Source organism: Helianthus annuus, chromosome 12, assembly GCF_002127325.2.
Source record: "Helianthus annuus cultivar XRQ/B chromosome 12, HanXRQr2.0-SUNRISE, whole genome shotgun sequence".
NCBI classification, from domain to species: domain Eukaryota; kingdom Viridiplantae; phylum Streptophyta; class Magnoliopsida; order Asterales; family Asteraceae; genus Helianthus; species Helianthus annuus.
The window spans coordinates 139525085-139597173 of record NC_035444.2 but is presented as its reverse complement, the minus strand read 5'-3'; the positions used below and the strand labels follow the sequence as shown (position 1 = coordinate 139597173).

General features: G+C 41.2%; 6 protein-coding genes across 6 annotated transcripts; 5 read left to right on the top strand and 1 right to left on the bottom strand.

Moving 5' to 3' along the window:
* Nucleotides 1-18451: 18451 nt before the first annotated feature.
* Nucleotides 18452-19357, top strand: LOC118485121. The gene has a single exon (XM_035981374.1). It carries the CDS (start codon nt 18452-18454, stop codon nt 19355-19357), a length of 906 nt encoding a protein of 301 aa, XP_035837267.1.
* Nucleotides 19358-31802: 12445 nt separating this feature from the next.
* On the top strand, nt 31803-32693 carry LOC110893403. Its single transcript, XM_022140513.1, has one exon. It carries the CDS (start codon nt 31803-31805, stop codon nt 32691-32693), a length of 891 nt encoding a protein of 296 aa, XP_021996205.1.
* A 10161-nt stretch (nt 32694-42854) lies between these two features.
* On the bottom strand, nt 42855-43772 carry LOC110893402. Its single transcript, XM_022140511.1, has one exon. It carries the CDS (start codon nt 43770-43772, stop codon nt 42855-42857), a length of 918 nt encoding a protein of 305 aa, XP_021996203.1.
* A 10185-nt stretch (nt 43773-53957) lies between these two features.
* LOC110893400 lies at nt 53958-55001 on the top strand. The gene has a single exon (XM_022140510.1). It carries the CDS (start codon nt 53958-53960, stop codon nt 54999-55001), a length of 1044 nt encoding a protein of 347 aa, XP_021996202.1.
* Nucleotides 55002-60939: 5938 nt separating this feature from the next.
* On the top strand, nt 60940-65633 carry LOC110893399. Its single transcript, XM_022140509.1, has 2 exons — nt 60940-63808; nt 63931-65633. Exons 1-2 carry the CDS (start codon nt 60940-60942, stop codon nt 65631-65633), a joined length of 4572 nt encoding a protein of 1523 aa, XP_021996201.1.
* Nucleotides 65634-65763: 130 nt separating this feature from the next.
* On the top strand, nt 65764-66693 carry LOC110893398. The gene has a single exon (XM_022140508.1). It carries the CDS (start codon nt 65764-65766, stop codon nt 66691-66693), a length of 930 nt encoding a protein of 309 aa, XP_021996200.1.
* Nucleotides 66694-72089: the final 5396 nt, after the last annotated feature.

Here is a 72089-nt window from a genome sequence, read left to right as displayed (position 1 = left end):
TCGCAAGGCAGGGAAGTTGAATGATCCAAATTAAACCGAGTCTCGATGAAACATAATCCGGATACCACCCATTGTGAGTCCTTCTGATTAGTGATGTTACAGAAGCCGAATTCAACCAAGTATGGATGCTATGTGAATGTAGCTGACTCTAGATACTATATGATTCGTAAAACAACCATTTTGAATCTCGCAAGCCAGGGAAGTTGAATGTTCCAAATTAAATCGAGTCTGGATGAAACAGAATCCGGATACCACCCCTTGTGAGCCCTTCTGATTAGTGATGTTACAGAAGTTGAATAAACAACAGTATGGATGCTATCTAAATGTAGCTGACTCTGGATGCCACACGATTCGTAAAACAACCATTCTGAATCTCGCAAGCCAGGGAAGTTAAATGAACAAAATTAAAGTGAGTCTGGATGAAACAGACTCTGGATACCACCAATTGTGAGGCATTCTGATTAATGGTGTTACTGAATCCGAATTCAACCAAGTATGGATGTTATCTGAATGTAGCTGACTCTGGATGCTATAAGATTCGTAAAACAATCATTCTGAATCTCGCAAGGCAGGGAAGTTGAATGATCCAAATTAAACCGAGTCTCGATGAAACATAATCCGGATACCACCCATTGTGAGTCCTTCTGATTAGTGATGTTACAGAAGCCGAATTCAACCAAGTATGGATGCTATGTGAATGTAGCTGACTCTAGATACTATATGATTCGTAAAACAACCATTTTGAATCTCGCAAGCCAGGGAAGTTGAATGATCCAAATTAAACCGAGTCTGGATGAAACAGAATCCAGATACCACCCATTGTGAGTCCTTCTGATTAGTGATGTTACAGAAGCCGAATTAACCCAAGTAAGGATGCTATCTGAATGTAGCTGACTATGGATGCTACACAATTCGTAAAACAACCATTCTGGATCTCGCAAGCCAGGGATGTTAAATGAACAAAATTAAAGTGAGTCTGGATGAAACAGAATCCGGATACCACCCATTGTGAGTCATTCTGATTAGTGATGTTACAGAAGCCGAATTCAACCAAGTATGGATGCTATCTGAATGTAGCTGACTCTAGAGGCTATACAATTCGTAAAACAACCATTTTAAATCTCACTTGCCAGGAAAGCTGAATGAACCAAATTTAACCGAGTCTGGATGAAACAGAATCTGAATACCATTCATTGTGAGTCCTTCTGTTTAGTGGTGTTACAGAATCCGAATTCAACCAAAATGGATGCTATCTGAATGTAGCTGACTCTGGATGCTATAAGATTCGCAAAACAACCATTCTGAATCTCGCAAGCTAGGGAAGTTGAATGTTCCAAATTAAACCGAGTCTGTAGGAAACAGAATCCGGATACCACCCATTGTGAGTCCTTCTGATTAGTGATGTTACAGAAGCCGAATTCAACCAAGTATGGATGCTATCTGAATGTAGACTATGTATGCTATACGATTTGTAAAACAACCATTTTAAATCTCGCATGCCAGGGAAGTTGAATGATCCAAATTAAATCGAGTCTGGATGAAACAGAATCCGAATACCACTCATTGTGAGTCCTTCTGATTATTGGTGTTACAGAATCTGAATTCAACCAAGTAGGGATGCTATCTGATTGTAGCTGACTCTGGATGCTATACGATTCCTAAAACAACCATTCTGAATATCCCAAACCAGGGAAGTTGAACGATTCAAATTAAACCGAGTCTGGATGAAACAGAATCCGGATACCACCCATTGTGAGACTTTCTGATTAGTGATGTTACAGAAGCCGAATTCAACCAAGTATGGATGCTATCTAAATGTAGCTGACTCTGGATGCTATACGATTCGTAAAACAACCATTTTGAACCTCGCAAGCCAGTGAAGTTGAATGTTCCAAATTAAATCGAGTCTGGATGAAACAAAATCCGGATACCACCCCTTGTGAGCCCTTCTGATTAGTGATGTTACAGAAGTTGAATTAACACAAGTATGGATGCTATCTAAATGTAGCTGACTCTGGATGCCACACGATTCGTAAAACAGCCATTCTGAATCTCGCAAGCCAGGGAAGTTAAATGAACAAAATTAAACTGAGTCTGGATGAAACAGGCTCCGGATACCACCCATTGTGAGTCATTCTGATAAATGGTGTTACTGAATCCGAATTCAACCAAGTATGGATGCTATCTGAATGTAGCTAACTCTGGATGCTATAAGATTCGTAAAACAACCATTCTGAATCTCGCAAGGCAGGGAAGTTGAATGATCCAAATTAAACCGAGTCTCGATGAAACATAATCCGGATACCACCCATTGTGAGTCCTTCTGATTAGTGATGTTACAGAAGCTGAATTCAACCAAGTATGGATGCTATGTGAATGTAGCTGACTCTAGATACTATATGATTCGTAAAACAACCATTTTGAATCTCGCAAGCCAGGGAAGTTGAATGATCCAAATTAAACCGAGTCTGGATGAAACAGAATCCAGATACCACCCATTGTGAGTCCTTCTGATTAGTGATGTTACAGAAGCCGAATTAACCCAAGTAAGGATGCTATCTGAATGTAGCTGACTCTGGATGCTACACGATTCGTAAAACAACCATTCTGGATCTCGTAAGCCAGGGATGTTAAATGAACAAAATTAAAGTGAGTCTGGATGAAACAGAATCCGGATACCACCCAATGTGAGTCATTCTGATTAGTGATATTACAGAAGCCGAATTCAACCAAGTATGGATGCTATCTGAATGTAGCTGACTCTAGAGGCTATAGGATTCGTAAAACAACCATTCTGAATCTCGCAAGCCAGGGAAGTTGAATGATCCAAATTAAACTAAGTCTGGATGAAACAGAATCCGAATACCACTCATTGTGAGCCCTTCAGATTAGTGGTGTTACAGAATCCGAATTCAACCAAGTATGGATGCTATATGAATGTAGCTGACTCTGGATGCTATACGATTCATAAAACAACCATTTTGAATCTCGCAAGCCAGGGAAGTTGAATGATCCAAATTAAACTAAGTCTGGATGAAACAGAATCCGAATACCACTCATTGTGAGTCCTTCAGATTAGTGGTGTTACAGAATCCGAATTCAACCAAGTATGGATGCTATCTGAATGTAGCTGACTCTGGATGATATAGAATTCCTAAAACAACCATTCTGAATCTCGCAAGCCAGGGAAGTTGAATGATCCAAATTAAACCGAGTCTGGATGAAGCAGAATCCGGATACCACTCATTGTGAGTCCATCTGATTAGTGATGTTACAGAAGCCAAATTAACCCAAGTATGGATGCTATCTGAATGTAGCTGACTCTGGCTGCTACACGATTCGTAAAACAACCATTTTGAATCTCGCAAGCCAGGGAAGTTAAATGATCCAAATTAAATCGAGTCTGGATGAAACAGAATCCGGATACCACCCATTGTGAGCCCTTCTGATTAGTAATGTTACAGAAGCCGATCTAGCACAAGTATGGATGCTATCTAAATGTAGCTGACTCTGGATGCTACACGATTCGTAAAACAACCATTCTGAGTCTCGCAAGCCAGGGAAGTTAAATGATCCAAATTAAACTAAGTCTGGATGAAACAGAATCCGAATACCACTCATTGTGAGTCCTTCAGATTATTGGTGTTACAAAATCCGAATTCAACCAAGTATGGATGCTATCTGAATGTAGCTGACTCTGGATGCTATAGGATTCGTAAAACAACCATTCTAAATCTCGCAAGCCAGGGAAGTTGAATGATCTAAATTAAACCGAGTCTGGATGAAACAGAATCCGGATACCACCCATTGTGAGTCCATCTGATTAGTGATGTTACAGAAGCCTAATTAACCCAAGTATGGATGCTATCTGAATGTAGCTGACTCTAGATGCTACACGATTCGTAAAACAGCCATTTTGAATCTCGCAAGCCAGGGAAGTTAAATGATCCAAATTAAATCGAGTCTGGATGAAACAGAATCCGGATACCACCCATTGTGAGCCCTTCTGATTAGTGATGTTACAGAAGCCGATCTAGCACAAGTATGGATGCTATCTAAATGTAGCTGACTCTGGATGCTACACGATTCGTAAAACAACCATTCTGAGTCTCGCAAGCCAGGGAAGTTAAATGATCCAAATTAAACTAAGTCCGGATGAAACAGAATCTGAATACCACTCATTGTGAGTCCTTCAGATTAGTGGTGTTACAGAATCCGAATTCAACCAAGTATGGATGTTATATGAATGTAGCTGACTCTGGATGCTATAGGATTCGTAAAACAACCATTCTGAATCTCGCAAGCCAGGGAAGTTGAATGATCCAAATTAAACCGAGTCTGGATGAAACAGAATCCGGATACCACCCATTGTGAGTCCATCTGATTAGTGATGTGACAGAAGCCAAATTAACCCAAGTATGGATGCTATCTGAATGTAGCTGACTCTTGATGCTACACGATTCGTAAAACAGCCATTTTGAATCTCGCAAGCCAGGGAAGTTAAATGATCCAAATTAAATCGAGTCTGGATGAAACAGAATTCGGATACCACCCATTGTGAGCCCTTCTGATTAGTGATGTTACAGAAGCTGAATTAACACAAGTATGGATGCTATCTAAATGTAGCTGACTCTGGATGCTACACGATTCGTAAAACAACCATTCTGAATCTCGCAAGCCAGGGAACTTAAATGATCCAAATTAAACTAAGTCTGGATGAAATAGAATCCGAATACCACTCATTGTGAGTCCTTCAGATTAGTGGTGTTACAGAATCCGAATTCAACCAAGTATGGATGCTATCTGAATGTAGCTGACTCTAGATGCTATACGATTCGTAAAACAACCATTTTGAACCTCGCAAGCCAGGGAAGTTGAATGTTCCAAATTAAATCGAGTATGGATGAAACAGAATCCGGACACCACCCATTGTGAGCCCTTCTGATTAGTGATCTTACAGAAGTTGAATTAACACAATTATGGATGCTATCTAAATGTAGCTGACTCTGGATGCCACACGATTCGTAAAACAACCATTCTGAATCTCGCAAGCCAGGGAAGTTAAATGAACAAAATTAAAGTGAGTCTGGATGAAACAGACACCGGATACCGCCCATTGTGAGTCATTCTGATTAATGGTGTTACAGAATCCGAATTCAACCAAGTATGGATGCTATCTGAATGTAGCTGACTCTGGATGCTATAAGATTCGTAAAACAACCATTCTGAATCTCGCAAGGCAGGGAAGTTGAATGATCCAAATTAAACCGAGTCTCGATGAAACATAATCCGGATACCACCCATTGTGAGTCCTTCTGATTAGTGATGTTAAAGAAGCCGAATTCAACCAAGTATGGATGCTATGTGAATGTAGCTGACTCTGGATGCTATACGATTCGTAAAACAACCATTTTGAATCTCGCAAGCCAGGGAAGTTGAATGATCCAAATTAAACTAAGTCTGGATGAAACAGAATCCGAATACCACTCATTGTGAGTCCTTCGGATTAGTGGTGTTACAGAATCCGAATTCAACCAAGTATGGATGCTATCTGAATGTAGCTGACTCTGGATGATATAGAATTCCTAAAACAACCATTCTGAATCTCGCAAGCCAGGCAAGTTGAATGTCACACCCTCAAACAAATCCACACGCGGAGTATTACCGCGAGGCGTGTGACGACCAGGATCTTAGCCACTAATTATTTTGAACGGATTATTTGGTGTTATAAATGTTAGCATAATTAGCGACCTAATTTAAATTTTTCAAAACATTGTTTAAGTTCGCAGCGGAAAGGGGAAGAAACCACATCATAATTGAAACCACAAGTTTATTAACATGTTACTTACGAACCACGCACTCCATCCGATTGCAACGTCCGTCCAGAGCTGTATCGAGCAACCTGCAAAGCATGCAGTAGAGTGTCAACATAATGTTGGCGAGTTCACGTGTTTGCAGTTTTCCAGTTTTAATTCCAAAAACTTGTTTTAACCAGTTAATTTACCCGTTTATACATGCCATGGGGAGCTACCCCATAAGTAAGCGACTAAACTGTTTTTCCAATACCGAACACTAGGTAACCGTTGCGTTTCCGCAGGATGCCCCGATGTCAATGTTCTATCATCATTGACGGATGCCTGAGTACATTAGTTCACGACCGATCCCATACCATGGCACGGTGTGAGGTTGGTAAGACCTAAATAGCGCTATCAACTAATAACCCGTTCGCCTGGCCCCGGCGACTAATCGGTATTATGTAGTAGGGACTTGAGTGATAGAGTTTCGTTTAGTGTTGCTCGTTGCATTTCCGTATAAACAGTAATTAACTAACAGTTCCCAGTAACAAGGGAAGAAAAGTAAGTTTGTATCCCTCACCGGGGATAATGTTGTTACCCGTATCCCACACAAGGAGATAGAAATACCGCATCCCTCATAAGGAGATAGTAAGCAAATCCAAACCAGGAAAAGTTGTTTCGTTCCGTTTCCCAACCACCGGGAATGCATGCTTTAAGTAAAAAGTAGTGAACTCACCTTTGCTTTGCTCGGTAGTAAAATTTACTTGTTTTACGTTGGTCAACCATAACCTATTATGGTTATTAAATATTTATTAGATTCGTATGCAAGTAGTGTCACGTAGTCACGTATAGTCCTACACGTTTCTAACACGTAGCACGTAAATCCACATTTCATAGAACACACACACTCGTGCATAATGTACAGAAATGGTAACGGTAACACGTATCATACCAGCATACATGCTATTGGGCCTACCCTAGTATATAACAGATAATCAGTAACAGTCAAACATTAATGGTAACATACGGTCCAACATCAGTCTGTGCGGCACAATAACTAAGCAAAGTGGTCCAGTCGAAACCGGGTGGTCTCGAGTCGCAACCGAGGAATGCCGACTCGCAACCCTGGTTTCGGTTCATCATGCTTGGTCTCGAGTGTGCTGCTTGCGAGTCGCAACCGGGAGATCTCGAAGGATCACGTTCCGGTCTCGAGTCGCAACCAAGAGTGGTCTCGAGTCGCGCAACACTGATGACCAACTGTTGAGCCGAAACCACTAATGAAAACAGTTACTGGTTGTTTCGAGTCGAAATCACTGATGAAGCTCCTGTTCTTGACTCGCAACCATTGTGGAACCTTTCTAGAACCTTATCCACTTGTACGAACCAATCACAATTCCTTAACATGTTTTATTATACCGTACAACTGTCAAATCGGACCAAAACACAGCAAATTTCAAATATTCATAACATCTTTAGACAGTTTGTCATTTAAGGTTTTTGTCATTTCATTCCAACAGGTTCATCATGGACACCACAACACTAGCACTGTTTTATTAAATCAAAGCAACATAAATAAGAATCATATGTTGTCAAACTCAAGGACCCTAAATCAATTAAATCAACAACCACATGATCAGATCTTAAATAGATGATTTATTAATAGCAATCATATCCTTATTAAAATGAGCACATACTATACATCACACATTTCATCTTCTTTTGCGATCTTTATTTAAAACAGTATATGCTCACATATAACAACTTATGCACATATTTATTCTAAAATAAATCTTGCAACAATATTTCTTTGACAATCATTCGAACCCTTACGCATGTGTTAAACGAACAGACAGCAAAACTCTTATATGTGCATAGCTTAGAGCCTTAACCTTATGCATCAAACAACTAACAATGCTTCATATATCAAATATTGTCAACAGTTTATCACACTCCAACTATTACTGCCTAAAACCAAATCAATTTATCATACAATTGTCCATACTCTTAAACAATCAAATGCACAGCCAAGATTCATAAATCAAACATAACCAATCAAGAATGCAAAAACTAAATGGACATACACTGTTCTAAGGATTCTGAACGGCTGCTGAATCCGTGCCGAACAAAAATTGAATCTGACCCAGGGCCGACCCAAGACCCGAATCCGCTGAACCACGCCATACTGAACCGAGTTCACTTCTTGAATCGGAACCAAATCTGCTCTACATCGAAACGAACAGACCTGAAGCTTGAAACGAGACCCGGTCCTGCTGACTTGTTGACCGGACCAAACACCACCAGCAATAGAAGATGTCGAACCAGAAACACCACCACTCGAATCCTCGCCGTCGTTGTGGTGAGGCGTCACCGCCACCGCCGCCGCGAGCGGCGCTGCCGCCTGAGATGGTGATGCCATCGTCGTCTCCTTCTCGGCAGCTCACTCTCTACTTCCATCTTTTGATCTTCGTCACCGGGAAATGAGAGTACGGGAAGAGGGGGGGGGGGGGTAAACTGGCATCTTCTTGGCTGCCAATGCTCAATTGAGAAGGAGGAGCAGGAGTGGTGAAAGGGTTAGGCTCGTTTGAGGGCGTGTGATGTCGGAGAGGGAAGGGCACCAGCCGGAATCCGATTTCCGGTCACCGGAAATTTGAACGAGTGAGAGGAGGGGGATCAGTTGAACTTGTGCGGCTGTCTTGTTGTTCTAGGGTTTTGGGCTTTTGCAAAAGTGATGGGTGGGAGGTTTAAGCTTATTTTTATAGGGTAGGGTTTTAAGTTGGTTGGGTTGGGCCTAGCCCAAGTGCGTGAACCCGCTAAACGATTATGCGTCTCGCCAACGGACTGATCCGAGTTTATTTAAGAAATTAAGTGAATGAACTTCTCGTCGCGGATTATTATAAATTTAAAAAAAAAATGACAATAATAATACTAGTAACAATAAATATTAATAGTGAATACAAGCATTAATAAGATGCTCGTCTCTCGACGATCAGGATCAAGGGTTCGAGTTGTCACATTCTCCCCATGTTACAGGAATTTCGTCCTCGAAATTTAAGCAAAAGTCACACGATTTTGTTAATAACCTTATTGTTATATCTAATTACACGTAGTCCACACAAGTTCACAAGATGAACATCTAAGCCACATAGCACATAATATCACACAGCACGGATGTAAGCCATATAGCACATAATATCACACAGCGCGTGAAATCACATAGCATTAGATTCACAAAGTCGTACGTATCTCACACAGTACGGATTTTCACAAACTTAACTATAACATTCAAGAAACGTACAGGAAAACCCGAAGTGTCACATTATCCCCAAGTTTCAGAAATTTCGTCCCGAAATTTAGCGCGCAGCCACTGACAAGCTAGTGTGTTTAAACGTTTTCGTAGGGCGTTACATCACCCCCTGTTGGTTTGGAATTTCTTTCCGAAATTTAGCGGTAGCCTCAGTGCTGGAAGTAATGTTTGTAAACAACTGGGGATACATGCGCATCAGCTGGTTTTCCCGTTCCCAGGTAAACTCTGGGCCACAGCGTGAGTTACAACGAACTCGTTCTGTTGGTTACACTACGCTCGAGGGTTTTGATTTCTTGATCCTTGATCTCAACCGGTTTCTCAACGAAGCGTAGTTTGTTGCTGATCACGAGTTCTTGAAAAGGAATTAACGAATGTTTCATCTGACAGACACTTCTTCAGATTAGACACGTGAAAGACGTTGTGTACCGCACTCGGCTCTTCAGGCAGGTTTAGTCTATAACAACCTTACCGATCCTCTCGGTAAATTTCGAACGGTCCAACATATCGCGGGTTAAGTTTGCCCTGTTTGTCAAAACGTACCACACCCTTCCAGGGTGAAACTTTAAGTAGAACCCAGTCTCCGACTCGGAGTTCTAGAGGTTTCCTACGCTTATCCGCGTAACCTTTCTGACGGTCCTGGGCTGCCGCCATGCGTTGTCTGTTCTGGGCAATCCTACCCGTTGTGTCAAATGCAAGTTCTGGGCCGGTAATTTGGCTTCCGCCCAACACAGAGGTGACCGGCATCTGCGTTCGTGCAATGCCTCAAATGATGCTGCCTGAATGTCAATGCGGTAGCAGTGGTTGGAAGGGATTCTTCAAAGGGAAGTGTCACTCGCGTCCAAGGACGATAATACATGTTCTCAGCATGCGTTGGAGTGTTTGGATGGTGCGTTTGGCCTGACCATCTGTTTTGCAGGCGATAAGGGGTGCTCATGCCTAACTGTGAGCCAATAGGTTTTTGTATTCAGTCTGAGATGAATCGGATACAGAACGTAGGTTTCGATCAAAAGTGATAGAAGTTGGCACTCTGTGCCCCCACAGCTACTTCTATTAAGTAGATGGTTGTAGGTTCGGAAACTTATCGGTTTCTTTGGTTGCGTGGCGTTACTAGCAGACATTTCACCAATGCCTTGGATAGGACAAGGTAAGATAGAAGCACCTCGTAGAACATCTTTCAATTGCTGGAGTTGCGGTATTGTGCACCTCCCTAATGTCAGGTGATACTCTTTCGGGTCAAAATCGTGAGGGGTTTCGCGTATGGTCGAGAAATGCGGGCGTTGCAATGTTTAAAAGTCGTGTGCGGGAAACTTAACGCAGGCGGTTTTGAGTTGTAGAGGTGCCAGGGTAGCGCAGAGGAGCCGTTCGGACTGCCTCGGGTTTTTCGGAGTAGGTTCAAATATCATCAAAAGAAACAAGCGACAGGATGGAATAAATTAGAGCGTCGTGACTAAGTGTTGGTCATATCAAGTTCGAAGGTCAGTGCTTGCGATACCCGTTACCCCCGGGGTATCCCTGGTTCATCGCTCCAACGAGTAATCATTCATAGGAAGTGGTTCGTTCAAACGAGGATTTGTGCAGAGTAGAGTAGGATAAGGATCATGGAATCCGTGAATCATAACACGAGTAGCGAGATAATGCAAGAAAGGAAGTCATAACTGTTGCGTTCAACTTGAGACAAAGCATGACGGCTTTGGGATCAGCAATAGAGATTTATCAGATGTCAATGAGGTAGCTGGTCGTACATAAGCTATGGGTGTTGAGAATCAAGAACGTTGCTTGCTGATAAGAGGTGTTACGTCGATATAGATAGCGCAAAAATGAAATAGCTAGAGAAGGATGGTCGTCGTGCGGGTCTGTAGGTTTCAGGGTCTACTGAGGCGTCTGGCAGGATGTGATTCCTCAAATCGGTAAGAAACCAAGTTCGAGCGGTTTGCTCTAAGTCGCGCGAATAAGTTTGGAGTAGCGTTCGCGTTGTCGAGGGGGGGGGGGGTTCGATGTGAAATAGCAAAAACAGGTTTCCGAGAAAGTACGATTGAAGTAACACGCTGCTAAGCCTCAAGGGCTAAAGAGTTTGTCGACTGAAGGTCGAGGTTGTTGGATTCACCAACTGATGAGAGATCTGGTCAAGGTTTCTATACGAAGAAACGTGAATGTCGTGATAAAGAAACGATAGAAATGAGGATACCGTCTTAAGCATTAAATGTTGATTCTTAGGGAGGCTCGCGAAAGGATTCACAAAATCAGAAAGGTCGTCAAAGAATAACGATTCTGGCAAATGAAGGATAAGGTAAACGTCTAGGTCGCCGTACTCGTCGGTGGGTTGCCTAGCTCGTATCTTCGTCTTGCCACGCCTTCAATTACACCGGTTTGTAAGGAAGATATCAATTTGTTGGATTTTGAGGCGTGTCATGGTATAAGGTGGAGCTTGAATAAGGATCAATCATGTATCGAGGAATTAGGGGAAATAACTTCGTGGTCGATGGAAAGGTGATACGATTGTTGGCACTACAATGAGGAGCATACACGATGCATGCTTTCCATGTTCGAGACGTGCAAACAGAAATCCGAAAAGTGTACACTTACTAGAATGCTTCAAAAATCCAGGTGACCAGTCGAGTGAGGGAACAAGTCTCACTACTTAAGTCGGGAAAAGAAATACGCAAGTAAAAAGGATGCGAATGGCGTCGTTGCTTCTTCTAATATCTCATGATATAGGGGTGGCTCCCCTTTGGCGATTCGTTCTCGTAACTTCTCTATGTGCTTCGTAGCATGACTTTCCTGGGCAGGTATATCGAGTGGACGTCCCTTACGTTGATTTGCAGTCCAAGGATGATATCAGGAAATACGTGGACGAGGACTTGGAATAACTAGTTCCTTGCCCTTAGTGTGTCGTGGTTTCGAATTAGGTTTAGGAGGACTCACTCCTATTTAACACGTAAAATGCTAGCCTAGCCTTCGTATAATCCACTGTATTAAATACTAAATGTACGCACATATATGCTAATTATACACATACACACATGAGTGTCCACACACATAAGTCATGCACAAGTAAATGTCGTTAGCCTACCATTACCAGGTGAGCATCTGAGGTTGACGAACCTTGCAATCCGGAGTGTGGTGTAGTCGTGGTTTCCATTAAAGAACGGTTATAGTCTGGTTTTCTTATAAAAATATTTTATTTCCCAAACCAAAATATTTTATATTTAAAACCTAGTTCGCTATAACCAATGGCTCTGATACCAATCTGTCACACCCTCAAACAAATCCACACGCCTCGCGGTAATACTCCGCGTGTGGATTTGTTTGAGGGTGTGACATTGAATGATCCAAATTAAACCGAGTCTGGATGAAGCAGAATCCGGATACCACTCATTGTGAGTCCATCTGATTAGTGATGTTACAGAAGCCAAATTAACCCAAGTATGGATGCTATCTGAATGTAGCTGACTCTGGCTGCTACACGATTCGTAAAACAACCATTTTGAATCTCGCAAGCCAGGGAAGTTGAATGATCCAAATTAAACCGAGTCTGGATGAAGCAGAATCCGGATACCACCCATTGTGAGCCCTTCTGATTAGTGATGTTACAGAAGCCGAATTCAACGAAGTATGGATGCCATATGAATGTAGCTGACTCTGGATGCTATACGATTCATAAAACAACCATTTTGAATCTCGCAAGCCAGGGAAGTTGAATGATCCAAATTAAACTAAGTCTGGATGAAACAGAATCCGAATACCACTCATTGTGAGTCCTTCAGATTAGTGGTGTTACAGAATCCGAATTCAACCAAGTATGGATGCTATCTGAATGTAGCTGACTCTGGATGATATAGGATTCCTAAAACAACCATTCTGAATCTCGCAAGCCAGGGAAGTTGAATGATCCAAATTAAACCGAGTCTGGATGAAGCAGAATCCGGATACCACCCATTGTGAGTCCATCTGATTAGTGATGTTACAGAAGCCAAATTAACCCAAGTATGGATGCTATCTGAATGTAGCTGACTCTGGCTGCTACACGATTCGTAAAACAACCATTTTGAATCTCGCAAGCCAGGGAAGTTAAATGATCCAAATTAAATCGAGTCTGGACGAAACAGAATCCGGATACCACCCATTGTGAGCCCTTCTGATTAGTGATGTTACAGAAGCCGATCTAGCACAAGTATGGATGGTATCTAAATGTAGCTGACTCTGGATGCTACACGATTCGTAAAACAACCATTCTGAGTCTCGCAAGCCAGGGAAGTTAAATGATCCAAATTAAACTAAGTCTGGATGAAACAGAATCCGAATACCACTCATTGTGAGTCCTTCAGATTATTGGTGTTACAAAAATCCGAATTCAACCAAGTATGGATGCTATCTGAATGTAGCTGACTCTGGATGCTATAGGATTCGTAAAACAACCATTATGAATCTCTCAAGCCAGGGAAGTTGAATGATCCAAATTAAACTAAGTCTGGATGAAACAGAATCCGAATACCACTCATTGTGAGCCCTTCAGATTAGTGGTGTTACAGAATCCGAATTCAACCAAGTATGGATGCTATATGAATGTAGCTGACTCTGGATGCTATACGATTTATAAAACAACCATTTTGAATCTCGCAAGCCAGGGAAGTTGAATGATCCAAATTAAACTAAGTCTGGATGAAACAGAATCCGAATACCACTCATTGTGAGTCCTTCAGATTAGTGGTGTTACAGAATCCGAATTCAACCAAGTATGGATGCTATCTGAATGTAGCTGACTCTGGATGATATAGGATTCCTAAAACAACCATTCTGAATCTCGCAAGCCAGGGAAGTTGAATGATCCAAATTAAACCGAGTCTGGATGAAGCAGAATCCGGATACCACCCATTGTGAGTCCATCTGATTAGTGATGTTACAGAAGCCAAATTAACCCAAGTATGGATGCTATCTGAATGTAGCTGACTCTGGCTGCTACACGATTCGTAAAACAACCATTTTGAATCTCGCAAGCCAGGGAAGTTAAATGATCCAAATTAAATCGAGTCTGGATGAAACAGAATCCGGATACCACCCATTGTGAGCCCTTCTGATTAGTGATGTTACAGAAGCCGATCTAGCACAAGTATGGATGCTATCTAAATGCAGCTGACTCTGGATGCTACACGATTCGTAAAACAACCATTCTGAGTCTCGCAAGCCAGGGAAGTTAAATGATCCAAATTAAACTAAGTCTGGATGAAACAGAATCCGAATACCACTCATTGTGAGTCCTTCAGATTATTGGTGTTACAAAATCCGAATTCAACCAAGTATGGATGCTATCTGAATGTAGCTGACTCTGGATGCTATAGGATTCGTAAAACAACCATTCTGAATCTCGCAAGCCAGGGAAGTTGAATGATCCAAATTAAACCGAGTTTGGATGAAACAGAATCCGGATACCACCCATTGTGAGTCCATCTGATTAGTGATGTTACAGAAGCCTAATTAACCCAAGTATGGATGCTATCTGAATGTAGCTGACTCTAGATGCTACACGATTCGTAAAACAGCCATTTTGAATCTCGCAAGCCAGGGAAGTTAAATGATCCAAATTAAATCGAGTCTGGATGAAACAGAATCCGAATACCACCCATTGTGAGCCCTTCTGATTAGTGATGTTACAGAAGCCGATCTAGCACAAGTATGGATGCTATCTAAATGTAGCTGACTCTGGATGCTACACGATTCGTAAAACAACCATTCTGAATCTCGCAAGCCAGGGAACTTAAATGATCCAAATTAAACTAAGTCTGGATGAAATAGAATCCGAATACCACTCATTGTGAGTCCTTCAGATTAGTGGTGTTACAGAATCCGAATTCAACCAAGTATGGATGCTATCTGAATGTAGCTGACTCTGGATGCTATAGGATTCGTAAAACAACCATTCTGAATCTTGCAAGCCAGGGAAGTTGAATGATCCAAATTAAACCGAGTCTGGATGAAACAGAATCCGGATACCACCCATTGTGAGACCTTCTGATTAGTGATGTTACAGAAGCCGAATTCAACCAAGTATGGATGCTATCTGAATGTAGCTGACTCTAGATGCTATACGATTCGTAAAACAACCATTTTGAACCTCGCAAGCCAGGGAAGTTGAATGTTCCAAATTAAATCGAGTATGGATGAAACAGAATCCGGACACCACCCATTGTGAGCCCTTCTGATAAGTGATGTTACAGAAGTTGAATTAACACAATTATGGATGCTATCTAAATGTAGCTGACTCTGGATGCCACACGATTCGTAAAACAACCATTCTGAATCTCGCAAGCCAGGGAAGTTAAATGAACAAACCGTTGGTGTGAGTGCGGCCCTTTAGCCAGATTCATATCTCCTCGTATTATTCATGCAGCTGGGTTTTCCCTTCAGGATTCGGTCAGTAATGTCTGGGCGGATGGCTCGTGGAAGTGGCCTGCGGCTTGGAGAGATTTATTTCCGGTATTGATTCAGCTTGATACCATACGGCTTACTCCGAACCGTAGAGACCGTCTTCTTTGGAAGGATGGGGATAAATCGTTTGAGTATTCGTCTGCGTGCGTGTGGGATTCTATCCGTGCCAGGGAGACGGAAGTAGAATGGGGGAAAGTGGTTTGGTTTTCTCAATGCATTCCTCGGCATGCTTTCCTTATGTGGCTTATCATGCGTAGGAAACTCTTGACTCAGGATAAAATTCTTCAATGGGATCTGTCGAGAAGAAAGAATATGAACATGATGTGCTGTTTATTGTGTTTCGAAAATAATGACTCTCTCGAGCATCTGTTTTTCGAATGTAAGTTCTCGACTCAGATTTGGCTCTCAGTTAGGGATAAGGTGAATATGGCCACTGTTGAACCGAAGTGGACTGATGTGATAAATTGGCTCTTAGCGAGAGGAGCGTCTAAATCGGTTTTCAATTACTCTAGCCGTCTCACAGTTGCAGCTTCAGCGTACTTCATTTGGCAAGAGCGTAATGCTAGACTGTTTAAAAATCAAACAAGACCTCCGGATACTATTACCTCCTTGATTCTTCAGACTGTTCGATACAAACTTATGGGAGCTAAGTACAAAAGAATGGATAAAATTAGACGCTTTCTAGAGGTGTGGGATATTCATGAGGATGGGATGCTAGAAGACGCGGGCTAGACTGTATTGATAGGTGTCTAAGTTTTTTAGCCTAGATGTTTGTCTAGTGGTTTTGTTTGCGTGCTTGTTTTCTGGTTCTTTCTGGTTTACTTTCATGGGGGGTTGTCCCATGTTAGAACTAGTATGGACTCTCCATACTACTTGTTTTTATGTGTTTGTGAATATATAGAATCACCGGGGTAACCCTTTACCCAAAAAAAAAAAAGTGAACATACATAGAAAAACATAATGAAATCATGTACTATATGCGTACTAATGAACATAGCAAGTTTATGATATAAAAGCATGAAAAGCACGAAAGTAACAAGTAGGCACATGTGTTTCACCCCAAAACTTTTGAAAACAGTAAAAGAGGGGACTATGTACTCACTTGAGGATGCTTAGAAGTCTTTAATAACAACCAAGCAAAGCTAGAGGGATCACGGAATCAAACGGCACCTAATATAGGTAACTATGTTAATAAACCGGACCTAAATCGGAAGATCGGATAGGATGAGGTTTCGTAAACCAAATGAGTATTGGAACTCATGTGATATGGTTTAACAAAGCCTACATACTAAATCGAAACCTATCCTAAGTGCTTACGACCCACTACAACTCGTTTAGGTAGCTTACGCTACTTTAACGCGTCTGTGACATCTCGTATTTCGGAACCTCTTTATAGTTGTTGGAACTAATATGAACACTATGTGGTTATGTGACTAACTAATATGATTGTTGCAACGGAATGTTATGTTATATCATGTTACATGTTATGTATTATGTGAATAGGTTGTGAGTATATATGTACGTATGTATAATAAAACCATGGTTGCGCAATGGAACCCGGCCGCATACTTCTTCCTCTCGTTGATACTAGACCTCGGCCTAAACCCCTCATCAATCATGACTTGGTTCACTGTCACGAAGCCTAAGGCCAGGCCCAAATGGCCTCATGTTCGCATAACACACAAGGGTTTGTGTGTAATCCTTATAACCATCAAAACACAAACTCAGCATAAAAACCCTAAACATTCTCTAAACATTCTCATCTAGGGCTGTTCATAAAGCTCGCGACTCGTAGCTCGCTCGAGAAAAACTAGCTAAAAAAACTCAATTTGAGATGACATGAACCAAGCTGGCTCACTATGTAACCAAGCCCAGCTCGAGCTAAGCTCGGCTCGTCTCATGGCTCGGCTCGTTGGCTCGTCCTTAGGCTCGATTAACCCGACGTAAAGCTCAAGCCGGGTTTAGGCTCCTAGTTTAATTTCGAGCTTGAGCTCGACCCCACCCTGGCTCGACTTGGCTCGACTCATTTACAGCCCTATTCTCATCCTCTCCCACCACTTGACGGCACCTTCACCCCCTTCGAAGATTCCCTTTGTGTGACAACTGGCACAAAACCGGTAATTTCCGTACACTTTAATTATTATTTAACGACTGCAATTATGTGCTTAAATGTCAACATTGTCTAATTACATACTAAACAAGTGAATTCATGCACGTTTTATACTACAAGAATTACCTTATGCATTAATGAACAGCGTTGCGTCAGAAATACTAGTAAACTCACAGGTAAGACACATTGTGTCAACAATTCTGTAGAAAGCAGTTAGACAATAAAATTGGAGCCTATGTGTAGGCCCAATGACAAGAATACATTAAAACCCAAGAGTACATACAAGGGTTAACATATAGGCCTTCCGAAAGCTAAAATACGCACTAAAAAGTACCCGAAATGCACTTTAAATGCAGAAATCTACATAAATCAGCTATAATCAGCTTTTTAACACATCAATATCATGTAGAATTTGTGTTATATTGTCCAAAATAACTTACAAAGTGTTGGGAATAAAACCTGCCACAAGAAGTGCTTTATACCTAGCGAAACTGCGCAATTCAGCACTTTAACGAACCGTAACGAACCGAACAACCGGACAATAACTGGGACATCAAAATTTGACTAGAAGTAATGTTTTTATGATATTAAACTAGTATTGATGCTAGAACATCTTAAAAATCATAAAAACACCTAAACACACTTATACTAACTGTTGATGGAGCTGATGTTGTCATTCCTCTATCTTCAGTTAAACAAGTCTCTGACAGGTATGCGAATACCTTGTATGGTTATTTTCTGGGTAAACGGCTGGCTTTTCCTGTTGTTGATTTCTTTGCAAAGAACAATTGGGCAAAGTATGGATTGTCAAGAATTATGATGAATGCTCATGGGTTCTTCTTTTTTAAGTTCACAACGAAAGAAGGGATGGATCAAATGTTAGAGGATGGGCCGTGGATGATTAGAAACGTTCCAATTATTTTGAAAGAATGGTCAGCCTCTATCAAGTTGGTAAAAGAGGATTTAAAAGCGATTCCAGTTTGGGTCAAGATGCATGATGTGCCGTTAGCGGCATTTACTGAGGATGGGCTCAGTTTACTTGCTTCTAAGATTGGGGTACCTATAATGTTAGATTCGTATACGGCTACAATGTGTGCGGAATCTTGGGGAAGAAGCAGCTATGCTAGAGCTCTTATTGAGGTCCAGGCAGGAGTTGAGTTAAAGAAGAGTGTTACGGTAGCAATTCCTTCCTTGGATGGTCTTAGTCACTCGAAGGTGGAGGTTAAAATTGAGTATGATTGGGAGCCGTTAAGATGTTCTTCTTGTTGTGTCTTCGGTCATGAGGATCACTCGTGTCCTCAGAACCCGCAGGAAAATTCGAATGGGGATACTGAGAAGAAGGATAAGGATGATTTTCAGGTGGTAGGAGCCAAAAAGAAGAAACCAAATAATCAAGGGCTTCATATGAAAAACCAGAAGCCAAAGGTAGTTTACAGGCCAGTTGTCAACCCTAAACCGAAAGCGTCATCAAAGAGTCCGGTTCAGAATCCGGTGTCAACATCTAACCCGTTTGATGTTCTAAAGGACGATAATGGTAATCAGGGAGGTACTACTGTGGGTCGAGTGGAGAAGAATCGGTCAAGTGACAGGGAGGAATCGGATGAGGAAGTGGTGGAGGAAATCTACAATGAAACGAGTAAATTTATGACTTCGGGTATTCATCTTTCCTCTTCCTCTTCGAAAGCAGGGGCAAGCACCTCTTCTTCCAAGTTATTTAATGGATAGGTTGTCTGCTTTTCGTCTGAAGGGGTTGCTGTTTTGCGGCTTCTTTATATTTGATGATGGTGGTTGATTTGTGTTTGTGTGTTTTGCATTATTTTGTCTACTAGATGTCGTGTCATGATGTATAGTAGACTAGGTAATGGGGTGTCATAGGTTTTTGGTTTTTATTTGTTCTACATATATGGGGCATGTCCTGTATATGAACTAGTGTGGAACACATCCTCACTACTTGTACTTATTTGCGGTTGCATTTTTAATAGATTCACCGGGGTAACCCTTTACCCAAAAAAAAAAAAAAAAAAAAAACCTTCTAGTTTGCATCATAAACCTTCAACTTCTCAAAAATTACATTTTACACCCCCCCTTCACCAAATCCGGCCCCTATGGGCCCCACATGGGGATTTTATTAAATCTCACTTGATTTTATTAGATTTTATTGGATTTTACTAGATCTTGTGTAAGAGAATATGCTAGTAATATGCCATTTAAAAGATATGGAATAATCTTAAATAACCTACCATTCATTCATTCACTTCATCTTCAACCTCCTACTCCCCCTCCAACTCTCGGCTCAACCTACACACACACAACCCACCATTTTCACTTCACTTTCTAACAATCCAAGCTCACTAGGAGGTGTATGAAGGCCATTTATGAAGATGTATGGTGCTAGAACTTGAAAGACCACCTTGTGGAGCTTTTAACCACTCACTTTCTTCCTTGTTCATCTTCATCATTTTTGTGCCACTTCCCTAGCCATTAGAGCTAGTAGTAAGCTTCTTGATCACTAATTTATGTCATGATTATGTTATGTGCAAGTTTCACCATCTAAACAACTTAACTTCTAGTATTAAAAACAAGATCTAACATATTCATGAAGAAAATAAGTGATTACATGAATTTTTAGTGTATGTAATGAAGTTGTTCATGTTATATCTTGTGTTTATGATTACTCCGTTAAAGCTAGGATCTACCAAGTTTAAGCATGGATCTTGAAGGATCCATGGTTAAACTTGAGGGTGAACACATGAAGCATAATGTGAACTTGAAATAGGAATTTTTACACATAAACTTGTAATCTCGAAGTAATAAAGTGTGTGTAGAACTAATTTTTGAAACTAAAACTGAAAAAAAAGTTTGTTTAAAATACAAAAGAACACTTGTTTTTAGAAAGATCATAATATGCAAAGTGTAGATCTAAAAGACTACACATTTTTAACAAGAGACAAGTTCACCATGATGTTTCATATGAAGAAGTTAGTGTTTGTTGTTGATGATTGTTTGTGATGATTTAAAAAGAAAATAAACACATGTGTTGAAAACATGGGAAACCTCCATTTTTAGGGGAAACTATGTCAAAAATTTTATAAATTTTGACACTTAGAAAAATATAAGTTTTGAGAAACTTATTCCCTAAAAATGTATCTAAAAATGTTTACCAAGGTTTCCCTAATTTTTGTGTTAAGAAATGATGATTTCTTCAAGAATAAAATTGATGTTAAGTATGTATATTTTTTAGAAAAATATATATATTTATTGATCACAAAATATTGTGCTAAGTATGTAGTATGTATTACATGTAATAGTGTATTAGGGCTTGAAAATACACTAAATACTCGTAAGAAGTGAAAATACAAACAAATACACATACAACATACTTAGACAAATACAAGAAAATATATTTATGAAAATATATTATTTGATAGAATAAATAACTTGGACAAGTTATGAACATAAAATGAAGTTTTGAACAAAGATACATAATTCGGGTGCAAAGTGCAAAATACAAGATACTTATATTTATTTTCGAGAAAATAATATAAGTAAGATACATAGTTAAAAATATGAATTATTTTTAACACAAGAAAACATATACAAAACATGGTGACTTGTACTTGTGTGATACAAGTCTAGTGATTAACGTTAATAAAACACGTTTAGGTCACGACGCTAGATAAAGCAAATCTTGTGAAGTTCACGACGCAGGAACGCAAAGTTGTGAGTTCATGCTCCCCCTTTTCTTTTAACTGTTTTCAGTTTTATAACTTCGGGGGTGAAATACATGTTACAAATATTTCAATGTTTACAAAATGGTATGATGTGTACAAAAACAAGAAGCAATCTTGGTGAAAACTAGTACCAAGAAATGATGCGAGAAATCATACATGATACGAGAAATCGTGTCACGAATAGGGTACCATAAGCACCATTAATCAACAATATACCTAGACCGCAGAAGAAAAGGTTAGATCTAACGGGTGTCAGGCAGCCTCACTCTTGGTGAGAACAAGTACCAAGGAGTGCTTTTGTGTCTCAGAATATGCCAAATAGAAAATGCCTAAGGTTTGGTTCTTTCCTATGTCGTGTCACATGTTAATGGCCTTGCAACCCATTAACAACCCTAATACATACAAGATTACTTGTGTTGTACAAGATATAGATATACTTGACTTACATGAGATCCAGAATTACTTGATTTTTATGAAATACATACCATGTTTTCATACAAAGTATGCCAACGTTCATTACAAAACCGCATGAATTCACACCAACATTATGTTGACGTTTTTCCAAAACTCACATGTATTTTAGGTAACTAAGGTGGATGAGCGCGCGGTCTTACTCATGCTCATGGATGCCGTTTATGTTTGTCTTAAATAAAGTTGTAAACTTTCAGACAATATGTTGTTTCGTGATGTAAACACTTAATTATGTTTTCTGTTATGTAATGGTGTTTGAAGTTATTTTTATGAGCATGTAGTATGTTTACCAATCGTATGAAATGAAAACCTTTCATGATCACACCTCATGCTTCCGCCTTAGAAAGTGGTGTGACAGATTGGTATCAGAGCTGCGATTGTAGTGAACCAGGATTCCTTCTCGAGTCTAGACTACAATCCTTAGGATCCTTTCACGAAAAAAAAATTTCAAAAAGTTTTCATTGCATAAAACTTTCCGCGACATCCACTACCTGAAACTATTTACAAGAGTCAAGAAAAGACGCTACGAGACTTAGGGTGCACAGGAATAGCACTTATCTGTGATTAAGAATTATTTGCAATTATGTGTGATAATTGATATATACGTATACTAGAAGTAGAATACGTGACTTTACCTGAAAACAATGGCCTATCTAAAGGAAGTGATACGAGGATGAAACGAACTGTGCGGACTGTGCAAGGAGTTACGTAATTATGGATGCATATATAATTATGAAATTAAGTGCACAGAAACCACAGCAAGTCTTGTCACGTATAGCTTCCCTCAGTGCAAGAAAAGGTCAAACGTGAACACCCCTCCCCCAGCCTACTAAATACTCTGCTAGAGTAATAATTGCTTGATGTCACTTATGTGGTATATGCTTGTATATATATACTACTACTGTCTCGAATGACGATATCAAACAAATGTCTAACCTCATTGTGTTATGTTCTGTCAGAACATGGCACCCAGAAGAGCTGTGAACGCTTGTGATCAACCTCCACCCCCCCCACTGCCAAAGACTGCTGAAGAGGAAACGAGGTACTGGCTCTGGGCGACTCTGGCGATTCTGAGAAACCCTAGCTTCTTGTTCATTCTGATCTTATTCTTGATTGATCTGGGTTAGCAATTGTGGTGTTGTCGATCCTTTTGAGTAAGGTTTCTAGACTTCTACCGTGATTCCTAATCTTTTGAAATCAGGTTTAGGATTTTTTCTTTTCGTTTTTTGCTGCTAGGGTTTGCGGCCAAGTCGTTTTGGGTTGTTCTTGATTTGAGATTCGTTGCTAGGTTCTGTTTTGGTGGCGGATTAGGGTTTCCATCTAGCTACTATTGTTTCCTTGTCAAGTTCTTGGTTATTGGCGGATTAGGGTTTCTTGATTCGCTTGGGATTTCCTTTGGAGGCTGATTAGGGTTTGTTCTCTATCCTATTTAGCTACTTTTTACGTCTGCATGTGATTAGCTCCTACGAAGATGAATTCTGAACCGCCTGATATTAATGAAATTTATGGGAAACCACCATCTTTGAATGCTGATTACCGTGATGTGTATGGGAAGCCGTCAACTGTTCTGAAGAGTTTGGGGAGTAAAATTCTGAATATTGATGGCAAAACAATGGCACCGAGACGTGGAGTGGTTGTGAATGATCGGACTGAGCCTCGGGTTATTAATGTCCTGGATGAATTGGAGAAAATAACGGTTCCGGTTGAGAACATTTATGCTGATAAACAACAAGGAAACCAGGAGAACCAGGTATCTTATGCTAAGAAGGTGATGATGAACTCTAAGTCTAATCGTGAAGTTAACTTTAGGAAGCTGGATACAACAGAGACTCATCAGGAAGCTGACATTGTTATTCCGAAGGAGGTAGTTAAAACGGTTAAAGACAGGTTTGAGAACGTGCTATTTGGCTATTTTCTGGGGAACAGGTTGCCATTTCCTGTTGTGGAGTACTATGTTAAAAATGTTTGGGAAAAGTTTGGGTTGGCTAAAGTTATGATGAACGCTGAAGGATTTTTCTTCTTTAAGTTTGATACAAAGGAAGGTATGAATAAAGCTCTTGAGGGAGGGCCTTGGCTGATTCGTAAAGTCCCTATCTTTCTTAACATTTGGTCTCCTTCGGTTAGCTTGAAAAAAGAAGGAATTAAGTCGGTTCCGATATGGGTTAAGCTGCATAATGTTCCTATTTCTATCTATACGGATGATGGATTGAGTTTATTGGCGTCGAAAGTTGGAACTCCAAAAATGCTGGATAGCTACACAGCGGACATGTGTGCGGATAGTTGGGGTAGGAGCAGCTTTGCTAGAGCCTTGATTGAGGTTAGTGCAGATAATATTCTTAAGGATCAGATAGTTGTTGCTATACCGAAGCTGGAAGAGGATGGTTTTATCATGGAAAAAGTTAAACTTGAGTATGAATGGAAACCGCATCATTGTACTACGTGTTGCATTTTTGGTCATAATGATCAAAACTGTCCTAAGAATGTCAATGTTAGCCAAAAGCAAGTAATGGTGGATGAGGAAGGGTTTGTCACGGATAAAAGAAAGGTTGCCAGGTTTGGGTTTGGGCAGAAAAAACAGAAACAAAAGTTTGTCTACAAGCCAAAACCAAATAAATCGGGTGCGAGTACTTTTTTTTTTTGGGTAAAGGGTTACCCCGGTTAAATTTCATTCACCAACCAAAAAAACAAGTGAGGTATAGAGAACACCTCAATTCTCTAGAATGACATGCCATTACTAGAGTATACACAACACAACATACGAATAAAAAACAAAGCAAATACAGCAAACACGTCAACTAGACAAAAACCCGAACCCACCCGGCTCCTCCAACCCAATCGATCCATAATCAGCCACATTCATCTTGATCCATCAGTAACTCACGAGGAAGCCTCCATTCGTTCAACACTTGGGCAATGTAATTTGTTCTTTTAAACTTCATTGTGTGTAGTTTCATTCTAATGGTCATAAAGATCACCTCTTTCAGCTGCGTTGCATTCCTCTTCTTTGACGAGAACAATCTATTATTCCGCTCTTGCCAAATGAAATACGCCGACGCCGCCACCACTAACTTCCCAATGATGTGATGGGCCCGTTTTGACTTCGCGTGATGCTGAAGATATTCCATAATTTCCTCCCATTTGTCCCCTATTGTTTGCATTCCCGCTTTCTTCCGAACTCCGTACCATATTTGAGATGCATATTCACACTCAAAAAACAGATGCTCATGGGAATCCGGCCCCGCGGTACATAACGAACAACACAACAGATTATAGTTAGCATTACCCGTCGATCGCCATTTCCGCATAATATCCTGTGTTTTCAATTTTCTGCATACTAAGAGCCACATGAGAAACGCGTGTCTAGGAATAGCCTGCGGAAACCATACAATATTCTCCCAGCTTACCTTCTCTTGTCTTTGCCGAATATCGTTCCACACTCCATACGTGCTAAACTCCATATCTTCCCCATCTCTAGATCGCCACATGATCCTATCTTGCGTATTAGACATTAACGTTACATTAGACATTTGGTGCAAAATCGGAAACCTGCTAACCCATATGTTCGGCCAAGCCCACTCGCCATTTTGGAACAAATCGTCGACCTTTGCCCCCATATCAAATCCCGCATTCGCTATCATTCTCGGTGTTATAAAGAGATTTAGCGGACATACGGCATCCCATATATCGAACCATGCTCGAGTATTGCTTCCATTACCCAACTTACTCCAAATGTGGCGTCGTATAAGCGTCCTCATTTGTAGTATTTTCCGCCAGCCCCACGAGATGTTATTTCTAACCGGCAACTCCCAAAAGCTTCTCTCCCGGATACGATACGAATGGACCCATTTAACCCATAGGGATTCCCTATGCGTTAAGAGGCTCCAAATATGAGCAACCATTAGCGCATTATTCATGTCAGCAATCTTCCGGATACCCAAACCGCCTTCCTCCTTAGGCAAACACACCCGGCTCCATTTAACTTTAGCCTTTCCCTTTATGTTATTCCCTTGGGCCCAAAGAAACCGTCGCATTTTATCTTCAAGATCTTTAATAATTCTTTTTGGTAAAATGAACACTGAGGACCAATAAACATGCATAGACGATAATACTGATCTAATAAGCTGGAGACGACCCGCGAAAGACAAACTTTTTGCTTTCCAATCCGTGATACGAGACTCCAAATTATCAACAAGTTTCTTACAGTCAGAATACGTCAATCTGGAAGAGATGAGGGGAACGCCCAAATACCTGACCGGAAGAGTACCTTCATCAAATTGCATAATGTTTCGGATTTGCTCTTTCACATAATTCGGAACACTTCCAAAAAAGACAGTGCTTTTCGTCATGCTAGGAACTAATCCTGACATATTCTTGAAAAGGTTCAACGAGTCTAGGATAACACCTGCTGAAAGAGGATCACCACGAGCAAATAAAAATAAGTCATCTGCGAAACATAAGTTAATAATCCTTTGCTCTTCACATTTATGGTGAAATTTAAACTCGGCAGTATCATCAACTCTCTTTTGAAGGATTAACGTAAGGACCTCCATAACTAGCGTAAAAAGATAAGGAGACATAGGATCCCCCTGCCGTAACCCTCGCTTCCCCTTAAAATAACCACACAAATTACCATTAATAGATAACGAAAAGGTGGCCGATGTTACACACGCCATAACCCACTTTATCATCTTTTTGTGAAACCCAAAGCCATGTAAAATATGTTCTAGGAAATCCCAATCAACTGTATCATATGCTTTCTGAATGTCAACTTTAAAAGCGCATCTCGGGGGACCATGATTGTGATGATAATTATGCATTAATTCCTGGGTCAGGAGGATATTATCTGAGATCTTCCTACCCGGAATGAAAGCTGACTGATTTATATGAACAATATCTCCCAGTCCCTCTTTTATACGAGTAGTGATAATCTTACTTATGCACTTGTAGAGGGTGTTGCAGCACGATATAGGCCTATAATCCGTTACTGAATCTGGAGTCGTCACTTTCGGAATGAGGGCGATTACCGTATGGTTTAGCTGATTTAAAAGCTTTCCATTCTGAAAAAATTCCTGAATCGCTAAACATACATCCTTTCCAACAACATCCCACGCCTTTTTAAAAAAGACCGATGTATACCCGTCTGGACCAGGAGCCTTATTTCCAGCAATTGAGAACATAGCATCCTTTATTTCATCTTCAGTTACTGCACGGACCATATTATTTGCTTTCATTATCGTTAACTTATTTCTGAATAAGTTCATATTCGGCCTGCACACAACGTGACCCACACTCCCGAAAAAATTCGAGTAATGGTTTACCAAAGCAATCGCCGCAGCCCCCCCTTCATGTTGGATCCCGTCCGCATCGCGAATTAACAATATTCGGCTTCGATGATTTTTGGCTTTCACAACATTATGAAAATATGTGGTGTTAGAGTCCCCAAGTGTTAACCAATCCACTTTCGCTTTTTGTTGTAAAAACGCTGCTTCGTCATGAATGGCCTCTTTATAATTTTTAAGAAGGATACTATGCTTCGCTAGAACCTCCACATTAGCCGGATCCTGATCCATAACAAGCTGGCATTCATCAAGGTCCCTCCTCGCTTTCTTTACATTTTCATGCAAATTCCCTTGTTGACAAAAAAGCTTCCGTAATGGAGTTTTAAGAAGTTTCAGCTTCACCACAACCTGATACATTCGAAAACCTGTAATCTTTTTCCCCCAGATCTGCTTAATAGCTTCTAAAAACCCATGCTTTTCAGCAATTAGATTAACAAATTTAAAAGGCCTTGGTTTTTCTCTTGCAACATTTGGTAATTTTAAAATGCAAGGAGCATGGTCAGAAACCCGAAACGGGTGGAAATAAGCTCCCGCGTTTGGAAACTCAGCAACCAGATTGATATTGCCCATAATTCGGTCCAGTTTTTTGAAGATAATACCCCCCCTGTGTTGGTTGTTCGACCATGTGTAATGAACCCCCGTGCTATTAACATCGAACACATCAATAGAGTTGACACACTCTCTAAATTCACGGGTTCCAATACTATAACTAGATGAGCCAGAACTCGAATCCTCATGGGAAAGAGAAGCATTAAAATCACCCATAATTACCCATGGCTTGTCGTTCATGAAAGAGCTATGAGTACACAAATTGTTCCATAAATCCCTTCGGTTTCTATAATTGTTGTCCGCATAAACAAACGAGCAAAATAAGGATTTTCTATCAAGTTTAAACATTATTTGAGTATGAATCACCTGGTCCGTTTGCGAGAGGACCATAACATCAGCCGTGTTCGGATCCCATCCAATCATGATCCGGGTCCCTTTTAAACAGCAACTAGCATTTGAGTTCCACATCCACGAGCTAAACACTTTCTGGCAGACCTTAGGAACATTTAACGTATCAACATGGGTCTCCATAATGGCACAAACTTGAACATGATTATCCACAACTATTTGACGAACCTCCTTCTGTTTGAGGGAGCGGTTCAACCCCCTTATGTTCCAAGAAGCGATACTACCCATTAAACACCCATTGAACCGGGTGTGCTTGCACCCTCAGAATTGTTTGCGTTCTTATTTTCCATATATTTAGGAATATCCGCCAGAAGATTGTCGACATCAGTGTCATCGGTGATCATCTCCTCATCATTGATCTGGTTCTTACCTTTAGATTGTACTCTAGCTCGTGTGTTGTTTCCGTCCCCCGTATCATCATCCATATTACTACTCTCCTTATTTAACACATCAAAAGGGTTTGACGTTTCAATAGTCGAGCCTCCGTTACCCTGACTTGACTTTGGTTTTACCACCGGTCTATACGTAACCTTAGGCTTTTGATTCTTTACATTCACACCATGAGTAAACGGTTTCTTGGTTCTCAAAACGGTCTCCTGGAATTCATCATTATGTTTTTTACTAACCTCGTTTACTTCAGGTACGAAGCAAAATAATAGCGGGGGGTCTAGTCATATCAAAACAGGAAATTCTTTTGATGTATTAGCGGGAGTGGATGGTAATGGAGAGGAGTCCGGAGATGTTGACAAAGACACTAGGTTGCATGTGGAGACTAATCGGTCTACGAAGGCAGATGACGAGGTAAAGGAGGTTACTCCGACTGAGATGGCACGGTTTATGACTAATAACCAGCATACTAATTCTGAGGGGGCAAGCACTCCCGGTCTGAATGGTTTAAATGGGTAGCATAATGTCTTGGAATGTTAGGGGCTTGAACCGGCCCCTGAAACAAAGTGAGGTTCGTTCTATTGTTGCTGAAAATAAGCTAGATATGTGTGCTATTCTAGAATCTCATGTTGATGTCTCTAAGTTGGCTAAAGTATGTAAGTATGTTTTTCGTAATTGGTGCTGGACGTCCAATGGGGGTTTATGCTCACGGGGTACAAGGATTGTTCTTGGTTGGAATCCAAATGTTTTTGATGTTATGGTCCTGTTTCAATCAGACCAACTTATGCATGTTCAGGTTATTTTTAAAGATAGCAAAAAGCTCCTTTTTTGCTCGTTTGTTTATGCTGAAAATAAGTATCAGGATCGAAGACGCCTTTGGGAGGATTTATGTAAGCATAGGGCTTTCTGTCATGATAAGCCGTGGGTGGTGATGGGAGATTTTAATTCGGCTCTCAATATGGAAGACTCTTTGTTCGGATCATCCAAGTTGTCTATTGGTATGCGTGAATTTAATGATTGTATTCAAAAAGCTGATTTGTTTGATGTTAAAGCTCATGGGCTGCAATATACTTGGAGTCAAAAGCCGAAAAGTGGGGTGGGTATTCTCAAAAAGATTGATCGAATTATGGGTAATATTTCTTTTATTGATCATTTTCCGGATGCTTTTGCTTTGTTTCATCCATTTAGAGTTTCTGACCATACCCCGTGCATTTTAAGACCCGTGGCATCTAGTGGAAATCAGCCGAGACCTTTTAAATTTCCGAACTTCATTGTTATGAAACCTGAATTTAAGGAGGTTGTTAAAAGTGAATGGGTTAAAACAGTTGAAGGTATCTCTATGCTTTCTGTTGTGAAGAAAATGAGGAATTTGAAGCCTATGTTGAGGAAGATTCTATTCAACCAAGGTAATTTACATGCTAGGGTAAATGAGTTGAGGAAATCTTTGGATGATATTCAGAGCCGAATTGATCAAAACCCGTTGGATGTTCAGCTTCGACAATTGGAGACTCAATGTCTTCAAGATTTTCAATCAGCGGCATATGACGAAGAGTGTTTTTTAAAGCAGAAATCTAAGGTAACATGGCTGTGTGCGGGAGACTCTAATTCTCGGTTTTTTCACAACTCTGTGAAAGCCAGAAATGCTCGTACTAAAATATGTAGTATTACGGACCGGTTGGGAGTGCGTCATGAAGGGGATAATGTTGCTGATGCTTTACTCGCGCACTATAAGGATTTTTTAGGGTTCGATGGTACGGTTGAAACTGTTAACATGGATAATCTCTTTGTTAATGTGTTGAGTAGGGAGGTTGCGGATCAAATGGTTGCTCAAGTCTCTCGTCAGGAAGTCAAAAATGCCATGTTCAGTATTGGAGAGGATAAGGCCCCGGGGCCTGATGGGTATACCTCGGCCTTCTTTAAACATGCGTGGGAGATTGTGGGCAACGAGGTTACCGATGCGGTGTTGCAATTTTTTGAAAATGGAAAGATTCTAAATCAGGTTAATCACACTATTCTTGCATTGATTCCGAAAAAAGAAGTTCCTGATTCAGTCCTAGATTACAGGCCGATCTCTTGCTGTAATGTGATTTATAAATGCATAAGCAAAATTATCACGGATCGTTTAAAAGGTAGTTTGGGAACTCTTGTTAGCATTAATCAATCGGCCTTTGTGCCAGGGCGAAACATTTCTGATAATATTTTACTTACACAAGAGCTAATGCATAATTACCACCTCAATAGGGGTCCGGCTAGGTGTGCTTTCAAGATTGATATCCAGAAAGCCTATGACACGGTTAATTGGTCGTTTCTCGAAGAGGTGTTGAATCGATTTGGGCTCCATCATAAAATGGTTGGCTGGATTATGACATGTGTTACTACAGTCTCGTACTCGTTGAGCATTAATGGTAATCTCCATGGATATTTTAGGGGCAAACGAGGGCTTCGGCAGGGAGACCCAATGTCTCCTTACTTATTTACTTTAATCATGGAGGTTCTTTCTCTTTTGCTTCAACAGGCTGCTAGTTTTCCATACAAATATCACGCTAATTGTGCCAAGCAAAAAATAATTAATGTGTCGTTTGCTGATGACCTTTTTATCTTTGTGCATGGTGATGTTATCTCGGTTAAAAAGGTTAAGCAGGCTCTTGAAACGTTTACTAATATCTCTGGTTTGGTTCCTAGTCATGCGAAAAGTACAGTTTTCTTCTGCAATGTTCCCCAGTTGATTAAACAGGAAATTCTGGATATCATGCCGTTTCAGGAGGGTGAGTTACCGGTTCGTTACTTGGGGGTCCCGCTCATTTCTTCCAGACTTAGCTTTAAAGATTGCAAAGTGCTTATTGAGCGTATGGATAAGAAGATTGTTAATTGGATGACGAAGACTCTATCATTTGCGGGTCGTCTTCAACTGATTAATTCGGTTCTTTCTTCTTTGCATATATATTGGGCCTCTGTTTTCATTATCCCCACTCGTGTTATCAATGAGCTAGAAAAAAGAATTCGTAGATTTTTGTGGAACGCGGGTTCGGAGGGTAAAATTCGTGCTAAAGTTGCCTGGAAAGATGTTTGTTTACCTAAGGAAGAGGGGGGTTGGGTATTAAATCCATTTCGGATGTGAATCAATCGCTTATGGCCAAACATGTTTGGAGCATTATAAGTAAACGAGACTCTATTTGGGTGCAATGGATCCATGACTATAAGCTTAAGGGGAGGAATTTTTGGGAGATTCCTTGTCGGGGTAGTATGAGTTGGGGATGGAGGAAAATTTTATCCATTCGGGGTATTATGAGACCCTTCATCTGGTATTTGCTCAAGAGTGGTTTGCAAGCTAATGTTTGGAGTGATAACTGGTGCCATGTAAGTCCTTTGCGCTCATTTATTACTCCTGGTGCTATAGCAAATGCAGGGTTTGATTTGAATTTGACAGTTGCGGATGTAATTGATGCGGATGGGAATTGGAGGTGGCCCCAAGCTTGGTTTGATTTGTTTCCGGTTTTAATAACTATTCAACCGCCCCAGTTGGTTGGAAATGATATTGATCGTTTGGTTTGGAAAGATTTGGAAGGTAATGTTGGTGACTTTGAAGCAGCTCAAGTATGGAACACGATTCGAAACAGGGATAATATTGCGAACTGGGCTCATATGGTTTGGTTTGCTCAATGTGTTCCTCGGCACTCTTTTCATATGTGGCTGGTTATTAAGAACAAACTGAAGACTCAGGATCGTTTAGCGGTTTGGGAAGCTGGGAGTGCCACAAACCTTAACCTTATGTGCTGCCCGTTGTGTAAAAAGGGAAGAGATAGTCGAGATCACTTGTTCTTTCAATGTGCATTTGCGACTAAAGTTTGGACAGATGTGAAGAGCATGGTGAATTTAGATAGTGTTGGCAATACATGGAACTCCTTAATGGGTTGGATTGATCAATCAGCCAAGTCTAAGAAAGTGGATGATATCGTTTGTAAGTTGGTAATTGCTACGGCTTCCTATTATGTTTGGCAAGAGCGGAATAGTCGGCTCTTCAGCTCATCTCATTTGACCGAGATACAAGTTGCGGAGAGGATTAAAAGCTCAGTTCGTTTAAGACTGATGGGATTCAAGTTTCGGCTGGAATCGGCTAGGAGAAGGATTTTCAGCATCTGGAAGATCAATGACAGGAACAATCCTGATCCGGGATAGTAGTTGTTTAGTTTAGAGTTTGTTTTCGGTCGTATTGTTGGCCGTGGTTGTGTCTAGTACTGGATATGTTTGTGTGGTTGTTTTGGATGTTTGGTTGTTTTGTTGGTTTTCCTAGGCTTGGTATGCCAAGCCTAGTTGGTGTGTTGCTTTGACACACCTTTGTTCTTATTGGTTCATTTATAAAATTCATCGGGGTAACCCTTACCCAAAAAAAAAACCAACAAGTTTCATTCACTTTGTCGAAATCGTTATTAGTTTAATATAAACCATTTATATCGTTTTTGAAACCATCGTTTTAACCTCGAAATCGTTTTAATACATATGGATCACCCCAAAACAATCAAAAACAGTAAAATAGGGGAACTATGTACTCACATTGAAGTGCAAAGTATCCTCAATTTAAAGAACACAACAAGCTCAATCAAACCAAGGAAACTCAAGCAGCACCTAATAAACGAATCACTAGTCAAACAATAGACGCCTAAATCGGGCGATCGGACAGAATGAGGTCTTGTAAACCAAATGAGTGTTGGGACTCATGTGATATGGTTTATCAAAACCTACATCCTAAATTGAAACCTAACCTAAGTGCTTTCGACCTGATACGACCCATTAAGGTAGCTTACGCTACTTTAACGTGTCGTGGCCGCAAAAGTGCGTTCAAGATGTCTAACTAGTCCTATGACAAGTATTATATACCTAAACATGTTTAAATAGGTTGCATAATCAGTTTAGGTGACAAAAGATAGGTTACATATGCTTAAAGTCCAATTATGCATGAAAAGGGCGTTTTGGTAATTTACCTAAGGCATATTAACTACCTATCATACAACTACATAAACTAGGTGGTCAAAAGGTATAACCTCGGAAGGTTATTCCCTCTGCAACTATGGTCACTAGACATGCTTGGTCGGATTCTAATCATCGACCAAACGGGTCGAGTTAGAAAGTCTAAGCGGTGGTTTAGACCGCTTGACTTACGACTCTAAACAAGCACTAAACTAAAAGTGACGAGCTAAGCATGTTAAAACATGCTTAACTAAGTTAGAAACAGGTTTTGATATCAAAACAAAGTGTTTTGATACCAAGAGTAGTTTGGTTGCAAAATACGCTTAAATGCGCATTTTGACCGAAACTACGACTCGTCACTACGCCTAGTCAACGTGGTAATCAGGAGGTATAGTCACAAGGGACTAAAACTATCGTGATTACGCTCACGTTGCGAAGTTCAAACGAACTTCTCGTTGAACATCTCGTGGTCAAAGCTGAAAGTCAACATTGTTCGACTTTTAAGCTAGAAAGCGATAAAAGAACGAAAGAGGACTTACAAAGGGTTCAAATAGAGTTGATTCTAAGTATTCTCAGGTAGGTAGTGAATAATTACAACCACTTAGAGAAATCTCAGATCAAATGTGAGGAAAATGGAATGTGGGTCATGCTATTTATAGTTTTCGCAAAACGGTTAGGATCATTTCTTGGCAAGGAGGAATGATCTTGGCCTTACAAATGTTAGAGAATGATTGGGGGACTTGTTCTCCACACAAACCAGCCCATAGCATGAAAACCAGAGATCAAAACCATTGGAACAAGGGGAAATGACCAGATTCAATGTTTCTGCATTTCTAATGTACTGGGCACTGCTTACGGACCGTAAGCACATCCCCATACGGTCCGTAAGGACCTTGCAGGTCAGCAAGTTTCAAAAATGGCAGATTTAGTCCCTGAAGCCCCAAACTTGGTTTTCGATGCATCTTTGACACGTTTAAGCCCCGTTAACCCCATTTCAAAGCTCTAAAATGAAGTTAAACTATAGGGAACTTAAAATATGCTCAAAAATATCTCGGATGTCGGCTCGTTTGGTCGTACGATTGCGTTGTTCGGTTGATTACGACGGAAGTCGTAACGTACGCGTGTACGATCCTAAATGCGCGACGAATGGCGTTTTTGCATTCCAATCACTATAATAAAATATTTTAATGATTACATAAATTTTTGGGTGTCCGGATATATTGAAAACGTAAGATATGCGCGAAAATGCAAACTTATGCACTTTTTGACGCTTTTAGTCCCTGAATGACCAATAAGTTTATTTTTGCGCACCAAACACCTCAAAGCCTATTTCCAAGCTATGTAAAGGATATTTAGGACATGTTTAACTTATGATCAAGTTCCGGAATGTTCGTTACTATACAAAACGGTATAGTTTTGCAGTTTGACACAAATAGTCCCTGCGATCGAACAAACTTGATTTCAACACACCAAACCATCCAAAACTTATTTCTAAGTTATGTGAAGGTTATTTAAGGTATGTTAAGCCTATTTCCCTATCCCGGAGTGTTTGTCGCGTTAAACTGACTGCCTTTACGCGCCAGTTTGCGTATAACTTTCCAGAAATCGATTTAAAGCTTGAAATCGAATCGAATCAAATTGTAAAATCACCAAACACAAATACACACATAAAACACATATAATAACACCAAATCACATTGTTTCATTGATAATTAACATTGTTTTGCATTGTTCATTGATTAAAGAGCACAGTTGTCACAATAACACTCAGGTATGAAGCAAAGGCTTCAACTTAGAGCATTAATCAGATCAAGGGTGCAGGAAATGTAATGAGGGCATGGGTATTTATAGTTTTCAGTAAACCGTTAGGATCGTTTCTTGCAAAAGGGGCTTCGATCCTGGCCATCCAAGTGGGCACATGGTATTCTAATACAAGGGGACATGATAAACCATCAAAAACAAGTAGATGATATCCCAATTCAGTGGCTAAAACCATCAAAAACAGGCTGGAAGTCCAGATTCAATGTTTCTGTGCTGTAAGTCTGTCGCGCCCCGCGTAGCATTAGGCCTCAGCTTACGCGCCCCGCGTGGTAAGTTTTACAGATTTACACTTTTAGCCCCTGCAAGCCCAAAACTTGGTTTTCGATTCATTTTTGGCACGTTTAAGCCCTGTTAACCCCATTTCAAAGCTCTAAAATGAAGTTAAAGTATAGGGAACATAAAACATGCTAAAAATCATCTCGGATGTCGGTTCATTTGGTCGTACGGTTGCGTTGTTTGGTTAATTACGATGAAACACGAACGGACGCGAAAAATGATCCAAATCACTAAAATAAAATATTTTAATGATTACATAAATTTTTGGATGTCCGGATATATTCAGAACGTAAGATATGCGAGAAAATGCAAACTTATGCACTTTTTGACGCTTTTAGTCCCTGTTTGACCAAAAAGTTTATTTCTTGCACACCGAACCCCTCAAAGCCTATTTCTAAGCAATGTAAAGGATATTTATGGTATGTTTAACTTATTGTCAAGTTCCGGAATGTTCGTTACAGTACGAATCGGCATACTTTCATAGTTTGTCGAAATTAGTCCCTGTAAACGAATAAGATTTTGATGAAGATTTTTGATTGTTTGTTTTGTCTTGTTTACTAGTTATTCATTTTCATGATTGTGGTAGGCTAGGTTGATGTGGTATTTTGGCTGTTTTGACATTTTTGCTTACATATATGGGGCCTGTCCTGTATATGAACTAGTGGGGAACTCATCCTCACTACTTGTACTTATTTGGCGGTTGTTTATAATAGAATCACCGGGGTAACCCTTTACCAAAAAAAATAAAAAATAAACGAATAAACTTGATTTCAACACACCAAACCCTCCAAACTTATTTCTAAGTTATGTAAAGGTTATTTAAGGTATGTTAAGCATATTTCACTATTCCGGAGTGTTTATTGCGTTAAACTGATTACGTTTACGCATCATTCGCGTATAACCTTCCAGAAAACGATTTAAAGCTCGAAATCGAACATGAATTGATATGTGCAAATGATACACATATTTATACAAATCCCAAGTATGAAACGCAATATTTCATTGATTTGGTATTTGTTTGATTATTGAAGTGACACAGATGTCACAGTCTCCCCTACTTTAGGAAATTTCGTCCCGAAATTTATTCGTAGACGTCTGTTGATGTTGTGTTAAATAATTGTCTTGCATGGAATCTAGGGTGTTTATCTATTTGCGTAGAATAACCCATCAAAGATACGCAAGGCATAATCCTGTCATTTCCCTCAACGGATATTCTTCAGAAGCGAAAATGAACAGACTGAGTCATTTTCCTCAACGGGTTCTTCATCCGAAGTGAAATGAAGGAATAATCAAAAGGATATTCATTTCCCTCAACGGATATTCTTCAGAAACGAAAATGAACGGATTGAGTCATTTTCCTCAACGGGTATTCTTCAGAAATGGAAATGAAGGGGTAAACAAAAAGGGTATTCATTTCCCTCAACGGATATTCTTCTGAAAGGAAAATGAACGGATTGAGTCATTTTCCTCAACGGGTATTCTTCAGAAATGAAAATGAAGGGGTAAACAAAAAGGGTATTCATTTCCCTCAACGGATATTCTTCAGAAACGAAAATGAACGGATTGAGTCATTTTCCTCAACGGGTATTCTTCAGAAATGGAAATGAAGGGGTAAACAAAAAGGGTATTCATTTCCCTCAACGTATATTCTTCACAAAAGAAAATGAACGGATTGAGTCATTTTCCTCAACGGGTATTCTTCAGAAATGGAAATGAAGGGGTAAACAACAGGATATTCATTTCCCTCAACGGATATTCTTTCAGAAGTGAAAAATGAATAGCTAGTTCATTTTTCGTCAATGGGTGCTTCATGATGTTGGGTTTTTCACATGTTTATCAAAGTAATTTTATTCGAATAAAATTAAAACGTAGCGGAAATTATATTTAAAACATGTTACTTTACAAGATTTAAAACCATTTTAAATGCAAAACCCAATAACCGGATCCATATATGACATGCATGCTATCAAAATACAACCATAGGGTGTTTTAGAATACTACCATTCCAAGAGCAAGGTGATATGAAAAAGATGATATTCTTGAATGGAAATCTTCAAAGGAGAAGACCTCAAGCTTGCATACCCCAAGCCTCCAACGAACACCTTATGTTGCTAGGATTTATACACTTGAAACTCAATTGAAATTCCCTCTTGATCAACCCACCTTGGTCGAAAATTTTAGAGAATTTTATGAGTTCTTGCACTTGAATTTTTAGAGAAAAATATGATCCTCTTCTTTTAAATTTTGTCATACAAAATATTTTAAAAGGGATGAGAGAGAACTTGCCACCTTGATCAACCAATCATAGTCCAACTAACCATGCAAGATGCATGTAATGTTATTGGACCAAAAACTCATTGGGAAGACCATGGGAAGGGGGTGTTGGCGGCCTAGCTTTTATTTTTTTTTTTTAAATTTCAAAATTTCTTTTTTTTTTTGGTAAAGGGTTACCCCGGTAAATTTTATTCAAAACCAAAACCAATAAAACAAGTGAGGAGCAAAACACACCTCAGTTCTCTCGAAAGACATGCCTAACGAGAGTAAAAACAAGCGAAACAAAAAATGCAAACCAAGAACACACCAGACAACAATGACTACAAACTCAAACTTTTTTTTGGGTAAAGGGTTACCCCGGTAAATTTTATAAATCAAACAATAAACACAGAAGTGTGGCTGAAGTACCACACCCAAACTAGCGTTGGCATACCAACACTAGAAACAAACATCCCAACACACACAACCAGGCACACAGGCCACAAACTAGAATCCAAAACAAACACAGCCAAAACTAGACAAAATGACTACAAACAAAGACAACTACACTAGCCGGGATCAAGCTCCAAGTTGTTATCAGGAATCTTCCATTTATCCACCAAGCACCCATTTTCAAATCGCCGTTTGAACTTGAGTGATAGAAGCCGCAATCGAACAGTAGTAATAATCTCCTGGGACACAACCATAGCCGTCCGATTGTTCCTAGAAAACAGCCTGTTGTTGCGTTCTTGCCAAATAAAGTAAGTTGCAACCGCAACTACCAACCTACTAATCACATTATCAGGTTTATGAAGGGACGAATTATGATTCATCCAAGCCATAATATCACTCCAATCTCCATTAACATCTTCCATATTAGTGAAGCTCCTTACATTGTTCCAAACCTGCGAAGCAAATGAGCATTCAAAGAAGAGATGGTCCCTCGAATCCCTGTTGTAACAGCATAAAGGGCAACACATAAGATTCAAATTTGTTTCACTTCCCGCTTCCCAAACAGAGAGCCGATCCTGTGTCTTCAATTTGTTTTGAATAACAAGCCATATATGAAACGCATGCCTAGGAATGCATTGTTTGTACCAAACCATATTCCCCCATTGCACTTTACTTTCATGATGCCGAATATTATTCCAAACCTCCCAAGAAGAAAATGGACGATTATTCCCTTCCAAGTCTTTCAAAACCAACCGATCTCGGGAATTGCTACATAAAGTAGGCACCACTATGTTAATTAAGACTGGAAACAGGTTATACCAAGCAGTCGGCCAGTTCCACTGTCCATCATTAGACACCAGATCAGCTAAAGACGACTGCAAGCTGAATCCTGCATTAGCGATACGCCTAGGAGTAATAAAAGCACGAAGAGGACCGATGTTGCACCAAGTATCACTCCAAGCGTTTGTTTCAGCACCATTCCCAATAGATTTCCACATGAAAGGACGAATGAGGCTCCTACTAGCAAGAAGTTTCCTCCATCCCCATGTCATTCGGCCTCTACTAGGGATCTCCCAGAAACTATGACCCTTGAGCTTATAAGTATGAATCCAATGCACCCATAAAGAATTCTGATTGGATAAGATGCTCCAAACATGTGAAGATAAGAGGGCTTTGTTAACAGCCGATATACTACGAATACCCAATCCACCCTCATCCTTCGGAAGACAAACAACCTTCCATGCTACCTTTGGCTTCACAGTCTTATGGTAGTTGCCAGACCATAGAAAATCACGCATACGTTTTTCCAGTTCTGTAACTATTCTAGCTGGTAATAAGAATACCGTAGCCCAATAAATATGCATCGCCGAAAGGACCGAATTAACCAGCTGTAATCTACCTGCAAAAGAGAGAGATTTGGTCGTCCAGTTATCAATCTTCTTTTCCATTTTCTCAACCAGCACCTTACAATCCTTATACGAGAGCTTAGATGAAATTAGAGGAACTCCCAAGTAACGAACTGGAAGCGCACCCTCTTGAAAAGGCATAATGCTCAGGATTTCTCTTTTAATAGCTTGAGGAACATTACCAAAGAAGGTCGTGCTTTTCATCATATTGGGAATAAGGCCCGACACCTTGGAAAACCGATTAAGGGCATCTCTGATTATCTTAGTCGAAACAACATCCGTATTCACAAAGATGAACAGGTCATCCGCAAATGTAACATTTATAATCTTCTGCTTTTTACAATGAATGTGGTATCTAAATGCATCACTAGAGGTAGCTGCATTGTGTAACAAAAGCGAAAGAGCCTCCATAACCAAAGTAAATAAGTAAGGAGATATTGGGTCCCCCTGTCTCAATCCCCGTTTGCCCTTGAAAAACCCGTGAAGATTACCATTAATGCTCCGAGAGTATGAAACCGTACTAACACACGTCATAATCCAACTAACCATTTTGGGAGGGAAACCAAACCCAATCAAGATATCCTCTAGAAAGGTCCAGCTGACTGTATCATACGCCTTCTGAATATCAATCTTAAATGCACATCTAGAAGGCCCAACATTCAAGTGATAATTATGCATTAGTTCCTGAGTAAGAAGGATATTATCTGAAATCTTTCTACCCGGAACAAAAGCAGACTGACTAATATTCACCAAAAAATCCAAGCTACCTTTGATTCTCTCAGTGATTATTTTGCTGATACACTTATAAAGCACATTGCAACAAGAGATCGGCCGATAGTCACTAACCGAATTTGGAGTAGTAACTTTTGGAACCAACGCTATAATGGTGTGATTGATTTGTTGTAGTAGCTTCCCATTATTAAAGAATTCCAAAATAGCTTTTGTTACCTCATCCCCGACAATCTCCCAAGAATTTTTAAAAAACGCCGAAGTGTAACCATCAGGACCTGGAGCCTTATTTTCACCAATAGAGAACATAGCACTTTTTACCTCCTCCCGAGTAACCTGACGGATCATAGAAGCTGCAACATTCGAATCCAGGACATTACTGAACAAGCCATTAACATCTAATTTCTCCACCTTATGCACCTTACCCAAGAAATCAGTATAGTGATCAACCAACACTGCATAAACTTCATCCCCCTTGGACTGATTGTCGTTAGTATCTTTGATTTGGAGGATCTTATTGCATGCATTCCTAGTTTTCACACAGTTGTGGAAAAATTTTGTATTTGAATCACCTGCCGCCAACCAGTCTGCCTTGGCTTTTTGCTTTAGAAAGCACTCTTCATCATAAGAAGCTGAACGAAATTCTTTAAGGCGAATAGACTCTTCCTCTCTAAGGCCAGCATCAAACGGATTAACATCTATAGCCTTTTGGACCTCATCCAACTTCAACCTCAAAGAATTGACTCTTTCATGAAGATTACCTTGCTTATAAAGAAGCCGTCTAAGAGGAGACTTCAAATAGGTGAGCTTTTTAACCACCGAAAACATGGTTACCCCTTGAACCTCCTGACTCCAAGCGTTCGAAACACATTGGATGAACCCCTCCTTGGTTGCTAAGAAATTAGCAAACTTAAACGGTTTAGGCCGACTATGTTTAAAGCTGGAAAGGAAGAGAATGCACGGGGTATGATCCGAAATACGAAAAGGGTGAAACAACGCATAAGCATTAGGATACATATCCAAGAAGTGAATATTCCCCATGATCCTATCAATCTTCTTAACCACACCTATTCCTTGTTTCGGTTTTTGATTCCAGGTAAAATGCATACCGTGGCTCTTGATGTCAACCAACTCATTACTTTGGACACACTCATAGAACTCTCGCATGCCAATAGTAGTAGTAGAAGAGCCAACTATACAATCTTCCATAGATAACGCCGAGTTAAAATCCCCCAACACGACCCACAGCCTATCTCTAACAAAGTTTTTATGCATACATAAGTTTTCCCAAAGGTGTCTTCTGTCCTGGTACTTGTTCTCGGCATAGACGAACGAACAAAAAAGGATCTTGTCATCCGACTTAAGACGGGATTGCACATGAATAACCTGGTCAGTTTGATGGATCACCATAAGATCCATTATCTCCTTATTCCAACCCACAATAATCCTAGTTCCCCTTGAACAACTACTACTATTGGAATACCAATCCCAGTTCCTGAACACCCCTTTGCAAACTCTATCCAAATTAGAAGTGTTAACATGCGACTCCAAAACAGCACAAATATTAAGATGATTTTCAGTGATTAGTTTCCGAACCTCACGTTGTTTCAGGGGATGGTTCAAGCCCCTAACATTCCAAACCATTAAGCTACCCATTAACACCCTTTAGACCGGGAGTGCTTGCCCCCTCAGCTGGTTTTGAATGCATATCTGCAGCCATAAAGTCGGACATTTCAGTTTGAAGATCATCTATAACCCCTTCCTCATCATACAGACTTCGAATCGGCTCATTCTTATAGGTCAGGTCCACATCAGGAACCCCTTCCAACTTATCAGCACTAGAAAGCGCCTCAAACGAGTTCTGAATCTTTATATTGCTGTTGTTTTTACCATTACCTCCATTTACACCCGTACTCGTGCCTCCCTTATTAATAATCTCATCATCTTTTTTTTGTTCCAGACGTACTAGCTCCAGGAGTACCGTTACCTCCATTAAAACCCTTACTCATACCAGCCCCAGACGGATTAGTTTTTTGTTTATACACAAATTTAGCCTTTTGTTTCTTCTGAGGAAAGACATGTTTAGCCGTTTTCCGTTTGTCAGTCACAAATCCATCCTGATCAATAGAAACTTTTTTTTGCAGCTCCGGTTCAATCTTCAGACACGACGAGACATCATGGCCAAAAAGGCAGCAAGTAGCACATCTTTTCGGTCTCCATTCATATTCAACCTTGACTTCCTCCAAAACATACCCCTCTTCAACCAACTTAGGAACGGCTACAATGATATGATCTTTCAATTCCTTATCAGCTGAAATTTCAACCATAGCACGAGCAAAACTTGTCCTACCCCAATTATCAATACACATATCAGCAGTGTAATTGTCTAACCTCTTCGGGATCCCAATCTTCGATGCCATAATCTCAAACTAAACTAGCCATAATCATCATCAGCAACTATAATCCCCCGCGGCAGCGTCCATTCTTGCAAAATTCTATCCGAATGGATAGATTGCTTGAACTTCATCGATTGGAGTTTCAAACGAACCGTAGATAAAATGACATTGACCAGCTGATCGTGCTCCCTTCTTTTCCTTGTAAATAATCGTCTGTTTCGTTCATTCCATATAAAATAAGCTGAAGCACTAACCACAAGTCTTGAAATAACATGCATTGCCTTCTTCGAATTCACTACCCCCGTCAAGTGGCCAAAGATATCACTCCATCTGTTAGAAATAGCTCTCATGTCTGCTTTAGCTTTGACACCATCCCAAACACGAGAAGCATAGCCACACTCAAAAAACAGGTGCTCATGTGAGTCTGGACCAGAACTACACAACGAGCAACACATTAGATTAAAATTCGCATTACCCGAGGTATTCCATTTGCACATAACGTCTTGGGTTTTCAACTTCTTATGTATAATAAGCCACATTATAAACGAGTGTCTCGGAATGGCTTGCGGGAACCAGATCAGATTAGACCATTGGATCTCCGGTTGAGTCACACGAATGTCATCCCAAACCGAAGCAGTGCCAAACTCAATGATATTCCCCAGCCTACTCTTCCACACCAACTTATCATGCGTCGCGTCATCCAGATTAAAATCACTCAAAAGCCCCAACATTGGAAACCGATTAGACCACATCAATGGCCAACGCCATCCATCTCGGTCACGAACATCACAAAGCTTTGTTTCCAAACTGAATCCCACATTAGCAATTATTCTAGGAGTAAGAATCGAAAACAAAGGACACACTTCATCCCATTTATCAAACCAGACGAACGTAGTCTTACCATTACCAACGTTAGTCCATATATGGTTTCGAATATGAGATCTTAGGCTTAGCATTTTTCTCCAACTCCATGTTATGTTACTTTTCACCGTAACATCCCAAAACGATCTCCCTTGGAGACGATACGAATGGATCCATCTAACCCATAAAGATTCCCGATGCGTAAGGACACTTCATATATGAGCCGTCATCAATGCTTTGTTCATATCGGCAACTCTACGGATCCCCAACCCACCCTCATGCTGTGGCACACACACAGATTTCCATTTTACTTTAGCTTTCCCCTTAATATCATCCCCTTGAGCCCATAAGAACCGTTTCATCCTATCTTCCAGCTCCTTAATGATACGCTTAGGGAGAATAAAAACCGAGGCCCAATACACGTGCAAAGATGAGAGAACAGATCGAATCAACTGAAGTCTTCCTGCGAACGATAAGGACTTATTTCTCCAGTCCGTAATCCTCACCTCCATATTCTCAACAAGTTTTATACAATTTGTATTGAAGTCTAGACGAAATGAGCGGCACACCTAGGTACCGCACCGGTAACACCCCATCATCAAACGGCATTATGGAACGAATACTATGTTTCACATGATCCGGCACATTACCAAAGAAAATCGTGCTTTTACCCATACTCGGCACAAGGCCTGACATATCCTTGAATAAATTAATCGCTTCCATAATTACTTTGACCGACCGCTAATCACCCCTAGAAAAAAGAAACAAATCATCGGCGAAGCATAAATTAATAAGTTTTTGCTTCTCGCATTTGCTATGATATCGGAAATCTTCGGACCTCATAACCTGGCTTTGCAAAATAAGCGTAAGAACCTCCATTACAATGGTAAATAAATAAGGAGACATCGGATCACCTTGACACAATCCCCGTCTACCTTTAAAGTAGCCATGAAGGTTTCCATTAATAGCCAAGGAGAAAGATGTGGAAGTGACGCATACCATGATCCATCTAACCATCTTCTCATGAAAACCAAAACCAACCAAAGTTTTTTCAAGAAAACTCCACTCAACCGTATCATATGCCTTCTGGATATCCACTTTGAATGCACATCTAGGAGGGCCAACATTACGGTGATAGTTATGCATAAGCTCTTGGGTCAGTAAGATGTTGTCAGAAATCCTTCGCCCAGGCACAAACGCGGACTGATTAATGCTCACAATATCAGCCAACCCCTCCTTAATCCGATTCGATATAATCTTGCTAATGCATTTGTAAATCGTGTTACAACACGAAATCGGACGATAATCAGTAATTAACAACGGGGTACTAACTTTAGGAATCAGAGAGATGATTGTATGGTTAAGTTGCTGAAGCAGTTTACCTTTAAGAAAGAAATCCTTTATCGCCCTACAAACATCACCCCTAACAATGTGCCAAGCTCTTTTAAAGAAGATTGAAGTGTACCCGTCCGGCCCAGGGGCTTTATTTCCGGCTATAGAAAACATGACCTTCTTTATCTCATCATCCGTGATATCTCGAACCATGCTTAAAGCTTTCTCATTAGGCAAAACATTAGTAAACAGATCTGGAGAAGGATCTATATTAATATTACCGACACCTCCAAAGAATTTTGAGTAATAATCCACGAAAGCTTGCGGCACCATACCCCCTTCAAGAAGATTACCATTAGCATCCCTAATAGAGAAAATCCTGCTCCGATGATTCTTAACCTTAACAACATTGTGAAAGTATTTGGTATTCATATCACCCAAGGCCAGCCAATCAACCTTAGATTTTTGTTGTAAGAACAAAGCTTCATCTTTGACCGCCGACATGTACTCTTTAAGCAACCGAGCATGCTCATCCGAAAGACTTGTACTCAATGGATTAGCATCCATAGTCCGTTGACATTCATCCAGACACCACCTAGCCACCTTCACTTTTTCATGAATATTCCCTTGTTTATGAAGCAGTTTCCGTAACGGATTTTTCAACGATTTAAGTTTCATAACCACCTGGAACATCCGGACCCCCTGAACATCCGAGCCCCAAACCTGACTAACTTCATCTAAAAAACCCTCCTTGTCCGCCAATAGATTCACAAATTTAAAAGGTTTAGGTTTATCCCTCGTCACATTCGGTAACACCAAAATACATGGAGAGTGATCTGATATACGGTAAGGGTGGAAAGAAGCCATGAAACCATAAAAAAACCCTAATTCTCTCTCTAGCTATGGCGACTTCCTCCTCCGTGAAATCCTAGGTTTCCAGCGTGATTCTTCAAGTTCAGTTCAGAGATTAGAGGTTCCTAACATCTATCTCCCAACTGGTTTGCGGATCCTGTTTGTCGGCTAGGGTTTTAAGTTTCTCGCCGCCGTCAATTCATATTCAAGCAGATTGGAGTGTTTGCTGGTCAATCAGCTTTGATTAATCAGTTACCTGTCCGATTGGTAAGAATCATGGGTTAGGGCATTTGCTAGTTTAGGGTTTCGGCTGTTTCTTTTTTATTTGTTGTCGGCTGGTTTGTGTGGGTTCTTTTGCTTCGTCTTGATCGGTAGGGTTATAGAGAGTTGTTTTGCTTTGTTATGGATGATCGATTTAAATCTGGTGGAAGGTCACCTTTGACGTTTCAACAGATTGCTGATCGTCTTCTGGATGTTAACGGTAATTCGGTGCAGCCAAAACGTGGAATAAACATTATTGATGAACTCACAAAGGTTTCTCGACCCGTTCAATTGCATAATCTGGATTCATCAACAACCGAGGAATTGGCTAAGGATTCGGGGCACACCAAGGCTGGAAACTCACGGTCAAGCTCTAGCAGTACTTATGTGCCTCCTAATTCTGATCATGTTGCTGAATCGGCTGGATTAGGGAACATAAGATCGTCCGGGGTGTCTAGTGATGGTGGTAACAACTCAAAACCGATGTCATATGTAGAATCGGTTTTAGCAGCCAAACCTGTTAAGGTAAATTTCAGATCTCTTGCTAGCCCTGTTACGTATGAGGGTTGTGATGTGGTTCTGCCTCGTGATTCGGTTAGAGCAGTGCAAGAAAAATTAGCGAACACTCTGTATGGTTACTTCCTAGGAGACAGAGTTGCATATCCGGTTGTGGACTATTTTGTGAAGAACCAGTGGAAGAGGTTTGGATTACAGAAATCAATGATGAATGCTAATGGGTTCTTTTTCTTTAAGTTTGCTGATGAAGCTGGTATGTTGAATGTTCTTAAAGAAGGCCCTTGGATTATCCGATCACAGCCTATGTTTTTGCATATTTGGTCTCCTACTTCTAAGTTAGAAAAGAAGGAGGTGAAGAAGTTGCAAGTGTGGGTTAAAATCCATGATGTTCCGATTGCTGCGTATACGGAGGATGGATTGAGTATGATTGCTACGGCTATTGGTGAGCCTAAGATGTTGGACACGTACACTTCATCTATGTGCACAGATAATTGGGGGAGGAGTAGCTACGCGAGAGCGTTAGTAGAAATTTCAGCTGAAAATGGGTTTAAGGAGGAGATAGTTATTGCAGTTCCAGAGTTGGAGGGGGAAGGCTTTAGTAAAGTGGTTTTGTCGGTTGAATATGAATGGAGTCCTCTTAGGTGTGCTCATTGTAAGGTGTTTGGTCATTCTGATGATTCCTGCCCGAGACAGCCTAGGAGGGCTCCTAAGGGGCCGATCACTGGTCAGAACAAACAAGAGGGAAGCAATACCCGGAAGCAAGTGAAGCAGCCGGTTGTAGACAAAGAGGGATTTACGGATGTGGAGCGCAAGAAAGCGGCTAGGAAATCAGGGTTTCCTGTTAATAAGCAGAAGCAGAAATTCGAATATCGGCCGATTGGATCCAAGCCGCCGGGTGGGGCTACTACCTCAGGTCCGCCACCTAGTGTCAAAACGCACAATCCGTTTGATGTTCTATCGGATACAGGTAAGAATGTGGGTAAAAATGGTGAAGCTCAGCATGACCAGCAGGAATCGGATGAGGAGGAGGTTGAAGAAGTCTACAATGAAACTAGTGCATTTATGACATCGGGTACTCATCCTTTCTCTTCGAAAGCAGGGGCAAGCACCTCTTCTACCAAGTTCTCGAATGGATAGGCTAGCTGTTTTTCGTCTGAAGGGGCTGCTGTTTTGTGGCTACTTTATCTTTGATGATGGTGGTTGAGGATTTTGTTTTGTGTTTTTGCATTGTTTGTCTACTAGATGTCGTGTCATGATGTATAGTAGACTAGGTTATGGGGTGTTATTGGTCTTTGGTTTTTGTTTTGATTTACATATATGGGGCATGTCCTGTATATGAACTAGTGTGGAACATATCCTCACTACTTGTACTTAATTGCGGTTGCATTTTAATAGAATCACCGGGGTAACCCTTTACCCAAAAAAAGGGTGGAAAGAAGCCGCAGCCGAAGGAAACGCATCAATGAATGGAGTATTCCCAAGAATACGGTCAATCTTTTTAAAGACAGCCCTATGATTTCGTTGTTTATTCGACCACGTATAATGCAACCCTGAGCTATTAATATCAAACACTTCAATATTATTCACGTAATCCTTAAAATCCCTCATTCCACTACTGCCCATAGATGAACCGGTCAAAGAATCCTCCAAGTACAAAGCAGAATTAAAATCACCCATTATAACCCACGGATTATCTTTCATAAAGGAATAATGAAGAGACAAATTACTCCACAAAATCCGACGATTCTTGTAATGGTTATCAGCATAAACAAACGAACAGAATAACGTTTTATGGTCTATCTTAAACACAATCTGGGTATGAGTAACCTGATCCGTTTGCGACAAAACCATAACATCAACCAAATTGCATCCCATCCTATCATAATACGCGTCCCTTTAGTACAGCAACCAGAGTTAGTCGTCCAACATGGGTTTCCATTATCGCACACACCTGTAAATGATTATCAGTAACTACTTGTCGAACCTCTTTTTGTTTGAGAGGCCGGTTCAAGCCCCTAATGTTCCAAGCAGCAAGGCTACCCATGGATACCCGCTTGACCGGGTGTGCTTGCACCCTCATAATTTTTACCATCCACCTTCTTATCCAAAAACGCTGGGATTTCAGCAAGTAACTCATCAACAGCCACCCCTTCATCAATAATTTCCTCATCTCGATCAGAATTGACCACTGGCCGCTTCTCCTTCTTCTTCGTTACATCATCCCCCTGATTCAGCTTCGAATTATTTGCCACCGGCTCATTAAGAACGTCAAACTGATTGGATAAAGCTACACGAGAAGTAGAAGGCCTCTGTCCTTCAGATTTGTTATTCACCACCGGTTTATAAACCAACTTCTGCTTCTGGAATTTAACCTGATAATTCGACCGACCACCCTTTTTATTTTTACTTTGCACATCTTGAAATTCATCATTCTTCTTATGAGCTTCATCATTAGTAGTCGGTTTCGTACTCTTTGGGCATGAATTAGAATCATGTCCGAAAACACAACAATGTGGGCATCTTAAAGGCTCCCAGTCATACTCCACCTTAACCTCTGCTTTCGAAAATCCATTACCATCCATCGACGGAACAGCAACCACAACAGTTCGTTTTAAGTCCAAACCAGCATTAACTTCAATGAGAGCCCGTGCAAAACTGCTACGACCCCAGGATTCAGCACACATCGATGCCGTATACGAATCAACCATTTTCGGCACTCCTATCTTTGATGCTAGCAGACTCAATCCGTCCTCAGTAAACGCCGAAAGCGGTACATCATGCATTTTCACCCAGACCGGTATATCAGTTATTTCCTCTTTCATTAACGTGGCCGACGGAGTCCATTCTTTGAGGATAATAGGAATATTCCTAATCATCCACGGTCCATCCTCCATCAGTTGTTCCATACCCTTTTTCGTATTAAACTTGAAAAAGAAGAACCCTCTCGCATTCATCATCATCCTATCCAACCCATATTTCGCCCAGTTGTTCTTAACAAAGTAATCAACTACTGGAAAAGCTAGACGTTTACCCAAAAAAATATCCATATAGCGTATTTTCAAACCTATCATTCACCTGTTTAACCGAAGACACAGGAATGACAACATCCACTCCCTCCATCGTATCCTTAGCAACCATCTGCCTAAAGTTGATTTTTGGTCCCTCCTTTTGAACTTGAACGACTTTGGCAAAAGACAACGGTTTGGCCGACCCACTAGCCTCTCCCTCTGAAGACATCTTTCCAGAGTTAGGGTTTGCATGAAGACCAGTATTTCCACCCATAAAATCCATGTTTACAGGCGTAGAGATAGCCGCTAATCCATCTAGTACAGATGGGTTATTCGTGGAGTAAAGACCTCTTCTTGGCATAAGAGGATTCCCTTCAATATTAGTCACACGTAATCCGATGCCACGCACAGGAGCCGTACCAGGTGTTGAATCACATTCCTCATTCCCCGTCTCACTAGCAGCAGGTTTGAAACAATCATACGGACACGAATTATCTCCTCTCTCCATTATGCAAGTCGACAAACAACCATGCACGAAAAAACCCTAGTAAAACCCGACGGCAACAAACAGAAGAAAACCCTAATCCTATAAACCCTAGCTTGAAACCTGATCCCTTAATCGATTAAACCTGAGCACCAATCTAGCTAAATTAATCTCAGTTAACCGCAATCAGTGACTTCCAGTTTAATAAATCAGGGTTCTTGAATCAACACTAGAGCAGCGATTATAAGAAAAACAAGGAAAAAAACCCTAGTTCAGGATCGGTCCCTAGTGCTAACGAGTTCATTATAGAGTTTCGAATGATCAAAACTCTAATCACAGACTGTTATGCACAAGATCACGAAGAAAAACATAGGATTCATGAAGAACAAAAGAAATCGCCTATAGGAGAGAGAGCATTAGGGTTACCTGTTTTCCCATGTTTACTCTTTCAAAATTTCTTTAATAATAATAATCTAAGTCATATATAATTTTATAACTTTTATAAAATTATAACATCACATGTTATAATACTTATACTACTTTTATTATGTTGTTTAACCCATTAAATAACAACATAAAATATTCTCTCAAAATAAATTGTCCATATAATTTATTAGTTTGTCAAGTGCAGTTATTTAGAAAACCGATTTCTAAATATTCTAAGTGTTAATATTTATTTGTTTGATCATATCATAAATAAATATTATAGGTGTTTGTCTAGCTTGTTATTGGGTATGACCCGACTTGGATCATAACGTACTAGCCGCATCAATTTAATATGTGTCTTGGGCATACAGAGTCCAACAATCTCCCACTTGCACAAGATACATAGAAGATTGGTGCAAGAAGTAAATGACGCCTAACAACGGTTTACTACCCCTAGTACGTATGACGAAGTGCCATTCAATAACATCATCCCCTTCAAGTCCCTTACTTGAACATGATTTAGGTGAATCTATCATTTATCCCATTGTTGCAGATGTCATGTCAAATCCAGAGACATAGTGTGATCATTCTCTGTTGATTTAACTTTTGCAGGCCTTAGACATCTTACTCTCAACGAATAAGAGGAACAAATCCCTTCTTGACTACATACGCCTCTCACAATTACCACGTACCACACCTGAGGTTAGCCTTATGTACTGTCTTATTACAGACAGCGAAGAACTAAGTCAAGGTATAATATTCGGTGAATATCAAGACCCAGTATGTATCTCAGGTCAGAGGATACTATGATATTCGCCTTTGCTCAAATTTACTTATGATCAATCACAAATGATTCCATGTAGTAACATTTGAGAGCGGGTCAGTCCAATATTTGCACCCCACAAATATCTATGAACTTTGGCAGCAACACTTTGCTCTATATTCATACCTAATGAATATCCACCAATCCAAGTTGTCTTACATTTATATTTGTTCCCACAAGTATGATCGACCATGGACATTTAGAATAATTAATTTATTCATGGATTTAAACATGCTAAAATGGAACATAACTCAAAATACCATAAAAGAGTAAAAATAACAATTGTTCCAATATCCAAATACAAAATAGATCAAATCCAATCACTAGTGTCACGCCCCCAAATTCCACACGCGGAGTACCACCGCTTGGAGGCGTGACATGACCAGGATCAAGCCACCAATCATATTGAACAATGTAAGTAGTAAATGTAATTCAACCAAACAATATGAAAGGTGTTCAAACAAAAACATAGTAAGTGTTTAGCAGAAGCATAATTGTGAAATCCCAAACATAAGTAATAAGTTCAAAGTGTTATAATGTTTTAACATGGCATCCACTGTCCATGTCCCACAACAACTGTGCCTCCCCGTGCAAGCTCCATGAGTACCTAACGACCTGCAAGGCATGTAACAACGAGTCAACAACAAAGTTGAGCGAGTTCACAGTTGGTTGTTTAGTTATAGTATTCGTTTCGTAAGCCATAAGTTCGTTTTGTAAACCGTGTATCATATTAATTCGTATCGCGGTCTACCAGACATGTTTGCGAAGATTAGTGGGGGTTTCCCATGTATCCTAGACTAGTTGTATTTGTATTTGTATCGCGGTCTCCCAGACATGTTTGCGAAGATTAGTATTTGTATCGCGGTCTCACAGACATGTGTGCGAAGATTAGTATTTGTATCGTGGTCTCACAGACATGTGTGTGAAGATTAGTAGGGGCTTCCCGTGTTTTACTAGTCTAGTCGTATCTATAGGTGTCTTTTCCCTAACGAGGACAGTGGTACATGTTCCAGTAACAATGAAAGTACGAGTAAACATTCCATCCCATGCCTTGGTAAGAGTGTGAACTCACCTTGGTTTGCTCGGTATGCTAAACTATATGCTCACAGTAATCAGTCAAGTCCTATGGGATGCACGTATACATAATCAGTTTAAGTTCGTAACGATTCACATGCAATCTATGTCACAAAATGTGTTTGGCAGTTAACATCATGCATCAGGTAAGCAGTTAATCATTTCCATGCAATTCATGTCCCACACAAATGTCCTTCACAGTTTATACTAACATGGTTATTCTTTAACATACTTGACAAGGTTAACAAACTTAACAGGATTAACATATATATCAGGAATAATAAGCTAACAGTGTTAGTTAACTAACAGCGTTAACAAACTAATAGAGTTATATACTTAACAGAGTGGCATACATAATTTAACAGAGTTAATAAAATTAACAGAGTAAATAAGCTTAACACAGTTAATAAACTAACTAGGTTTACATTCTTAATATGCATAATAGAGTTAACATACTTAACAGAGTTATCACTCTAACGGAGTTAACATATTAACTGAGTTATCACACTAACGGAGTTAACATACTAACTACTGTTACTTATAAACTTTGCGAGGAACTTTAAGCACTTACAGGTTCACGAGGAACCTTAACCTTCCTCGCTGAAGAACCTTAACCTTCCTCATGAGGAACCTTAACCTTCCTCACTGAAGGTTCCCCAGGTACATGATCATCCTCATCAGTTACAGAACGCAGAACCCTAATCATATACCAGCAATTTCATCAACGATTGTTAACCCAGAAACATACTCTATCCTGATCAACACACGTAACAACAAACATATAGCAGTATTATCATCGGATCATTACTAACATTTATTAATCAACTATCCTACTGTTTCACACATCATCATCATCGTGCTAAGATATATCGGTAAACATATTACAGTTGGCTATCCATTTAAATCAAATGACGTAATCATTATTATGTTCTTAACAACAATACAAGATCATATTCAATATATATACGAACATGTATTCCACAATTCACAGAACTTTCCTCAATCAGATTCATGTATACGAATATGTATTGATCTACCCAGGATTCATGTAACGATTAAACAATAGTGAAAACTAACCGAGATGTGGTTGCCGTCAAACAGAGAGAGGATAAAGCATTGTTTTGTCTATTAGATGTCTTGTCATGATGTATAGTAGACTAGGTTATGGGGTGTTAGAGGTCTTTGGTTTTTTGTTTGTTTTACATATATGGGGCATGTCCTGTATATGAACTAGTGTGGAACACATCCTCACTACTTGTTCTTAATTGCGGTTGCATTTCAATAGAATCACCGGGGTAACCCTTTACCCAAAAAAAAGAGAGTTATATGAGGATCATACACAAACCTGTGTATATTCGGAACAAGTGGGCCGAACCCACTTGAGTTCTATTTTATTTTTGATTTGGGCTCTAAAGATTTGAGCCAAGGAAAAACAAATACAGGTTTTCAATAAATTAATTCTTGCACAAACAATAACTATCAATCATGATTCAAATAATTTAATATGACGTGCACGTGCAAAGAAATACTTTCGAGGCGTAATTCAGTTTGGGTTGAGTGGGTTCACTCTTATAGGTTGAGAGGTAAAAGCTTTTGGGTTTGTAAAGTTCCAGCTTCCTGCTGTTGGTCTTGGAGAAAGATTCTTCAGCTCCGGCCGATTGTTAGGAAGTTTTTCTGGTCCGAGATTGGAAATGGTTCGGCTACCTCCGCTTGGCACGATAATTGGAGTGAGATAGGCCCGCTCGATCAGTTTCTTTCTCCCCGGATGATTGCTAGCGCGGGTTTTAATATGGAGTCCAAGGTGTCGGATGTCTATTCCGATACGTCTTGGAGCTGGCCGGTTGCGTGGCGGGACTTGTATCCGGTTCTTATTCAGCTCGATGGTATTTCTTTGCAGCCAAATAAGTTGGATAAAGTCTTGTGGCGTCATGGTAATCAAAAGCATGTGTTCTCGTCGTCTAGAGTTTGGGATTCGTTTCGGTTTCATGCTGTGGAGGTGGATTGGTGCCGTCTTGTGTGGTTTGGTCAGTGTATTCCGCGTCATGCTTTTCTTTTATGGCTTATCATGCGAAGGAAACTGCTTACTCAAGATAAGATCTTGAGTTGGGATTTATCGCGCAGGAAAAATATGAATATGATGTGCTGTTTGTTATGCTATGCCAATCATGACTCTCATACCCATTTGTTTTTTGAATGCAAATTCTCGTCCCAAGTGTGGCTGCTGGTTAGACAAAAAGCGGGTATGGGTTCGGTGCATGCTAAATGGGATGACATTGTTAACTGGTTACTTGATCGATCCAATTCAAAATTGGCGTCGGTTTACGTTGCTAAACTGATAGTGGCTGCTACGGCCTATTTCATTTGGCAAGAGCGGAATGCTAGATTATTCAGAAATCAGGTGAGGCCCCCGGAATCATTAAGTGACACCATTATACAACAAGTGCGGTACAAGCTGATTGGTGCAAAGTTGAAAAAGTGCGATAATGTTCGAAAGCTTTTAAGGGCTTGGGATATTGAAGCTTCAGATCTGCACGATGATGGCGGCTGATGATGCTTTTGTATTTTTTCTTGTTGAGTCTAGGTTTGTAGCCTAGTGGTTTGTTAGTCCAGTTTCGGTTGTCGTTTGTTTGGTTTTTCTCTGGTTTTTACTTTCATAGGGCATGTCCTATGATTGAACTAGTGTAGGCTCTCTACACTACTTGTGTTTTTTTGGTTGTGAATATATAGTATCACCGGGGTAACCCTTTACCCAAGCGTAACAACACTAGTTAAACGATCATGGAATTAGGCATCACTAACCTTAAAAGTTCGGATTGTCACATCATCCCCAACTTGAAAGAAATTTCGTCCCGAAATTTGGCACGTGGTTACTAAGGAAGCTAGTTGTGTTGTGTTGATTACTGGTTTTCCTGGGGTGTCACATCATCCCCCTGTTGATTTGGAATTTCGTCCCGAAATTCTGTAGTAGCTTCAGCCTCAGTAGTGGTTGCATTGTTCTCGAACAACTGGGGATATTTGAGTTTCATTTGATCTTCTCGTTCCCAGGTGAACTCTGGGCCACGACGGGAGTTCCAACGAACTCGAACAAGAGGTATTCTGGTGTGCTTGAGGACCTTAACATCCCGGTCCGTGATTTCAACAGGTTCCTCGACGAATCGCAACTGGTCATCGATAGTGAGCTCCTTCAAAGGAACTATAAGGGTCTCATCTGACAGACACTTCTTCAGATTTGACACGTGAAAAACGTTGTGAACTCCACCGAGTTCTGCTGGTAGGTTCAGTTTGTAGGCCACCTTGCCTATTTTCTCTATGATTTCGAACGGTCCAACATACCACGGATTGAGCTTGCCTCGTTTACCAAAGCGAACCACACCCTTCCAGGGTGTGACTTTAAGTAGAACCCGGTCCCCGACCTGAAATTCTAAAGGTTTCCTACGCTTATCAGCGTAGCTTTTCTGACGGTCACGAGCTGCCGCCATTCGTTGTCGTATCTGAGCAAATCTTTCCGTTGCGTCTACTACAAGTTCTGGACCTGTGATCTGACTATCACCCACCTCTGCCCAATAAAGAGGTGATCGGCATTTACGCCTGTACAATGCCTCAAATGGAGCGGCTTGGATGCTGGTGTGGTAACTGTTATTATACGAGAACTCCACTAACGGGAGATGTTTTTCCCAGCCGTTGCCGAAATCGATTACGCACGCCCTAAGCATGTCTTCAAGGGTTTGAATAGTGCGCTCAGACTGCCCATCCGTCTGAGGGTGGTAAGCTGTGCTCATGTCTAATCGTGAGCCAAAAGATTTGTGCATTGCTTGCCATAGTTCCGAAGTAAAACGTGCATCACGATCAGAGATAATGGAGGTTGGCACCCCGTGCCTCGAGGCAACTTCCTTAAGGTAAACATCTGCTAAGGTGGAGAACTTATCCGTTTCCTTGATAGCCAAGAAGTGTGCAGACTTTGTGAGTCGATCCACGATCACCCAAATAGTATCATTCCCACGTTGAGATCTAGGCAGGCCAGTAACAAAATCCATGGAAATTTCCTCCCATTTCCATTGTGGTATCTTTGGTTGCTGGAGTAGGCCTGATGGTTCCTGATCTGTCTTAACTCTCGCACAAGTCAAACATTTGCTGACGTAAGTTGCTATGTAGGCTTTCATGCTAGGCCACCAATATGTAGTTCTGAGATCGTGGTACATTTTATCCGAACCTGGATGTACCGAGTAGCGAGACTTATGTGCTTCATCCATTACAAGCTCGCGTAAGTTGCCATAAAGTAGGACCCAGATGTGTCCTGTTATGTAGTAGGCGCCGTCTTCCTTTTGTTCTAATCGTTGCCTTGAACCGCGTAAGGCTTCAGCCCTGACGTGTTCTGGTTTCAATGCTTCTACTTGAGCATCTAGTATCTGTGCCGGAAGACTAGACTGGATGGTAAGTTGTAATGCTCGTACGCGTCTAGGTGCAGTGTCTTTTCGACTAAGGGCGTCAGCCACAACATTGGCTTTGCTTGGATGGTACTTGATGGCACATTTGTAATCATTCAGTAGTTCGACCCATCGACGTTGACGCATGTTCAATTCCTTCTGCTTGAAGATATGCTCGAGACTCCTGTGATCGGTGTAGATAGTGCACTTGGTACCTTACAGGTAATGTCGCCATATCTTAAGCGCAAAAACAACAGCTCCCAGCTCCAAGTCGTGTGTGGTGTAATTTCTTTCATGAACTTTAAGTTGGCGCGAGGCGTAAGCAATGACTTTATCCCGTTGCATCAATACACAACCAAGACCCTGAATTGATGCGTCGCAATAAACTACAAAGTCGTCTGTGCCCTCTGGCAATGAAAGAATAGGTGCACTGCAAAGTCTATCCTTTAAGTGCTGAAATGCTGATTCCTGCGCATTACCCCATCGATAAGTAACGCCCTTCTGCGTTAGTGAGGTGAGAGGTTGCGCAATCTTAGAAAAATTCTTGATAAACCTCCTGTAGTAACCTGCCAAACCCAAGAATTGGCGAATTTCCGTTGGTGTGCGAGGTGCAGGCCAGTTTTTGATCGAATCTACCTTGGATGGATCAACATGAATCCCATCCTTGTTTACCACGTGGCCTAGAAAGTGGACTTCACGAAGCCAGAAGTCGCATTTCGAAAACTTGGCGTACAGCTGTTCTGATCGAAGGAGTTCCAGAATAAGTCGCAAATGTTGCTCGTGTTCCTCCTGACTCTTAGAATAGATCAGGATGTCGTCGATGAAAACTATAACGAACTTATCCAAGTAAGGCTTGCATACTCTATTCATAAGATCCATGAAAACTGCAGACGCGTTTGTTAACCCGAATGGCATAACTAGAAACTCGTAGTGGCCGTAGCGAGTTCTGAATGTTGTTTTGGAGACGTCCTCATCCCGGACTCTCAGTTGATGGTAGCCTGACCTCAGATCTATCTTTGAGTAGTAGCTCGACCCTTGCAGCTGGTCGAACAAATCATCAATACGTGGCAGAGGGTAGCGATTCTTTACGGTCACCTTGTTGAGTTCACGGTAGTCAATACACATCCTGAAGGTACCGTCTTTCTTTTTCACGAATAACACTAGAGCTCCCCAAGGCGAAGAGCTAGGACGAATGAAACCCTTATCCAAGAGTTCTTGCAATTGCTTAGACAGTTCTTCCAGTTCGGTTGGAGCTAAGCGATACGGTGCACGAGCTATTGGTGTTGCTCCTGGAGCTAGCTCGATCTGGAATTCGACCTGGCGATGAGGCGGTAGCCCAGGTAAATCTACAGGAAACACTTGAGGAAAGTCGCGTACTATTGGAATATCCTCTAATCTCTTCTCTTTCGTTGTTGCGTCAGTAACAAGTGCCAAAATGGCAGTGTGGCTCTTTCGCAAACACTTCTGGGCCTTCAGGAAGGAGATGATGCCGACCACGCCACCACTCTTGTCACCTTGAACTTCGAGAGGTTCTTTACCCGAATGGAGAATACGAACAATCTTCTCCTTGCACAGGATCTCTGCTTGTTTTTGAGATAACCAATCCATACCAATGACGATGTCGAAACTACCCAGAGCTATGGGAATGAGATCGATAGAGAAAGTCTGAACAGCGAGGATAAGATTACAACCCTGAACTATGTGTGTGGCCTCTAGACTTTTACCGTTAGCTAACTCTACGACATGTTTAGTGTTCAAAAGTGTTGGTGTGCGCTTGAGCATTTGACTAACTTTCAGAGACATATAACTGGTATCCGCACCTGAATCAAATAATATAGTAACATAAAAGTCGTCGAGAAGAAACTTACCCATTACCACATTAGGATCATTCCTTGCATCACCCTGACCCAGCACAAATGCACGACCCCTAGCGCCGTTGTCGTTATTGCTTCCCCCATTGTTGTTCCCATTACCCTGATTATTGTTGTTGTTGTTGTTTTGATTCCGGTTTAACTGGGGGCAGTCCCGCTTGAAGTGGCCTTCAGCACCACACTGAAAGCATCCCCTATTGCCTCGCTGCTGCTGTTGTTGCTGTTGGTTTCGTGGAGCTGGTGGTTGTTGTTGCTGGTTCTGATTCGCAGGTCGTGAGCTCCTGCAATCTTTAACTTCATGACCCATCTTGAGACACCTCTGATAATGACCCTTGTTCCACTGGCCATTGTGGTGCCTGTTGCATGTATTGCACCTTGGGAGATCTCCTCTATATCCACCCTGTCTTTGACTACCACAAAATTGCTGACCAGGGCTCTGGTAGTTATCAGTCTTTCACTGTTGTGCCTGAGACTGAGCTGTAGCTGAACCCTTGCTGGAATCCACATCCCATTTCCGCTTGTTGTCACTGGGAGTAGCGGAAGTAGTAGCATTAGTAGCACTGATACGTTTGGGCAGCTTGTTCTGTTCCACTGCCTGATCTGTGAGACGATGAGCAAGACGAGTGATATCTTGGATAGTAGCAAGGTTGACCGATGTCACATGAATTTGAATTTCCGGTACTAGCCCTTTGAGGTACAACTCAATACGCTTGATAGGAGGGTCCACCATAGTTGGACACAAGATGGCCAGCGTTTGACCTTTTCGTATACGCCTCAATCTCTGACCCCGTCATTTTCAGATTAAAGAATTCCACTTCCAACTTGTGGATGTCATCACGTGTGCAGTATTCCCGCTTGATTAGTTCCTTGAAATCATTCCAAGGGGTGGCGTTAGCAGCTGCCAACCCTAACATCTGAACTTGCGCATTCCACCAAGTCAGCGCAATTCCTTCGAGAGTACCAGTGGCGTACTTCACCCTGCGTGCGTCAGGGCATTCACACATTTCGAAGACTGACTCGAGCTTCTCGAACCAGTGGAGGAGTCCAACTGCTCCTTCTGTGCCACTGAAAGTACTAGGACGACAGTCCATGAAAGTTTTGAACGTGCATGCAGGCTGCGGAGCAAACTGGCCTCCTGCCTGAGCGGCTGCGAGTGCCTCAGCAACTCGTTCATTGATTAAAGCCGTCAATTGGGCTTGAGTTAGGTTAACGCGTCCAGCCATGATCTTCATACCAAAGAAAACATGGGTAAGAAGAGGTTCGCGAAAGTGCGATGACAGAAGAGGGTAAGCACATATGCGTTCTCAAGCAATAGTTGTTACGTTTATCTAAGCATACCATGAGCAAAGTTTCTATGTAATCTTGCAAGTCGGCAATGTAAACATGAACAGTATTACCTATAGTGTTGAGTCTTGCACGTGGAGCGAAGCGTCGTTGTGGATCGTTGAGCACTGTACAGGTTATAGTCTGGTTTTAACAAAAACTTTTTCCCTTATTAAAACCAAGTTCACTATAACCAATGGCTCTGATACCAATCTGTCACACCCCAAATTCCACACGCGGAGTACCACCGCTTGGAGGTATGACATGACCAGGATCAAGCCACCAATCATATTGAACAATGTAAGTAGTAAATGTAATTCAACCAAATAATATGAAAGGTGTTCAAACAAAAACATAGTAAGTGTTTAGCAGAAGCAAAATTGTGAAAACCCAAACATAAGTAATAAGTTCAAAAAAATTCAAGGAAAAACCCTATGCTCTCTCTCCTATAGGCGATTTCTTGTTCTTCATGAATCCTAACTTTTTCTTCGTGATCTTGTGTATAACAGTCTGTGATTAGAGGTTTGATCATTCGAATCTCTATAACGAACTCGTTAGCACTTGGGATCGATCAAGAATTAGGGTTTATTTCGTTTTCTTCTTCACATCGCCGCTCTAGTTTTTTGATTCAAGAACCCTGATTTATTAAACTGGTAGTCGTTGATTGCGGTTAACTGAGATTAACTTAGCTAGATTGATGCTCAGGTTTAATCGATTAAGGGTGAAGGTTCAGTCTAGGGTTTATAGGATTAGGGTTTATCTTTCGGTCCTGTTTTCGTTTTTTCTGGTTGCGGCTTTAGGGTTTTGGGTTATCGAGTGCATGGTTGTTTAAGGTTTCTGGTTTCACGTGAGAGTTGCTTGTTTAGTTATGGATGTTCGTTCCAAGACTGGTGACACTACTGCTAGTGTCTTGCATGACCGCGGAAAGCCGCCTGACCCGCTGAACAGTTTTGCTAATAAACCGACCGACCTAGATGGATCTGATAACATGAATGAACCGGTGGGTGAGGAGTTGCCTACACCGGGAACAGCACCAATTCGTGGGATCGGGTTACGAGTTACTAACATTGAAGGCAACCCTCTACTTCCGAGAAGAGGTATGTTTTCTACGTCAAATGTTTCGGTTTTGGATGGGTTGATGAGTATTTCCAAACCTGTGGAAAACCCCTTCACTGGTGAATCTTCCTCGATGGCCAATAAGGATAATGGGGCTGCTGCTAAGCCCTTGTCTTACGCTGAGTCGGTAAGTGCTAATACTGTGAAGAAAGTTAACTTTCGGTCGCTTGCTAGTTCCGTTAATCAGGAGGGTTGTGATGTTGTGTTGCCGAGGGAATCTGTCCGTTCGGTGCAGGATAAGATGGCTAATACTCTTTATGGGTACTTTTTGGGTGATCGTGTGGCTTTCCCGGTGGTTGATTATTTTGTGTGTGTGCAATGGAAGAAATATGGCTTGCAGAAAACTATGATGAATGCTAACGGCTTTTTCTTTTTTAAATTTAAAGATGAGAATGGTATGGCGAATGTTATGAAGGATGGGCCATGGATTGTTCGCTCTCAACCATTGTTCCTTAACAATTGGACCCCAACTACGAAACTAGAGAAGAAGGAGGTAAAGAAGGTGCAGTTATGGGTTAAAATTCATGAGGTGCCGATTGCGGCCTACACGGAAGATGGTCTTAGTCTGATTGCTACAACTATTGGGGAACCAAAGATGCTAGATTCGTTTACTACGTCTATGTGCTTGGACTCATGGGGTAGGAGTAGTTACGCTAGAGCCCTAATAGAAATCTCAGCCGATAAGGAGTTTCGGGAGGAAATAACTATGGCAATTCCGGAATCTGAAGGGGAGGGGTTTGTGAAAGAGACGATGTATGTGGAGTATGAATGGAGTCCGCACCGATGTCCCACTTGTTGTGTGTTCGGCCACAATATGGATTCTTGTCCAAAACAACCTACGAAACCTTTCAAGCAGATGCATGAGGAGCTTAATCGGAATGTTCAAAAAAATCGTTCAACTAAGAAGACGCCGGTTGTGGATAAGGATGGGTACACAGAGGTCCATGGTAAGAAAATTGCTAAAAAAGTTGGAACTCCGGTCAATAAGCAAAAACCTAGATTTGAATATCGTCCTATAGGGCCGAAACCTAAAGGAGACAGTAACAAGGCTTCGAGCTCTAATAGTACTAGATCAAATAACCCGTTTGATATTCTTAATGAAGAGGAGGCTGATTTGGATGACTCTCGCAAGGAGTCTACGAATTCGGGTAGGGGCAATGATGACTCTAATGACGATGTAGAGGAGGTGTACACTGAAATGGATGAATTTATGACAGAAGGCACTCTTAAGAGTAAACCTAAAGGGGCAAGCACTCCTTCTCCAATAGTTAAAATGGTTAGTATCGCGACTTGGAAGATAAGGGGGTTGAACCGCCCCCTCAAACAGAAGGAGGTTCGTCAGGCTGTCAAGGATTTTAAGCTGAGCTTGTGTGTGATTTTAGAGTCTCATGTGGATGTGAGTAATTTGAGTAAAGTTTGTAATTCCATTTTTCGCTCGTGGGATTGGACTTCTAATGGAGGATGTTGTGATAAAGGCACTAGAATCATTATCGGTTGGAACCCGGCTATCTTTGATGTGATGATTTTGTCGCAATCTCCTCAGGTTATGCATATTCAGCTTGTTTTTAAAATTGATAAAAGAATGGTGTTTTGCTCTTTCGTGTATGCTGATAACTATTATGTCTCACGTAAAGAATTATGGCATAATTTGTTGGTGCACAAGATCCTGGTGGGGAACAAACCTTGGTGTATCATGGGTGATTTTAACACGGCTCTGAATCTTGAAGATAATTCTATGGGATCATCGATTGTTTCTATTGGCATGCGTGATTTTCAAGAGTGTGTAGATGAGATTGAGGTCGTTGATATTAATCGTACGGGGATGCATTTTACTTGGAGCCAAAAGCCAAAGAATGGGGTGGGCCTTATGAAAAAAATTGATCGTGTTATGGGAAATACTCCTTTTATTGCTGATTACCCGAATTATGTTGCTTTTTTCAAGCCTTACAGATTATCCGATCATTGTCCGTGTATCTTATCTTTTCCGGGAGCGGGTATGGTGAAGCCGAAGCCGTTCAAGTTTGCTAACTTTTTGGTCTTCAAACCGGAATTTTTGGATATTGTTAAAAGTGTGTGGGATACCAGTGTGAGCGGAGTGCACCAGTTCCGGGTGGTCAAAAAACTTCGGATGCTTAAACACCCGCTTCGCTCTTTATTGTTTAAACAGGGAAATCTTCACAAGAAAGTGGAAACTCTTCGTTTGAAGCTAGATGAGATTCAGCAAAGTATTGACCGAGATCCGAACAATGTCGAGCTTCAGGTGGCTGAAAGGGAGGCCGGCCGTGATTTATTAGAAGCTTCGCTGGACGAGGAACGGTTTCTAAAACAAAAGTCTAAGGTAGATTGGTTAAGGGCTGGTGATTCGAACTCGGCTTTCTTCCATTCTTCATTAAAAATCCGGAATCATTTCAGCCGTATAGATGTGATTAAAGACCCGGATGGTAACCTTTATGAAGGCGATGCGGTTTTTCAACCTTTTGTTAATCATTATCAGAAGTTTTTTGGTTCTCAAGGGGATATTTCGCTCTCTCCGGCCCCAGATTTGTTCTCTAAAATCATTGATCCTCAAAAGGCTTCCCATATGATTCGGCCCATAACTGTAGAAGAGGTTAAAAAGCGATGTTTTCTATCGGCATTGACAAAGCCCCGGGTCCGGATGGCTATTCAGCGGCTTTCTTCAAAAGTCCTTGGCCTATTATAGGTAATGATGTGACTTGTGCCATTTTGGATTTTTTTGAAACAGGTAAGCTTCTTCAGGAATTGAATCACACGACCATTGTTCTTATCCCGAAGGTGCCTACTCCTGCAACGGTTGTTGATTATCGCCCTATTGCTTGTTGCAACAGTTGTTCTTATCCCGACACTGTTGATTGGAGATTTCTTAAGAGTGTTTTGCTTGGCTTTGGTTTTCACGCGAATATGGTGAATTGGATCATGGCTCTGGTCTCTACGGATTCGTTTTCTGTTTGTGTTAATGGGTCGGTTCATGGGTTCTTTAAAGGCAGCCGCGAGTTAAGACAGGGAGACCCGATCTCTCCTTACCTTTTCACTCTAGTCATGGAAGTCCTAACGGCCATCCTTTTGCATGCGGTTCGTATAGACTCATCGTTTAAATTCCATAATAAATGCGAAAAACAGCAAATCATAAACCTTTGTTTTGCGGATGACTTGTTCATTTTTGCTAGAGGAGAAGTTAATTCGGCAAGGTGTGTTATGACATCTCTTTCTATGTTCACCAGGATGTCGGGGTTAGTTCCTAGCAATCAGAAAAGCACGATCTTTTTTTGCAATGTTAACAGCCATGTCAAGGATGCTATTCTGAATATTATGCCTTTTGTGGAAGGAAAATTGCCTGTCAGGTATTTCGGTGTGCCTCTAATTTCTTCTAGACTTGGGTATAATGATTGTCGAGTTCTGATTGAAAGACTAGAGAAGCGAATCACAAACTGGAGAAACAAGTTGCTCTCTTTTGCTGGTAGACTTCAACTTATTATCTCTGTCCTCTCTTCCATGCATATCTATTGGGCGTCCGTGTTTATCTTGCCGGCTAGGATAACTCAGGAGCTAGAAGCCAGAATGCGGAATTTCCTTTGGTCTCAAGAAAGCTCGTTTAATAAAGGGAAATCTAAAGTTTCTTGGAAAACGGTTTGTACTCCAAAATATGAAGGGGGCTTGGGTATTAGACGAATTGGAGATATGAATAAGGCTCTTATGGCTTCTCACATCTGGAGTATCGTGTCTAAGCGAGCTTCGCTGTGGGTTGAGTGGGTTCATAGCTACCACTTAAAAGGAAGGAGTTTTTGGGTTTGCAAAACTCCTGCAAATTGCTGCTGGTCTTGGAGGAAATTGATTCAGTTACGCCCTCTAATCAGAAAGCATATTTGGTCGGTTGTTGGGAATGGGACTAGCACGTCGGCCTGGTACGATTTTTGGTGCGATCCAGGTCCGTTAAGTGATTTTCTTACGCCAAGAACCATTACGGATGCGGATTTTAAGTTAGATGATTCAGTGGCTAATGTCTATTCTACTGATTCTTGGCGATGGCCTACGGCGTGGAGAGATTTGTTTCCCGTGCTCATTCAGCTTGACCAGATGCAGTTAAATCCAGCAAAGCAGGATAGACTTTTATGGAAGGATGGTACGGACTTAGCCGAATTCTCCTCGTCCAACGTTTGGCATTCGGTTAGGTATAAGGAGCCGGAAGTTAACTGGTGTAATATTGTTTGGTTCTCGCAATGTATTCCGCGGCATGCTTTTATGTTGTGGTTGGTCATGAAAGGAAAGCTTTTAACTCAAGACAAAATTCTGAAGTGGGATATTTCAAGGCGAAAAAATATGAATATGATGTGTTGCCTTTTGTGCTATGAGAATTTTGATTCTCATCCTCACTTATTCTTTGAATGTAAGTTTTCGTCTCAAGTTTGGCATAAATCGATGCGTCGCTGATGTAAACAAAGCCCTCCTCTCGAACCATATCTGGAGCATTTTGGTTAACAGGAACTCTCTTTGGGTGCAATGGATTCATATCCATAAGCTCAAAGGGCGAAGCTTTTGGGAGATTCCTTGTCGGGGTAGCATGACATGGGGTTGGCGGAAGATTCTTGCTCTTCGTGATTTAGTCCGTCCTTTCTTGTGGAAGTCTATTGGTAATGGTGCTAATACGAATGTGTGGAGTGACACTTGGTGTAATGTGTGTCCTCTCCGTTCCCATATTAGTCCGAGAGCAATTGCAAATGCAGGATTCAATCTGCAATCGTCTGTGGCGGAGATGATTGACTCTAGTGGTAATTGGAAGTGGCCAGTGGCGTGGTATGATCTTTTCCCAGTTCTAATTAATCTCCAAGTCCCGGTTCTTCATGATACACAGGACCGATTGGTTTGGATAAATTCTGAAGGGAATTCTTGTTATTTCTCTTCGTGGGAGGTCTGGAACAATATTCGATATCGAGAGCATGTCGTTTCGTGGTTACATATGGTTTGGTTTAAACAATGCATCCCAAGGCACTCGTTTCATTTGTGGATGGTCATCAGGAATAAGTTGAAAACTCAGGATCGTATGTCCGTTTGGGAGGCGGGTAGTGCTACAAACTTAAATCTGATGTGCTGCCCTTTATGTTATCATGACCGAGACTCGAGGAACCATTTGTTTTTTGAGTGTTCGTATGCTAAGGAGATTTGGCTTAGCATTAGGGATATGGCGAATATGGGTAATGTGAATGGCCGGTGGGAAGACATTATGCTGTGGATGGACCAACACTCCACTCGACAACCGGTCAATGTTGTGAGCAGGTTGGTGGTGGCAGCAGCTTCCTATTTCGTTTGGCAAGAAAGGAACTCGAGACTCTTCAATCGGAACCAACGTTCAGCGACGGCTTTATCTCAGGAAATCGTTAATACCGTTCGTTTACGGCTTTTGTCATTCAAATTCAAACAGGGAGCGGTAAACAGGAACTTTCTTCAGAAGTGGAACATTCCAAGTAATAACTTGGATATTGATCCGGGCTAGTTAGGTTGTTGCGTCTGGTGTGTATTGTTTAGCCTAGGCTGGTCTATGTCTGTTCTAGCAGTGTGTTTGGTGGTTTTTGTTTTGGTTGTGTTTGTTTTGGTTCTCTAGTCTTGGCATGTCAAGTCTAGAGGGGTGTAACATTTCAGTTGCACCATTGTGCTTTTTGTGATTTATAAAATTCACCGGGGTAACCCTTTACCCAAAAAAAAAAAGGTGGGTATGTCTTCGGTTAACCCGAAGTGGAGGGATATTGTAGATTGGCTTCTTGCTCGTGCTAGATCAAACTCGGTTGCGGTCTATGTTGCTAAGCTTGTAGTGGCGGCTGGTTCTTACTTCATATGGCAAGAGAGGAACAATCGTCTATTCAAAAATCAGCTGAGACCTCCGGAAATGGTTAGTGAAGTTATTTTGAAGACGGTTAGATACAAACTTATGGGAGCAAAGCTAAAGAACACTGTGAAGGTGCGAAAGCTTCTAGAAGATTGGGATATTCGTGGGGACGTTGATGACGGTTGTGGCGGCTAATAACTGTTTTTTGGGTGTTTGATTTCTAGATTTTAGTCTAGTAGTCTTTGTTTGGTTGCTTTGTCGGGTTTTATTTGGGTTGTTTTGTTTACTTTCATGGGGCATGTCTCATGATTGAACTAATGTAGACTTTCTACATTACTTGTTTTGATTGGTTGTGAATATATAGAATCACCGGGGTAACCCTTTACCCAAAAAAAAGTAATAAGTTCAAAGTGTTATAATGTTTTAACATGGCATCCACTGTCCATGTCCACAACGACTGTGCCTCCCCGTGCAAGCTCCATGAGTACCTAATGACCTGCAAGGCATGTAACAACGAGTCAACAACAAAGTTGAGCGAGTTCACAGTTGGTTGTTTTGTTATAGTATCCGTTTCGTAAGCCATAAGTTCGTTTTGTAAACCGTATATCGTATTAATTCATATCGCGGTCTACCAGACATGTTTTTTTTTTGGGTAAAGGGTTACCCCGGTGATTCTATTATAAAACAACCGCAAATAAGTACAAGTAGTGAGGATGAGTTCCACACTAGTTCATATATAGGACATGCCCCATATATGTAAAACCAACCAACAAAAAACCTATTACACCACATAACCTAGCCTACTAAACATCAAAGAAGACTATCTAGTAGACAAACAAAAATAAAACGAAATCAAACATCATCCTCCATCATCAAAAATAAAATTGCCGTGAACCGGCAGCCCCTTCACACGACCCCGAGACAATCTATCCACTAAGTGATTTTGAGGAAGATGTGCTTGCTCCTACTCTCGCAGACGACGAGGTCATAAATCTATTTGTTTCATTGTATACTTCTGTGACCTCCTCATCATCCAAGTCTTGCTGATCATTATGAGCCCCACTACTAGTCTGACCATATGAAGACCCTTATCCCGTAAAACACCGAAGGAGTTCTTAGATAAAATATTCGATTGCTGAGCCGATGTATTGGTCCCCCCATTAGGTTTAGGTCCAATCGGCCTATACTCGAACTTCTGTTTCTGCTTGTTTACAGGAAAACCTGCCTTCCTGGCCTCTTTCTTGCGAACCACATCCATAAACCCATCCTTGTCTACTACCGGCTGATTCACTTGTTGTCTATTATTCCCTTCATAATGTTTCTGATTGTTGACCGGCTCCTTAGGATCCCTCGTAGTCTGCCTCGGGCATGTAGCATCAGAATGCCCAAACACTTTACAATGAGCACACCTATAAGGACTCCATTCATACTCCAAATACAGTTTCTGTTTGACAAAACCTTCACCTTCAAGGTCAGGAACCGCTATAACTATCTCCTCCTTTAATTCATTTTCAGCTGAGATTTCTACTAACGCTCTAGCATAGCTACTCCTTCCCCAAGTATCCATACACATGGACGAGGTGTACGAGTCCAACATCTTCGGATCACCAATAGCCGTAGCTATCATACTCAATCCATCCTCAGTATACGCAGCAATCGGAACATCATGGATTTTGACCCATAGTTGCAATTTCTTAACCTCCTTCTTTTCCAGTTTCGAGATGGGAGACCAAATATTAAGAAATATAGGCTGACCTCGAATAATCCATGGTCCTTCTTTCAGGACATTCGTCATCCCGTCTTTATCAGCAAACTTGAAAAAGAAAAAACCATTAGCATTCATCATGGATTTTTGCAATCCATACTTCTTCCAATTTGTTCGCACAAAATAATCCACCACCGGGTACGCAACTCGGTCCCCTAGGAAGTAACCATAAAGGGTGTTTGCTAGCTTCTCCTGAACTACTCTAACAGAGTCTCGAGGCAATACCACATCACAACCCTCATGTGAATCAGTGCTTGTAAGGAATCTGAAGTTTACCTTAGCAGATTTGGCTGCAGAAACTGAATCTGCATAAGACATTGGCTTAGAATTAATATTTCGATCGACATGGTTCCCCTGAGATCCTGCACAGCCTTCCCAATTAGCCGAAGTCCTCAAATCAGCCCCCATACTCTCCACCGGATCTGGAACAGACACCTTCAACATTTCATCAATAATGTTCGTTTTTGTGTGATTAATCTGCGGTGTCTGGACTGTTCCCCTACGAGGCATCCATGTGTTACCGTCCACATCAATAATACGGCTTGCAAAACTGTCAAAGGAGTACAAGGGTTTGCTGTGATTCTCCTTATGAGCAGCCGCATCACTTTTACAGTCATCCATTCAGAGCAATCAGCAACGTTAAATAAAAACCCGAACCTGAATATAGCCGATTCTGCAATGATTAAACAGCCGCTACAAAGCACAGAAGCTTGTGAACCCTAATCTGATGTAAAACTGATTCGGCGTTTAGATCAGATTAAGAACAAAATCTAGACACGAAATAAGCAGCCGTCACCCGAAACCAATCAGAAGACAAAGAAAATCTGGAACCCAGATTAGTAATAGGATGGACGGCGGCAAAGACAAAACAAACCTACTTGTATAAAACCCTAATCTTAACTTCAATCAATTAGGGATCAAGGAATAGTCAAGTTGCCTTAGCAGTAAAGGAATCGACAAACCCTAATCACTAATCAAAATCGATCAAGAACAGGTTAGAGACGAATGAAAGTAGGGTTTAGCAGAGAATCGCCAATTTCGCCCAGAGCTCCATTCTCTAGTAAACATGCACTCCCTGTCGTCTACCAGATATGTTTGCGATGATTAGTGGGGGTTTCCCATGTATCCTAGACTAGTTGTATTTGTATCGCGGTCTCCCAAACATGTTTGCGAAGATTAGTATTTGTATCGCGGTCTCACAGACATGTGTGCGAAGATTAGTATTTTTATCGCGGTCTCACAGACTTGTGTGCGAAGATTAGTGGGGGCTTCCCGTGTTTTACTAGTCTAGTCGTATCTATAGGTGTCCTGCACCCCGTACACCAACAGAAATCCGCCAATTCTTGGGATTGGCAGGATACTACAGAAGATTCATCAAGGATTTCTCAAAGATTGCGCAACCTCTCACTTCACTGACTCAGAAGGGTGTCACCTATCGTTGGGGTGATGCACAGGAGTCCGCATTTCAGCACTTGAAGGATAGACTTTGTAGCGCGCCTATCCTCTCATTGCCTGAAGGCACAGACGATTTTGTGGTTTACTACGATGCTTCCATCCAAGGACTTGGTTGCGTGTTGATGCAACGTGACAAGGTCATTGCCTACGCATCACGTCAACTTAAAGTTCACGAAAGGAACTACACTACCCACGATCTGGAATTGGGAGCAGTTGTTTTCGCGCTTAAGATATGGAGACATTACCTGTACGGTACCAAGTGCACCATTTACACCGATCACAGGAGTCTCGAGCATATCTTCAAGCAAAAGGAGTTAAACATGCGTCAACGTCGATGGGTCGAACTCTTGAATGACTACGAATGCGCGATCAAGTATCATCCGGGCAAGGCCAATGTTGTGGCTGATGCCCTCAGCCGGAAGGATACTATGCCTAGGCGTGTACGTGCGTTACAGCTTACCATCCAATCCAACCTTCCAGCTCAGATTCGCGATGCTCAGGTTGAAGCATTGAAGGCAGAGAACGTCAGGGCTGAGTCCCTAAGAGAATCGAGGCAACGGCTAGAACAAAAGGAAAACGGCGCATACTATGTTAACGGACGCATCTGGGTTCCACTGTATGGAGACTTACGCGAGCTTGTGATGGATGAAGCACATAAGTCTCGTTATTCAGTACATCCGGGTTCGGATAAGATGTACCACGACCTAAAGACTACGTACTGGTGGCCTGGTATGAAAGCCAGCATAGCGACCTACGTCAGCAGATGTTTGACTTGTGCGAGGGTCAAGGTCGAATACCAGAAACCATCAGGCCCACTGCAACAACCAGAGATACCTAAATGGAAATGGGAGCAAATTTCCATGGATTTCGTTACTGGTCTGCCCAGATCTCAACGCGGAAACGATACCATTTGGGTGATCGTGGATCGACTGACCAAGTCTGCACATTTTCGGCCTATCAAAGAAACGGATAAGTTTTCTACTCTAGCAGACATCTACTTAAAAGAAGTGGTATCAAGGCACGGAGTGCCAACCTCCATCATTTCTGATCGTGACGCTCGTTTTACCTCTGAACTGTGGCAAGCTATGCATAAGTCTTTTGGCTCACGTTTAGATATGAGCACCGCTTATCATCCACAGACAGATGGGCAATCTGAACGCACCATCCAGACTCTTGAAGACATGCTTAGGGCATGTGTAATCGATTTTGGTAACGGCTGGGAAAAGCATCTCCCGTTAGTGGAGTTTTCATATAACAACAGCTACCACACCAGCATCCAGGCCGCTCCGTTCGAGGCATTATATGGACGTAAATGCCGATCACCTCTTTGTTGGGCAGAAGTTGGTGACAGTCAAATCACTGGCCCAGAACTAGTAGTAGATACAACAGAAAAGATTGCTCAGATACGACAACGAATGGCGGCAGCTCGTGACCGTCAGAAAAGCTATGCCGATAAGCGAAGAAAACCACTTGAGTTCCAGGTTGGGGATCGAGTGCTACTCAAAGTCTCACCTTGGAAAGGTGTAGTTCGTTTTGGCAAACGAGGCAAACTCAATCCGCGTTACGTCGGGCCATTCGAGATCATTGAGAAAATTGGCAAAGTCGCTTACAGGCTGAACCTACCTGAAGAACTCAGTGGAGTTCACAACGTATTCCATGTGTCGAATCTGAAGAAGTGTCTGTCAGATGAGACCCTCATAGTTCCTCTCAAAGAGCTCACAATCGACGACAAGCTGCGATTCGTTGAGGAACCAGTAGAGATTACGGATCAAGACGTTAAGATTCTCAAGCACACCAGAATACCTCTGGTCCGAGTTTGTTGGAATGCTCGTCATGGCCCAAAGTA

What these genes read in the sequence shown, in the direction of transcription:
- LOC118485121 (XM_035981374.1), top strand. Translation starts at nt 18,452, where the DNA reads ATGAATGCTCATGGGTTCTTCTTTTTTAAGTTCACAACGAAAGAAGGG.
- LOC110893403 (XM_022140513.1), top strand. Translation starts at nt 31,803, where the DNA reads ATGAGACCCTTCATCTGGTATTTGCTCAAGAGTGGTTTGCAAGCTAAT.
- LOC110893402 (XM_022140511.1), bottom strand. Translation starts at nt 43,772, where the DNA reads ATGCTAAGCCTAAGATCTCATATTCGAAACCATATATGGACTAACGTT.
- LOC110893400 (XM_022140510.1), top strand. Translation starts at nt 53,958, where the DNA reads ATGACGTGCACGTGCAAAGAAATACTTTCGAGGCGTAATTCAGTTTGG.
- LOC110893399 (XM_022140509.1), top strand. Translation starts at nt 60,940, where the DNA reads ATGGATGTTCGTTCCAAGACTGGTGACACTACTGCTAGTGTCTTGCAT. An exon ending in AGAAGAGGTTAAAAAGCGAT is followed by an intron (nt 63,809 to 63,930) that starts GTTTTCTATCGG and finishes TTTTTGAAACAG; the next exon opens with GTAAGCTTCTTCAGGAATTG.
- LOC110893398 (XM_022140508.1), top strand. Translation starts at nt 65,764, where the DNA reads ATGACATGGGGTTGGCGGAAGATTCTTGCTCTTCGTGATTTAGTCCGT.